Consider the following 72,089-nt stretch of genomic DNA (forward strand, 5'->3'; position numbering starts at 1 on the left):
CCTAACTATTTTAAAAGTCATGACAATATAAAAAAATTTACACCGACAACGTATAACAATTAAACTTTTATTATACGTCATATTATTAACATAAATGTTTATACCAATACTTTAAGTTTCATTAGGAAAAACTTAATACATTGGATTTCTTCTTCTTCTTCTTCTTTTTTCTTAGTGTATTGTTAGAGGATAAAGTGATTCTATATGTTTAAGTGCTTATTGAAAATTCTTTGTAAACTACTGTGACTTGAACAGTTTGAGTAATGCATGGTGGTCCTGGTCCAAATGGTACCTGGTGGAAAGGGAGCAAAGGATTTGGCGCACCCCTCTTTCATGACATCTAGATCATCCGAGATTACCACAGATTCATCAGCTGCAATACCCCAATACAGCTTAATTCCACCATCAGAACCCTGCATTCAAATTTAAGGTCTCTATGAGTACAAGTACACATTGGTTATGTAATTAAATTATGTCAAATTAAGAGAGCCAGATGTTGGAAAATGTGAAAAGGATCTTCTAATTAATTAATTAATTACCAATAAGAGTTATAAGATCCATATGGTAATTATGAAGAAGAGTTTAAGGTTTGAAGGGAGAAGGGAGGGAAAAGGTGGTGTGCTCGATTCCCACAATTAACATTCTTAGCAAAAACTAACAACAAAAACTAACAACTAACGTTGAATGATAAAGTAATTAATTAATTACCAGTGCTGCAAAGACACTGCCAACCTTGCTGTCATAGACAACAAAGCCAAAGCTGCCATCAAGATCCTTCACAACTTGATCTGCAGGGTATGGACCACGGTCACGGAGTGTCTTGTAAGCTTCAATCACAAACATGGCTTCGTTGGTGCCCTTTGCCAAACCATACTGCTTGTTGAGTGAGCACAAATTGTTCAAGCTCCCCAAAAAGATACAGTATATGTCATCAATCCCACAAAACAACCTGAATTAAATTGCAACAAGGCAAAGTTTTTCATTTACATACAAATTGTAACAAATAAAAAAAGTGACAATCTATATGTGATATGATTGATAAAAATTATGTCCTTTAATCTGATTAGGAGTTTGATTCTCAGGGATTGAATAACATCTATTGAAAAATATCATTCTCTTAAATATATCTTTAGTATTTCAAGATTAGTCTTTTACTCACGGCCAGCAATACCTTGAAAAAATAAAAAACGAAAAGTAACAATCTTAATGTGGAAGGAAAATTACCTTTGATGAACAAAGGAAGGTGGATCAGGACGAGTATAAGCTAGAACAGCAGAGTGACCAAAACTCAGAGAAAAAGTGTTATGGGGATGATGAGAAAGAAATTCTCTTAGAGTTTCCTCAGGAATCTTAGGCTTGTTGGAGCCACTGTTAGATGCAGGGCTTTTAAGCTCTTCAGGTGGGTGAGCAAACCCCTTGTGAAAAATGGACAACATTTTAGACCTCACAAAGTGTAAAGAAAATGTGACTATATATGGTAATTTAATTTTAGAAGATTTTAATAGGAATTGTTATGGAGGTACAATAGTGTAGTGTATATTTATATGATTATATGAGTTACCTAACATGGAAAGAGGACAAAGGGATGAAGGTGGTCGAGGCTGCTGAATCATCAAACTGTGGGTGTGGGTCAAAATTGTGATGGATAAGATTCACGAGTTCCGAGTTATTCTTATCTGTACTTTGTTATTTTTCATTTCATAGAGATAAAATGTCAGTATCCCACGTGGGTCATTGCATTCTACTCTTAGTTATCATGAGTTAGCTTACTGAAGCAAGCCACCTCAACCCAAGCAAAAGAATTTAGGTTAGGTTGAGTTTATAGATTTAATTAATTTGAAATTGTACTAATTTTATTACTTTAAGTTAGGTATTAGACATAACAAGTTCATAATCAAGGGCTTGACTCATTGGTTGAGTTATTATAAATTTTCTATTATCTATCTTTATTCTTACATATGTATTTTTTTTTAATAATTTCACATTCTAAAGAAAAACAATTTCATGCTTGGATCAATCTGAATATAAATAATGTTTAATGTAACTTTTGATAAAGAAATACTTAATGTAATTTTATGAATGTGTTTCATAAAATAACTTTGACTAAGATAGGATACTAATTGTTTCCAATTTTTATAACTTTTTATTTTCCCATACTTTTGTATTTTTTTTCAATTTTATCATTTTAATAACAAATATTATAATTCGATTTGATGTGTGATCAAGTTATTTCGATTTGCGTTAACATCTAAAATTAGAAAAATCCAAACCAGCAAAAAATAAATTAAATTCTCCCAAACCCGACTCAATCCATGGTTGACCCACAAATTCCCACCTTATTTGCCATTTACTATGGGAGCAACTTACCTTGTACTGAGACCAAAGTCACTAAATTGGGGAAGCAACGACCAAATAATTAATTGTCCTTTCGGCATTATACAATTTTATTCATTTAAAATTCTCTGCCATGATTGATTCCAGCTTTCTCTTCCAATGGTCCAATGGAATTACTTAAAGTATGAATTTATTTTTTTTGTTTAAAGGTTTCTTCACACCTTTTTAGTACGAAATTAATCTTTTATAAGCTAGCACTAACATGCAATTATGAGCTATTCCTCGAGGTAAAATAAGGTGAAGTGAGATATTTGTTCATCATCTGAATAAAATTTTGCAAATGGAATGACATGTTAGAATTTTTCGGTAAATTATCCTGTGCGACAATTATATTTTGTTTTCAAAAAATAAACTAATATTACGATCCATTCGATGATATTTAAATTGAATAATATGATTAATTATTTATCAACTTGAGACATTTAATTTTAATTGGTGTATAAAAATAATGTGAATTCAATCATTAGACTTATAATAAGAGATGTCTAAAATTAATAAATAATAAAGTTAAGTCTTTTTTGCTATCATGTCATTTAATTGTTGAATAAAATTTGTCATTGAAAAATCTAGTAGTGAGGTGCGTAATTAAGTAAAAGAAGATTTTACTTCTTGATTTCTATAATTCCAATACATTTGATCTTCTCTTTTAACAAGCAAATTTTATCAATCTTATCTATCATCTAAAATCATATAAATTGTGTCGTTCTCAATTTGATTTTTCTAACATGACAAATTATTCATATAGAAATAAATCCATAATTTGCACTGTAAATTAATTGACGTAAACAACTACTGAATATATAATTCGAATATATGTTTTGTCGTTGGTGACTTTTTTGAGTTATCCAATTGAGATAAGATAACTGTTACAGTAAGTCCACAAAGCCACTTTATTTGTCATACTGTGGGTGCATACTGCGGGTGCATACTGCGTAACTATGAAACACTTTATATTAGAGTTCTGATTAACGCTCACTTCCATACGTGAATTGGAATGAATAGAAGATAGATAAGAAAAAAAAGTGATAAATATCATAAGTGATATAAAAAGAAAATAAGATAAAAGAAAAAGTAAGTAAATATTTATATTTTTCTTTTATATTATTTGTTACTTTATTTTGTAAGCCTTCAAGATTCTTTTAAAAATTGGCACAGGGTAGCCACTTAGGGTCATGTCCAAAAATGTCTGGTGACATTTACCTTTGGAACTTAGTTGAATATAATTCATTAATTTAATTCTACTTTTCTAATTTTAAATTATAAATTATTTATATAACATTTTATAATCAAATAATTCCATCTTTTTACTCTTAATAGATATCAGATAATTAGTTTAATATGTCTTATAACATAATAAATCTCGAATAAGATTAAACAATTTTAGTTTTGAAAGAATTTTTTATGGTACGGATGGTAGTAATCAGTTATAAATATTATCAATAATATTTTGCAACTAATGTATGTATTTTGAAAGGATCATCAGGCTTGGTATAATTTTATATTTTTGATAGATTTATTTTATATATGTGTGATTTTGGTTTTGTTGGGAAACCCTTGATCCGGTGGAGATTTTCATTAATGGATCTCAAGCATACCACACTTTATCTTAAAATCTTAAAGTTTAGATTTACGAGTCTTTCTTTCACTTATGTGGTAGCTCAAGGTCCATTGGTATAAATTTTCTCATTGTTATCCTCCGTCAATTGCACAATAATTGGTATAAGAATCGATGGTTCAACTTGGTGACCTGTTTAGACAAGTAAAATTGCGACAGCGAATCCATAGACATGGAGATCCCTTGTATCAAAAGTCTTCCTAGTGGGTGAGTTCATACATGGAGGTTAGATAGTGGGCTTTACAAGTGTTGCAGTGGTGCAAGGTACTAGAGCATGTTAGCGGTAATGGCTAGGCGAGTTGAGGCAGCCACAGTTAAGTTCTAAGGGCCACTACTCGTGGATGAAAATGACTTTCGCTTGAGGGGAAGACTGCCATGTGAAAGAGACTCACATTTGAGGGAAAGATTGTTGAAGTACAAGTGTGAGGTGAAGTTCCACATTGGGTAAAATTGGAAAAATTGGGATTATATAAGTGAGGAGAAGACCCATAAAACCTGAGCGTTAAAGCTTTGGGTTAAAGTGTGGTGTCAAGTTCACTTATGTGATTGCTCATGGTCTATTAATGTAAATCTCCTTAGGGTTAACCCCCTTAGTTGCACAACAGGTTTCACTATGCTTTAATCTATCTGAAACTTTTCACATTTGTTTGGCAACTTAGAAATGAATTAGTTCGTTTAGATTGTATCGTGTGATTTTGTTTTCACTATGCTTGAATCGATTCAAATTTGTTGAAAAACTTAGAAATGATTTTTCAAATTTGTATGCCTAAATCTATAGTTTTAAACATATATATTGTTTTTCATCATTGTATCACAAGTGGTTCTTGTAGTGTAGTGGTAAACATCTTTGTAGATGACCATACAGACCCCAGTTGGATTCCTAGTAGGGGCATTTTTTCCATTTTTATTATTGGAGCAGGCAACAACAACATATGGCATGATGGACAACATGCCTTGGGCATGCATTATAAAAGTTGGTAAAGGAGCAATCCTAGGCCACACATGGTCAGAAAACATGAAAAGGAACAAAGTTGGGCCAAAAGTGGACCACCCAGACCAAATTTCACCGGTTGAACCTGGTTCAAGCCAATTTGATGACATCATCATCGATCCAACAACATCTGATCCAATTGTTAACTTGACTTACCTATCACTTCAGTTGATTCGAGCCAAGTTTTAAAACTATGCCTAAATCTATTTAAATCTTGAGAATTGCCCATGTTACCCATGTCAAGAATTGTGCCTTTTATTACATCTATCATCATTGATTCAGACATAAATTAATTTGTCCAAGATGCTATTTGTTCTCTACTCTTGTGAATGTTATAAAGCACAACATCATTGAATTTTGTAATTCTTGTTACAAAGTGAAGGTGCTCTTCATTCTTTCTCTTATTTTACTCTTTGTAAGTTTCTTCCTAACTCATAATTTGGAGACCCTTTTGTAAACGAGGTCTTCTTTGTTGCAATTATCTATTTATAATATATAAGTCTTGGGCTAAGAAACCATAGGTTTCCATGTTAATAAACTAAAATTTTAAAACTAAAAAATAAATTTGTAAAAGAGGTCTTTGTTTTTCACCAGAGTATCATTTCTTTATCAACTTGGGACATTGAACTTTCATGTGTTCAGGTTTTTGGCATTCAAAGCAAATGATTTCATTGTTTTCCTTTTTGTGTTTCTTCTTGAATTTGTTGTCCTTCTTTCTAGAGGAGTGCTAAAATTTTCCTTTCTTTTTCAACATCTACTTGAACTTTTTGAACATTAGAGCCAATTCATCATCTGTGGACCCTCTAGAGCTATTGTTTGAAGCTTCAGACTTAGTCATCTAAACTTTAAGAGCTTTGGATAAGTTCTTATTTTCTTCTCTTCTCAAGTTTGTCTCTCCAGACTTGAGGGCAGTAAAATTTTTGTGGCAGATGGTCTCTGTTTTGGAGGTGAATCTCACGGACACATAGCACTCTCATCAACTTATCCTAAGATAGAGTTTTCATGTTTCTAGCTTCTTGGATGACTATTATTATTAGTTCCCACACCTTTAAAAAATTTCCTAGAACCTTCATATTGATTTGGGCTTTGGTGAAGGTGTATCCTAAAGCTTCTAGACCATTTAGAAGAACTTGAAATTAGATATCAACAAATTCTCTTTCTTTCATGGAGAAGTTCTCATAATGTCTTAGTAGAATGAGAATTTTCCTTAGTCCAACATTTTCTGTTCCTTCATAGCTAACACACAAAGCCCCATACCTCTTTAACTATCTTCAGTCTACATACCTTATTGTACTCATTTTTGGATAGAGAACATGTTAGAGTATATCTTGCCTTGGTGTTGAGTTCCATAATGGCAAGATCTTCCTCAGTCCATTCAACTTCAAATATGGTAATGGGTATATCTCAATTCATAATTGTTAGCCAAAGCCTATATTGAGTGACTTGATGTACGTCTCCATACAGTCCTTCTAGTATGGATAGTCATTTCTTGAGAAGCTTGGGGGCCTTGTAAGGGATGCTCCCTCTGGAATAAATTGATTGTTGTTATGGTTTACTGTTAAAATCTTTTCCTCTAGACATTGTTATGTGCTCAACCCTTAGAGGCTATACTCTAATACCAAATTGTAAAGGCAAACATCACAAGAAGGAGGGTTGAATTGTGATCTTAAAAATTTTCATAAGCCTTTTTCAAGCTATTGTCTGATATAGTTTTATCAACAGAAAGATAACTTTTCACAAATAGATATGATCAAACGATAACAACAAATTTTGTTAAGACTATTTTCAAAAATCAAAATCAAATTCAAACCCTTGTTAGTTAAAAATAGAAGGTGATAACAATATAAGAAGCAAAGAGTTCTATATTGGTCCATCTCTACTAGTGAGATTATGTCTAGTTCTTGTAAACCCACCAAATTCCATTAACTTTCACAAAATTTACAAGCATTTTTCCTTACCAATTTTGGCTCTTACAAACTTAGCTTGTACTTATGCTTTACAACACAAGTATTCTTTCTTTACCAAGCTACTTCTGTCTCTTAAACAAATCAAATAGATTTTTTGAAGTTTGGTTGCTCAATAACTATTTTTTAATGTCTTGGAGTCGTTTATAAAAAATGAAGCACTTTATTCTTCTAGGATATACAAATGATTTTTTAGAGCTTTACAACTTTTGAACTCTTAGAAAACATAGAGAAGAGGTTCATAACTTCTTATCTTCAAGGATGCCTCTATCTATAGGCAATCTTCAACAAGTGGCAGTTGTCTCTAAACAAATTATTTTTCTTTGTTGAGAGCTTGCATTTGAAGAAGTGTCTATTGGATTATTTAGTGCGAGCATTCAATGCACATCCTCTCCATGCTAAAAAAAACCATTCTCTTTAGCTTTCTTGAACCACACTTTAGCAAAGGTCAAAGTATTTTTGCTCGAAATAGTTTTGATCACAACATGTGCAATAGAGGACATCTTTTGAGACAAAGAGAGATGTTGTTCTCTTACTTTCTTGGAATTTGACAAATCTTAGAAAGAATATTTCAAAACATTTACTGCAAAATAGATCTCAGACACAACATTAATGAAGTCTTAAATGCTTATCAAATGTTTGCTTCCATATGATTTTTTAGACGCAGATACAATGCGCTATGTAAGACACAACTTTTACACTTTGTAGTTATTTGCATCTAATAAAAAATATTAAGGGTGTTGATTTTTCTTATGACTTAAAATTATATGGACCCATAGGAAATCATTGAACATTAAAAGAAGATGTACAATGCCCAAAGCAAGATGACTAGATACCAGATATATAAGGCTTTGTTTAGGTCCAAAATGATCTCAAATACTCAAGTTGGACTTCTTGCTTTGAGATAATTGATCTGATAGAACAACTTGAAAAGTCAAAATGCAAGCTTGGGAAAGAGCTTTCTCAAGGCTTGATTAATTCTACAGTCACTCCCCAATACATTTTCATAGTTCATTGTGAATTTCAACATGAACAAAATGAATTGTGATTTACCTGAGATGCTTAATTTGTTAATTGATTATGAGAATCAAATTGTTTCTGAAAAGAAAAAAAGGAACTATCATTGTGGTTGGCAAGAACTCCAAGATGAAAGGCAAAGGAAAATATGTACCAAAAAGGAAGTCTATAGGACCTAAGGGTAATATGACAAAATACAAGCACAATAAAGTCAATTCTAACCAAACTAATCTTGAATGTTTATTTTTGTAAAAAGAAAGGACACTGAAAGAGAGGCTACAAGAAATATCTTGATTCTTTTAAAATAAGAAACAAAATGAGACATTAATGAAAAATGTTTTCATCATCTCTTTAATTGTCACGTACTAATTCTTTAATGTAAGTATTAGATACAAACGATAGTTTTAACATTTGCAATGTGTTGCAGGGGATGCAGATAAGTAGATTGTTAAAGAAAAGATAGATCAATCTTCAAGTAGAGAATGGAGCAAATGTTGCCACCTTAGCTATATGATCTATTTCTTAAACAATGTCCACTGGCAAAGTCCTAGTGTTACAGGATTGTTATTATGTTCCAAAATTTGTTTCAAACATTATTTCAATTTTTATGTTGGACAAGAGAGGTTTTTGAATAATAACATTTGCTTAATTTATCATAACGATGATTTGTATGTTAAACTTTGTTACTTGTTGATATTGGTAAGACAAAAATGTTGTGTTGGAGATAATCATTCACACATAAATCATCATCATGATAAATTAAGTAAATGTTGTTAGACAAGTGGCCTCAGATATCTTAAGAAGGGGGGTTGAATTAAGATATTCCAAACTGTTTCCCCTAATTAAAAATCTATTTCACTTTTTACTCAAGTTATGAATTCCCTTAATGACAATCTTCTTAAATATTAATTCAAATGAAGCAAATTGAATATGAATATAAAGCAATAATAAATAAAGGAGATTAAGGGAAGAGAAAATGCAAACTCAGTTTTATACTGGTTCGGCCACACCCTTGTGCCTACGTCCAGTCCCCAAGCAACCCGCTTGAGAGTTCCACTATCTTGTAAATTCCTTTTACAAGTTCTAAACACACAAGGACAATCCTTCCTTTGTGTTTAGAGATCCTTTACAACAAGAGACTCACAGTCTCTTAATCCCTTAGAGAATGAGAAGAAGAAGAGGAACAAATCTCTCTAGAAAGAGATGGATTTTACAGATTGAGCACTCAATTAATTCCTTAATGAATTGCAATTGAATTGGCCAAGGAATTCTTAAGAGGATAAAATGAATTTGCTCTTTGAGAGGATAAACACTTTGTTGTTCTGAAAATCTCTGAGCAATTTCGTGTTTAAGTCACATATATATTGACCATTGGTGGTCATGAGTAAAGCCTTTGAAAAGTTGTGACTCTTGAAATTATTTTTCTGAAAATCCTGTCTGGTAATCGATTACAGTAATTGTGTAATCGATTACAGCTTTTAAAATTTGAATTAAAACGTTTACTAACTGCTGGTAATCGATTACCAAAATTGTGTAATCGATTACAGCTTTTAAAATTTCGAATTCAAATTTTTATAGCTGTTATAAAACGTATTTGGCCACTGGTAATCGATTACATCCTCTGGTAATCGATTACCAGAGAGTAAAACCTTTGAGAAACACTTTTTATTTTAAATCACTTGGCCAAACCTTTGCTAATTCAATTAGGAATTCCCTTCCTAATATTCTAGTGATCATCTTGATGTTGTGACTTGTAATCTTGAAGTATTGTCTTGAATTTTAATCTTGAAAAGCCCATTTGCATCAATTGCAACACATCATCATGATCATCATCAAAACATCAAAGCCAATTGCATCTACAATCTCCCCCTTTTTGATGATGACAATACAATACCTGAAATCAAGATTCAAGCAAGCAACAAACAATTGTATATAGATAAAATGTGCATTCGTTTACTCCCCCTATATTTCGGAATTCATGATCACTTGATTTCTAAGTTTGTTAAGCTTTTTGTTAAGCTTTTTCTACAACCTTTTCTCCCCCTTTGGCAACATCAAAAAGCCAAAGACCTCGGAAATCAACACAGATATGACAAAGGAGTAGAAAATATATAAATATCAGAGTATAAAACACAAGAAGCCAAACTCACAAAGAAGAAATAATCAGACCAGAATCCAAATAACTGAAAATGTCAACAATCACAAAACATCCAAGACAGAAATTTAAAAACCACAAGATAAATAAGCAAAGTACTTAGCATAATAATGTAAATTCTAAGAAACTAAAAGCCAAAATACACGGCTTATAAAAGATAAATAATTAGAAACTAAAATCTAAGAAGACGGAGGTGGTGGTGGAAGATCGAAACTCTGACGAATGTATCCGACATCCTCTTCAAGCTGTGTAAGACGAATGTCCATACCGGCAAAGCGTGAATCTAACGAGTCGAAGCGGTCACCAACATAAGAACGAAGACCCCGTAATTCAGAGAGGACTTCATTCATGAGTGCGGAATCTTCACGTTGAGGGGGAGGTGAAGGAGTACGTTCATCTTGAGGAGGGAGTGCATCCTTCTTCAGCCATTGTCCATTCCGATCTTTACGATACCCAAAGGAGGTCACTGCACCAGCACCAATTGCAAAGGAATGCTTGATTTGAACAAAAGGTTCATCATCAAGCGGAATTTGAAAATGACGCAAAAACAGAGTAATCAAATGTGGATAAGGAAGAGGTGCATTGGCCCGTAATGCCTTATGCATTCGGTACCGAACCAAATGGGCCCAGTCGATCTGACGACCGGTTAGAAAAGCCCACATAAGAATCAAATCCTCCTCAGAGGCTTGTGCTAAATTTGAAGACCGAGGAAGCAAAATTCTAACAATGATATAATGCATGATGCGATTATCAAAAGTTAATGACCCGGCCAACAATCTATCGGTCATTTCAGCTTGATCATTGCAGACCATGCGACGAGCATCATGACTCGAATAATCGAATTTCCAGTCATCAACAATGGTGCCCTCAAAAGGTGCACCTTGACTGGGTAAATGAGTCAAAGAAAAGAAAAGTGACTGATCAATGACCATAGAAGTACCATGCACCTCAGACATAATAATACCATCCTGAATTTTTAAATTGCAGTAGAAGACCTTTACAAGTTCAGGATAATATTGCAATTTAAATGACATGAAATCAACAAGACCAGAATTTTGAAACACTTGATAGCAATCAAACGTTTCATCATTAAAGAACTCTACGTCTAGGTATTTAGGGTCTAAGATTATTCTAGAAGAAAACTGAGAAAGGTACCGTAGACGTTGATCATCGGATGAAAACAGTGTTGATGATCTTGGAGATGACAAAGAAGGAGGAATAGGTGCTGTGGGTGCTCCGGATGGGCCGTGACGGCGATGGGCAGCAGCGGTAGCGGTGGAGGATGATCCCTTTCTCTTCTTTGATGGCTCTGCCATTTGATGAAGTTTTTCTGGATTTTGATCGGTGGAAGTGAAAGAGGAGTGAAAAAGAGGAAGATTGGGCTTTACGGGACGTGATTTGGCGAAGAATTGAGTGAGAATCGAAGGTTTGAAGTTCTAGGTATGGAGGAAAACGTGGAGGAAGCTTTGGCTGCGCAGCAGCTCTGATTTCGTGAGTATTTATAGAAGATGACGCATTGTAATCGATTACAGGTATTGGTAATCGATTACAGGCCCAATAAGCCTTCTGGTAATCGATTACAGGATGTTGTAATCGATTACAGGTTGCCTGTTCATGTGTAATCGATTACACTGGATGGTAATCGATTACCAGAGCCTATCCTAGGCTAGTTTCTAAGAGAATATCTATATTTATGATCAAATACATCCTATATGACTAATTTTCACTACTAATACACTAAATTCAATCATTCAATTACTATATACACAAGAAATCATAAATTCTATCATAAAAACAAGAATTCAAACAAGATCAAACAAAATAATCTACAATCAAAAGGTAAAAGTAAATCAACCAATCAATCAACCAATCAATTCCTATTTTTCTAAATCTCTTACATCTAAGAGACCTAATTCTCTTCTAATAGAGAAGAACACTTCCTTGGGGAGAGGTTTAGTGAAAATATCAGCAAGTTGATTCTTAGTATCAACAAATTCTAATACACAATCTCCCTTTAAGACATGATCTCTAAGAAAGTGGTGTCTAATCTCTATATGTTTAGTTCTTGAATGTTGAACTGGGTTTTTGGATAGATTTATGGCACTAGTATTATCACACTTAATAGGTATGCGATCAAGAATGATGCCATAGTCAGATAATTGTTGCTTCATCCATAAAATCTGTGCACAACAACTACCGGCAGAGATATACTCCGCTTCAGCAGTAGATAAAGTAATACTGTTTTGTTTCTTACTATGCCATGAGACAAGAGCCGATCCAATAAATTGACAAGTTCCACTTGTACTTTTTCTATCAGTTTTAGATCCGGCAAAATCAGAATCAGAATATCCTATTAAGTTACATGTTGAATTCTTAGGATACCATAATCCTAAATTGATTGTTCCTAATAGATATCTCATGATTCTCTTTACTGCACTTAGATGTGATTGTTTGGGGTTGGATTGAAACCTAGCACACATGCATACACTAAACATAATATCAGGTCTACTAGCAGATAAATAAAGAAGAGATCCGATCATACCTCGATATTGTTTTATGTCTATAGACTGACCAGATTCATCTTTATCTAAGTAACAATTAGTGCTCATCGGTGTAGACATGTGTTTTGCACTATCCATCCCAAATATTTTGATCAATTCCTTGCAGTATTTGGATTGATTGATGAATATACCTTCTTGAGTTTGCTTGATTTGTAATCCCAGAAAGTACTTTAGTTCTCCCATCATTGACATTTCAAATTCACTTTGCATATCAAGGGAAAACTCCTTGCACAATGAATCATTAGTGGATCCAAAAATTATATCATCAACATATATTTGAACCAACAAAATATCATTATGCTTTCTCTTTATGAATAATGTGGTATCCACTTTACCTCTGGAGAATTCTTTTTCTAGAAGAAAATTACTTAATCGTTCATACCATGCCCTAGCGGCTTGTTTCAAACCATAAAGAGCCTTTTGTAATTTATAAACATGGTTTGGTTTATCAGAAATTTCAAAACCAGGGGGTTGTTCAACATATACCTCTTCTTGAATTAAGCCATTTAGAAAGGCACTCTTAACATCCATTTGATAAAGTTTAAAGTTCATTATGGATGCATATGCCAAAAGCATTCTAATGGCTTCTAATCTTGCAACAGGAGCATATGTTTCTTCATAGTCTATTCCCTCTTCTTGATTATACCCTTTTGCTACTAACCTGGCTTTATTTCTAATAATTATACCATGTTCATATGTTCTAAAGAATCTTTGTTGTTGTCACCATATGTTACATGCCCGCTTTTCTTTGGAGATATGTGTGTAAAATTTGATGCATCTCCAGTCATATGTTTTGAGCATTCGCTATCTATGTACCACTTCTTTCTCAAAGATACCTGCATAATCAAGTTTTTGACTTAGGTACCCAAATTTTATTGGGTCCTTGCATGTTAGTATAAACTGAGGATCCTTTTGGGACCCATATCATTTTAATGTTACTGTAATTTTTCTTGAAGTAGCAAGTTGATATGCCATGTCCTCTTCTTCCACAGTAAAAACAAGTGATAGAATTAGAATTACATTTTTGTGTGGAAGTGGAAAAGTTTTTATGAACCTTTTGTAGTTTTTCAGATTTATACCCTAGTCCATTTTTATTAGACACATATCTTTGTTTACTTAATATAACATCTAAATTATTTCTACTATATGAAAATTTTGCAAGAGAATTTTTTAACTCTTTAATTTCTTTTACATATTTATCACAACAACTACAAGAATCTGTTATTTTCTTGTCATTAATAGTGGAGATATTAACTTTTTCATTTGTTTTAGAGATTGAGACTTCATTTCTAAGAAGATCTAATTCTTTGTTTAATTTTGAAATTTCATTTTCTAAATTTGAAATTGTTTTCTTTGATGATGAAACTAATTTTGCAAGTTTAATTGATTCTTTATGCAAATCAGCAAATGCATCTTGCAATTCATCAAAAGAAATAGATAAGTTGTTTGAAGATGTTACCTCTTCATCACTTTCATAACTTTTTGCCATAAGGCAAAGATATATCTCTTCATTTTCAGAATCATCAGAGGATTCCAAATCATTTTCATCCCATGTGATGTATGCATTCTTTAGTTTCTTCTCACTATGATTTTTCTTTTCAGATTTTTCCATCTTTTTCTTGAAGATGGGACAATCAACCCTCAGATGTCCAGGTTGATTGCATTCAAAGCATTTTAGAGTAGAGGATGAATTTTCTGTCCTTTTCTTTGATTTAAAATTTGGTCGCCTCTGATTTCCTCTTACTTTAAGAAATTTGTTGAATCTTTTTACAAAGAGACTTAGATCATCATCATCATCTGCATCATTATCCTGATCACTTTCTTCTTGAATTGAGGATGATGCTTTAAGAGCAATTCCTTTCTTTTTCTTGTCATTTTCTTCATTTTGGTGCAATCTCAATAGTTCCATCTCGTGTTCCTGCAACTTACCAAATAAAGTGGCAAGAGACATGTTAGACAAATCTCTTGATTCAGAAATAGCCGTTACTTTGGGTTGCCATTCTCTACTTAAACATCTTAGCACCTTGTTTATAAGATCTTCATTTTGAAATTCTTTGCCTAAGGCTGCTAGATGATTTACTATATGTGTAAATCTCTTTTGCATACTCTGAATATTTTCATTTGCATTCATTCTAAATAATTCATACTCATGAGTTAGTGCATTTATCCTAGATCTTTTAACATCTGTAGTTCCTTCATGTGTTAATCGAAGAGTGTCCCACATTTCCTTAGCACTCTTACAATTTGAAACTCTGAAATATTCATCCATTCCTAGGGCAGATGTTATTATGTTTTTGGCTTTTAGGTTGTATTGTACTCGTTTTCTATCCTCTTCAGACCATCTATCTCTAGGCTTTTCTATGGTTATGCTTTCACTTGATGAACTACCATCTATTGAAACTCTTTCTACTGTGGTGGGTATATAAGGCCCTATTTCTATGGCTTCCCAGATATTTAGATCTATTGCCTCGATAAAAATTTGCATTCGGGTTTTCCAGTAGTGGTAACCCTCTCCATTAAAGATTGGAGGTCTATTGATAGAATTCCCTTCTGGAAATAAGGAATTTGCTGAGGCCATCTTTTTCTTGAAGCTTCTAAACTTTGTACAAGAATGAAGCTCTGATACCACTTGTTAGACAAGTGGCCTCAGATATCTTAAGAAGGGGGGGTTGAATTAAGATATTCCAAACTGTTTCCCCTAATTAAAAATCTATTTCACTTTTTACTCAAGTTATGAATTCCCTTAATGACAATCTTCTTAAATATTAATTCAAATGAAGCAACTTGAATATGAATATAAAGCAATAATAAATAAAGGAGATTAAGGGAAGAGAAAATGCAAACTCAGTTTTATACTGGTTCGGCCACACCCTTGTGCCTACGTCCAGTCCCCAAGCAACCCGCTTGAGAGTTCCACTATCTTGTAAATTCCTTTTACAAGTTCTAAACACACAAGGACAATCCTTCCTTTGTGTTTAGAGATCCTTTACAACAAGAGACTCACAGTCTCTTAATCCCTTAGAGAATGAGAAGAAGAAGAGGAACAAATCTCTCTAGAAAGAGATGGATTTTACAGATTGAGCACTCAATTAATTCCTTAATGAATTGCAATTGAATTGGCCAAGGAATTCTTAAGAGGATAAAATGAATTTGCTCTTTGAGAGGATAAACACTTTGTTGTTCTGAAAATCTCTGAGCAATTTCGTGTTTAAGTCACATATATATTGACCATTGGTGGTCATGAGTAAAGCCTTTGAAAAGTTGTGACTCTTGAAATTATTTTTCTGAAAATCCTGTCTGGTAATCGATTACAGTAATTGTGTAATCGATTACAGCTTTTAAAATTTGAATTAAAACGTTTACTAACTGTTGGTAATCGATTACCAAAATTGTGTAATCGATTACAGCTTTTAAAATTTCGAATTCAAATTTTTATAGCTGTTATAAAACGTATTTGGCCACTGGTAATCGATTACATCCTCTGGTAATCGATTACCAGAGAGTAAAACCTTTGAGAAACACTTTTTATTTTAAATCACTTGGCCAAACCTTTGCTAATTCAATTAGGAATTCCCTTCCTAATATTCTAGTGATCATCTTGATGTTGTGACTTGTAATCTTGAAGTATTGTCTTGAATTTTAATCTTGAAAAGCCCATTTGCATCAATTGCAACACATCATCATGATCATCATCAAAACATCAAAGCCAATTGCATCTACAATAATAAGAAAATAATAAGATAAAATTATCTATTTTTTATGAGACAACTTTTTATATATGAAAAATATGAAATCTATATAAGCAATCATTGTAAAACCAAGGGGGAGTAAACTATATGCAAATAGATATTTTTTCTTTGTTGTTGCTCCTAACCTACAGGTGGTTGTCATCATCAAAAAGGGGGAGAATGTAAATCATGAAGATTTTGATGATGTCAAGAAGAATTAAGAATTTGCTTGAGAAAGGGGGAAAATGTAAATCATGCAAGCTTTGATGGTGTTGAGAAGAAATCACATGTTTGTCATCATCAAAAAGGGGGAGAATGTGAATGTATGTATACATGATTTTGATGATGTCAAAAGAAGAATCAAACAAGGCTCATTTTGCTTCAAGATTAATACAAGATTGTTTCAACAAACAAAGCCTTGATTCAAGATTTCTTCAAGATCAAGCCTTGCCTCACAATGAAAGGTTTCAAGTCATTCAAGGCACATGTAATCGATTACCAATGGTTTGAAAGTGTGTAATCGATTACACATCATATGTAATCGATTACCAGAGACTCTGAACGTTGGGAATTCAAATTTTAAATGAAGGGTCACAACTGTTCAAGAAAAACAACTGTGTAATCGATTACACTAATTCTGTAATCGATTACCAGAGAGGATTTTCAAGGAATATCGCCAACAATCACATCTTATCATTTGGATTTTGAATGGCCATCAAAGGCCTATATATATGTGTGACTTGGGATGAAATTGAAGAGAGAGTATTTTTGGTCCAAAATGTCTTATCCTCTCAAAAGACAATGAGAGAGATTCCAAAAGAACTTCATTGTCAAATGCTCTCTCAAAAGAAATCCTTGACCAAACACTTGCAAAATCTATAAGGATTCTTACATGATCTTCATTATAATATTCTTCTCTTGAAGAGAGAATTCTTCTTCTATTCTTCTTATTCAATGAGATTGGTTAAGAGACTGTGAGTCTCTTGTTGTAAAGCATCTGAACACAAGGGATGGGTTGTCCCTGTGTGGTTCAGACTTTGTAAAGGATTTTACAAAGATAGTGGAAATCTCAAGTGGGTTGCTTGAGTACTGGACGTAGGCACGGGTTGTGGCCGAACCAGTATAAAACTGTGTTTGCATTCTCTCTTCCCTTATCTTATTTATTTTGTTGCAATCAATTGTGTCTAGCATGTTTAAAGAACATTGTTAAATTGATTGTTGTTGCTTCTTCTATATTCTAAGCCTATCCCTCTTAAGATTATTGAGGCCACAAGGTCCAACAAATGTTATTATTAAAAAGAATGTCAATACCTCCTTGCCCAACATAAAAATTAAAATAATGTTTCAAACAAATTTCAGACCATATAACAATCCTCTAACACCAGTACTTTACCCATGTGCATTATTAAAACAAATAGATCCTAAAGTTAAGGCGATGACATTTTCTCCATTTCTAAATTGAAGATTAATCTCTTTTTTTTTCAACCATCTATTTATCTGCATCCCCTACAACGTATTGCAGATGTTAAAACTACTGCTTGTATCTAATACCCACATTGAAGAATTTAGTGATAATTAAAGAGATCATGAAAACATTTTTCATTAATGTCTCACCTTGTTTCTTTTTTTTTTTAAGGAATAAAATTATTTCTTGTAGATTCTTTTCTAAAGTCCTTTCTTCTTACAAAAGAAACATTCATCATCATCTTTCCTAAGCTTGAATTATGACTTCTCAAGTTGATCTATCAGATCAATCATCTTCAAAACATGCAATTCAACCTAAGCATTTGCAGTCATTATGGACCTAAACAAAGCCTTAGATAATTGGTACCTAGTCGTCTTGCTCTTACAACCATACGTCTTAAGATTTTTTATGATTTCTTATGGATCTATATCCTCATGTTGCCTCTGGAGTTCTGAACTTATTAATGCTAGAATAATGCATTTGGCACTAAAGGATTCATTGAAATACTTCTGATAAGTATTAGTTTCTTCAACATCATTCAAGTCAGGTGCTTCCATAAGAGACTTATCAATGATGTCGATAAGCTTTACATGCATGAGAATAATTCTTAGGTTACAATACCAATCATCATAATTGGCTCAAACTAATTAATTTTCTCAATTTAAGTATGTCACTGAGTGATAGCGAAGACATACTATCAATCAAGCATGCAATAAAACACAATTATGCTAGAACATATTTCTCACATTGAAAAGGAAGACATAAGCATCATAAAATATAACAAAAATCTTAAACCTTTGAACAAGCTACTTGGTTATCAAGTCATTTCTCACAAATATTTCAAGAATAAAGAAATTGTATCATGTAACGATACGCCTTTGTTACATGTCTAACAAAATATTTTATTTCGTTAAGTTTAAAAGGAATTCTCTAATTAGTTTACTTTTTTTCAACATTACTGGTGAATTCTTCTCGATCATAAACCTAACATATATAATATCAAGCTTAAAATATCAATCACCCACGTACAAATCTTAATTGGCGAACACTTAGTATACTAGCACTTTCATACACAACATATAATACTATCATACTCAATTTAACATAAAACTATCTACATGTGTATTTCTTTACAAGGTAAATACATAATATATACTCCTAAGCTCATCCATTCTATGCATAAGAAATAAATGAAATAAGAGAAGGAAAAGATTGTGTCTTCATCCCTTGTATGCTTTACCCTCAAAGATCCACCTAAATGTCATGTACTCCCTTATACACTCAGTTCAAGATCACCACAGTCCCAACCACATGTGTCACATGCAAGGGTAAGCTTATATACAAAAAAAAAGGATATTTAAAGAGCTAAAGTTATGAGGTAATTAATTTAAAAGGAAATTGGAATTAATCAAATAAATCACGAATCAAACAATATCATTCAATATATATTTACATCATGTTATGTCACATTGACTCGATTCCATGGAGATTTCTACAACTTTTGGACAATCCCCATAGGCCTCATCCCCTAACATAGTCTCACTCTAACCATTTAGAGAGTCCCTTGAGCTAACCCGATGGCGTAAGTGTCATTTATAAGATATAGCCAAGTGTGGGTATTGGCTTACCCTTGTAAGGGATTTTCTCACCTAGAACTCTCAACTTATGAGTCTACCCATATACAATGCCCTCTACTCGTCATATATGTATATGAATGTGTATGTATAACCAAATATATAATACACTTCAACCATACAAACATTCATAAACTTCACTACCACCAGTATGTTCACCATGTTATAAATTCATCATTCATATTTATTCACACTTAAGAACCCATCTAGCAGTAGTAAGGCATTCAACACCATGAATCCTTACAATTCTCATGAACGATGAATTTAATGACATTAATAGAAAAATAATTTTATTTCTTCTTTATAACTCATAAAACAATGATATATATACACTTAGAACTGATTTAGAAACTCTTAAGAAAGCATTTAGGGTGAAATAAAACATTAGGCCTAAATTTAGCTTAAGCCAAATGTATCTAGATCCAAGTCTTGCATTCTAACCAAAATTAGCATAAGCCAATAAATTTTGGCTTAACACAATAACCAAAAAGAACGAATGCGCCTTACGGCACCCCTACCAAACACGTGCCAAAACTAAAATCATGAGTGAAATAGAGGAGGTGCAAGAGCAGATGAAGGCGGACATGGAGGCCATGAAGGACCAAATGACCTCCATGATGGAGGCCATGATGAGTATGAGAAGGATAATGGAGGACAACATGGTCGTAGTTGCCACCATCAATGCCGCTGTTGAGGCAGATCTAACTCACCCATTCGGCATAAACCAAACAAGTCGTCCAGTCCTAGACGTGGTAGGTAAGGGAAGAGAAGTGTTGGGCAGTACAGGCGGTCCCCATATTGTGCAAAGTAAGAATTCTTTCCCATCGTACGGCTTGCCACCTAACTATACACCACCCAATGCGGTGCATGTGCCCAACGAGAACGCCAACCACTCCATTCCCGTTCTCCTTGAAAGCCAACAACCCTAGTCGGGGCATGCACCCTTTGCTCAACCTATGGGAGAGGCCCGTGAAGAGCCCCGAGACCACGCTCTGGGCGAGTTTGAACCTTACCCTGCATATGCCACTGAGGGACCAACATTTGGTGGCATGCCTCAGCCCAATACCTCAGGGGCCCCTCAACATCACCCGCTCCAACCCTTGCATTTCTCGATGAGGAGACTAGCTGAGGGCCATTGAGGGGATTGGTGACTACCCTTTTGCCGACATGGCAGAATTATGCCTAGTGCCTGACGTCTTTATCCCTCCCAAATTCAAGGTGCCAGACTTCGACAAGTACAAAGAGACCACTTGTCCTAAGAACCACTTGAAGATATATTCTAGGAAGATGGGGGTATACTCAAGAGATGAGAAACTCTTGATGCATTTTTTCAAGAGAGTTTGGCCGGAGCGGTAATCACTTGGTATACTAACCTGGAAGCTTCCCACATCCATTCTTGGAAGGACTTAATGGTTGTTTTCATTAGGCATTATCAATACAAAATCGACATGGCTCCCTATCGCAACCTACCCTTCGGCGGGAGGGCGACGCGAGGGCTCACGAATGCGTCTTCTAAGGGAGGAAGGCGCGCGGAGTTGCCACCAACGTTTATTCGAGGAAAACATCGGAAAAACCGGAACGTGTGGTCTACGAACTTTAATCGTGAAAGGTTCGGAAGTTGTTTTTACGCACGGGGAAGGTATTAGCACCCCATGCGTCCATCACAAGGGACGATAGTCTTTAATCAAATATGCAATATCAGGTCTTCAATTTGTTTTATTTTCCCTTTTTTATGTTTTAATGTTTTTTATGGGCCTTTTGTATTTTTTATCTTTTTGTGGTCGACAAGGGTGTTTCCCTCGCTCCTACGTATCCTCAATTGCGATGAGGAAATCAGACCTACGTAGTTCTTGCAAAAGCGGTAAAGTTAGGTGTTGATTTTATGCTTTTGAACAGTCCATGTTAACCAATAAAAGCAAAGATAACTGTTTAAGGCGTTAGACCTTAAAACGGTTTTAAGTGACTTTTTGCGGACAAAGCTTGGTTTGTGAGTTGATTTTGGCCTTAGTTTCACTTTGGTTATTATAGTCAATTCATTCAAGGAAACTTTCAAAGAAAAACGTCCAACTGATTTTTTTGATTATTTTATTCAAAGATATTTTGATTATTTTATTATTAATTTTTCAAGATATTTTGATTATTTTATTATTATTTTTCTTTTTTTTATTTAACCGAGGTTACAACGTGAACGATTAGTTGGATTTTATTTTAATAGTGATTATACGAGATTACAACACAAATGATCGGTTGAAATTCATTTTATCGATTATTAGGCAAGATAACGGCTTAAATAAACGGTAAAAAACTCATTAAAAACGGAAGAAAAGAAAATTGAAAGTGAACGAGATGAAGATGAAAGCAAATAAAACAAGAAATGAATTGAAAGTCTCGAATTCGAATACTTACCAGTTGAAGAACGAAGAACGGATGAAGAACGTTGAAGAACGGGGGAAAATCTTCATAGATTTGCTCACGGAAACGTCTCGGAAGCGTTACGGAAGCACTTTGACTCGATTTTTCTTCATGGAAATGTGTTTTTTCACCCAAAATAGCCAAAATGCATAGCCTAGGAATCATGAACATTTTTGAAACAGCTCCCCTCCCCTATTTATAGGAAAAAAGGGAGGTGCTTGCCGCCCAAAGGCTTCTTAGGAAGATTTCTGAGCGCACCCCAATTACTAAGTTCACCCCTCCTTTTCGTACTTTACGGAAAAGTTATAGAAGCCTTTCGGGAGCATTTCAGACTTGATTTTCCTATTTTTTTTCTCTTCCCTTTCACCAATATTAAGTGAAATATGCTAACCCAAGGTTTTAAGAAATTTTACGGAAGCATTACGGAAGCCCTGGATGCCATTTTTTAACAAAATGAAGGTGGTTGCTGCCTAGAGGCTTCTTGAGGAAGATTCCTAAATGCACCCGGTAATTGTTAAGTTTACCCCACCTTCTAGAATATTCTGTATGAAGTTTCCTATGCACACCCCTCCCGTGTTTGATGAGTTCACCCCCACTTTTGTGTTTTTGGCTGTTTTCTTTCCGAAATGTCCCAAAACTTTACAGATTCAACCGCGATGAGTGTTCAGCATTTTGAAGTGGTCAAACGAAGGTCGCATGCCAACGAACAATGGTCCCCGGAAAAAATTAGGGTATGACACTCCCGATAGAACACAATTGCAAAACATGTGCAAGAAGGGGCATGAGTCTTTCAAGGAGTGCGCCCAAAGATGGAGGGATTTGGCAGCCCAAGTAGCACCTCCCATGATGGAGAGGGAGATGATAACCAAGATAGTAGACACATTATCAGTGTTCTACTATGAGAAAATGGTGGGTTATATGCCCTCGAGCTTTGCAAATTTGGTGTTTGCGGGCAAGAGAATTGAAGTGGGCTTAAGAAGGGGCAAATTCGATTACGCCACTTCAACGAGTACAAGCAATAGGAGGTCCGGAACGGGTGGAGCTAAGAAGAAGGAGGGAGAAGCCCATGCCGTAACTTCATCTCCCACATGGCCAAAATCCCAACAAACCCCTCACAACCCCACCTACCAATATTCCCCGCATTAACCAAATTATTCGGCCAACATCAGAACCCCTCCCAATCCGGCGCCCATCCAACAAAGATTGCCCACTCAACCACAAAGGCCTCCCCCACAAAATTTGTTTCCCACACAGTCTCGACCAATCGAAAACACCAATCCCAATGCAAACACAAACCCAAGGAGGAATTTTCGGGAAAGAAAGCCCTCGGAGGTCACCCCGATACTGATGCCTTATGCTGACCTACCACCATCTTTGATTAGCAACCAGATGGTTGTGGTAAGCCCCAAACAGGTCTATCAATCTCCCTTTCCCTGATGGTACAATCCCAACGCAACTTGCACCTATCACGGAGGTGTTCCAGGGCATTCTATAGAGCAACATGTGGCCTTCAAGCACAAGGTACAAAGCTTGATTGATGCGGGATGGCTGACATTTCAAGAGGACAGTCCGAATGTGAGGAATAAGCCACTCGCCAGTCATGGAGGCTCGGCGGTTAATGTAGTGGAAGAATGGGAGCCTTAATGGCTAAAGCGAATGGGGGACGTGTCAACCTCTAGAAGGTTCATTCTGGAAGCATTGCGCTAGGCTGGTATGATTCGCCTTGATGGTGACAAAGGGGATTCCTATTTAATGCATCCAGGGGCATCACACGATGTGGAGACGTGCCCAATGACGAAAGAGTTGCTACAGGGAATGATGAATAGGGGCCACATTGAAGTCTATAGTGCGAAGAAAAGGGAGGGGGATGTATGCATGCAGTTAGATGATAAAAACCCGAGTAAGCCCAAGCCTTTGGTGATCCACTTCACCAGGTTTCTAGCCCGTTACAGTTAAGAAGCATGCGCCTTTCCCTTACAAAAGTGATAAGGCGGTGCCATACAAGTACGTCGCACAAAGGCCCGACGGAAGGAAGGACACGCTCGTCATACATGTTAAGGATGATCTACCCTCCGCTAAAGTTACAAACATATCTGGTACGAGTGGCATGACTCATAGTGGATGGATCTTCACGACGCTTGAGCTACCGGTGCGGTCTAAAGACATAGGGAAGGAAAAGGCGGATACATGCGAGAAAGATAAAGCGAGTCTAACCCCGAATGACGAGGTCCCGGTTGGAAAGATTGTAGGGGAAGGATCATCCAACAGAGTGAGTTCAAGTTGATCGAACAATTAAACAAAACCCCAACTAGGATTTCTCTGTTAGGGCTGCTTATGAACTCTGAGCCTCATCGGGCATTGTTGGTCAAGATTTTGAATGAGGCCCATGTAGCACAAGACATATCCGTGGAGGGTTTCAGGGTATAGTCAATAACATCACGACCAATAATTATCTCACTTTCGCCAACGAAGAGATACCCGTCGAACGCAGGGGACACAACAAAGCCTTGCACGTGTCTGTCAAATGTTTGGACCACATAGTGGCCAAAGTGCTCATCAACAATGACTCTTCCCTCAACGTCATGCCCAAAGCTACTTTGGACAAGCTACCTTTTAATGTGTCACACCTAAGGCCGAGCTCCATGGTGGTGCGAGCTTTCGATGGTAGTCACCGGGATGTAAAGGGAGAGATCGATCTCCCGATTCAAATCGGGCCCCACGTGTGACAAATTACCTTCCAAGTGATGGACATAAATCCTACCTACAGTTGCTTATTAGGTCGGCCTTGGATTCATTCAGTTGGGGTGGTCCCATAAATGCTGCACCAGAAGTTAAAATTTGTGGTGGAGGGGCAGCTGATTATAGTTTTGGGAGAAGAAGACATACTTGTAAGTTGTCCATCTTCTACGCCTTATGTTGAGGCTGCAGATGAGTCATTGGAAACATCCTTCCAGGCACTGGAAGTTGTGAGCAATGCTTATGTGGAGTCTCCCTTGATGCAGCCATGCTCATCTGGTGCCGCTTTTATGGTGGCTCGGGTTATGTTGGGGCACAGATATGAGCCCGGAATGGGTTTGGGCCAAAACGGGAATGGCATAGTAAGTTTGGTGGATTTTACAGAGAATCTCAGAAGGTTTGGGTAGGGTTACGAGCCTACGCGTGCCGACAAGAGGAGGATTGCCTTAGAAAGGAATGAGAGAAACTCGGCTCAGCCACAAGGGCTACAAGTGGAAAGAGTCCATTTTTGTCACATTGATGAAAGTTTCGTTAGTACAGGGTGGATGTGCGAGGGACGGGTTGCCGTGATAAACGAAAAAACCCCTCAAGACTGACCGGGTGCGGTCGTGTCCTCCAGAGTTTGAATTGGGGAATTGGCAAGTCATCGAACAACCCAGGATTTCCATGAAAAATTCAATGTAATTCAATAGTTCCAACCCTATTGTTGGGCCTAGGCTTTAGGGTTTGCTTCCCATTGGGCATATCTTTTCTTTGATGTTCCCACAATTATAAATACACAACCCTTTCTCATTTGATGTGTTCCCTCTCGCACTTTCATCTATTTTCATTCTTCTGCATATTTATTTTTTTGTGATTAAATGATTTGACGTAGATCCAACAATGAGTCCTGTGAAAGTAGTGATACCGAGGACCCAGATATTGATTTTAAGCAACTAATAAATCAAGCCGAGAAAGGAGAAGATGAGGATTGAGGACTTCCCCCGGATTTGAGAAGGATGGTCGAGCAAGAAGAAAATGAAGTGAAGCCACACCGAGAGGAAACAAAAGTTGTGAACTAAGGTGTTGGCAAAGAAAGAAAGGAAGTCAAGGTCGGCACTTGCATGACCGCAAACGTCCGAGATGAATTGGTGGCTCTGTTGCGAGACTACCAAGACATCTTTGCTTGGTCCTACCAAGATATGCCTGGTTTGAGCTCGGACATCGTACAACATAGACTACCTCTAAATCCCAAGTGTTCTCCGGTAAATCAAAAACTGAGGAGAATGAAGCCCGAGATGTCCCTAAAAATAAAGGAAGAAGTGAAGAAGCAATTCAACGCTGGTTTCTTGGCGGTGGCTCGGTATCCAGAGTGGGTCGCCAATGTCGTGCCAATCCCTAAAAAGGATGGAAAGGTGCGAATGTGCGTGGACTATCGGGATCTAAACCGAGCCAGTCTGAAGGATAACTTTCCTTTACCGCACACCGACGTCCTTGTAGATAATATGGCCATTTTTGCCCTGTTTTCTTTCATGGAAGGGTTTTCGGGCTATAATCAGATAAAGATGGCACCGAAGGATATGAAAAAGACAACCTTCGTAACCCTATGGGGAACTTTCTGCTACAAGGTGATGTCCTTTGGGCTCAAGAACGCTGGGGCAACTTACCAGCGGGCCATGGTGGTGTTATTCCAAGACATGATGCATAAAGAGATCAAAGTCTACAAGGATGACATGATTGCTAAATCGAGGACCGAGGAGGAACACCTTGTCAATTTGCAGAAGTTGTTCGAGCAATTGCGTAAATACCAATTAAGGCTGAACCCCGTGAAGTGTACTTTCGGGGTCAAATCTGGAAAGTTACTTGGTTTTGTCGTGAGTCAGAAAGGAATAGAGGTAGACCCAGACAAGGTAAAGGCAATCCTCAAAATTCCTGAACCACGCACCGAGAAGTAGGTCCGAGGTTTCATGAGAAGGTTGAACTACATAGCAAGGTTCATATCACAGCTGACCGCCACTTGTGAGCCTCTTTTCAAGTTATTGCGTAAGAATCAGTCCGTCCAGTGGGACGATGATTGTCAAGTAGTGTTCGAAAGGATTAAATGGTGCCTCATGAATCCTCCTGTGCTCGTGCCACCGGGGCCCGAAAGACCCCTTATCCTGTATATGACTGTGAATCTTTGAAAAGCCCGGTCTCACTGGACGGATAGCTCAGTGGCAGGTTCTATTGTCAGAGTTTGATATTGTTTATGTCACTCAAAAGGCGATAAAGGGGAGTGCCTTGGAAGATTACCTAGCTCAATAACCCATCAATGACTATCAGCCTATGCATCCAAAATTCCCTGATGAGGACATCATGACCTTGTTTGAGGAGGAAGTAGAGGATAAGGACAGGGACAAGTGGATCGTGTGGTTTGACGGTGCATCTAATGCACTAGGCCATGGAGTTGGGGCGGTATTGGTTTCCCCGGATAGGTTGGGTTTCAACTGCACAAACAACATAGTTGAGTATGAGGCGTGTGCCCTTGGGATCCAAGCGGCAATCGACTTCAAGGTCAAGTTGCTCAAGGTGTACGAGGACTCGACATTGGTGATTCATCAGTTAAAGGGTGAGTGGGAGACCAGAGACCACAAATTGGTGCCTTACCAGGCTTACATCAGGAAGTTGATATAATTCTTTGATGACATATTCTTTCATCATATTCCCATAGAGGAAAATCAGATGGCCGACACCCTTGCCACTCTAGCGTCCATGTTCCAACTAAGCCCGCACGAAGATTTGCCGTACATCGAATTTAGATGTCGTGGTAAGCCTGCACATTGTTGTTTAATAGAAGAAGAGAAGGATGGTAAGCCTTGATACTTCGATATCAAACAATACGTTGAAGGCAAGGAATACCCGCTTGAGGCCTCTGACAACGAGGGGGACCTTGTGCTGAAAAAGATGTCCCACGCTGTTAAAGATAGTTGAGGGAAGTGGGTCCCGAACTACGAGGGACCTTTCATTGTGAAAAGGGCTTTTTCCGGAGGGGCCCTGGTGCTTACCAACATGGATGGCGAGGAGCTACCTCTACCCGTGAACTCTGATGTTGTCAAGCGATACTACGCTTAGAATCTGGGGCAATTAAAGGATATCGCTACATGTTCTTTTATTTTTATGTGTTCTTATTGGTTTCCCCCAGGGATTCCTGTTCGCTGTAATTTTCTTGTCATAGTCTTTTAAGAGAAGAGAATATGAGTTTGAGACTTCAGTCCTCACTTTGTGTCCTTTAAACCATGTACGATTGTGATAACCTAAGCCTTTCGCTCAGTCCATGGGATGCCCCAAGCGCTTAATTAAAACTGAACCTAACCAACTTTCACTAAAAAGATTGTTGCATTTTAAAACACTCATGCATACGCATACGTATGCATATTTTGTGATAATAGGGGCAGAAGCGTCTTAGGCAGTGGTCAGATGCCGGGACAAAGCTGAAGGCAGAAACCCATCAAGGTAAAACGGTAACGTGGCCACGGTTTGCCACGCAATGTCGTCTCCTACTTCAGGTACTTAGGGACGGACGCAGGTAGAGGCTAGGGTCATGACCGATGGATCGTCGTCCCTTGCATAGCTCTGGGCAAACGGAAAGCTCCGCTGCAATGCAGCCTAGTATCCTTTAAATTCCCAGTAATTATTACTGTTGTGTCTTTAAAACAAATATTGGATGCCTAATACACCCTGAGGGGGTTCGAGTAAGCGAACGCCGACCCATAGAAAGCCTTACTTATTTCTTCCACACAAAAAAAATGCAGGTTAGCTCGCCTGGGCGAGCAACCCCTGCACGAAAGTGTTTAAAAAGGGGGAGGGGGAAGGTTTCTACACCCCAAAAACTCCCCCCCTCATTCAAAAGCAAGAGCTCACGGATTTCACGAGTTTGCAGCCCTTAGGTCACCATTTTTTGCGTTTTTGATTCCGTTTTGCACTATTATTCATCTCCAACAAGTAAGTACCTCATTCTTGGGCTCTCTAGCTTTCCATTGATGTATTTTGGTGCTCCAAGTTGCATATGTTTGCTCAAAAACGTGAGCGGTTTATCCTTGGATTGTTGCTTGTTTTTGGTGAATTAAGGGGTTGTAGGGGATGGCCCTAGGCCTATGGTGCATTTTGAGATAATGGGGCATGCCACATTGCCCCCATTCCCTTGATTTTCATGCTTAAACATGCGCCCACCAAGTGTTCGGTGAAATGCCTCAATGGCATTTGCGCATGATTTTGTGGAACTTAGATTGTGAAACAAATTGTGCACATATGGCTGTCATTGTGAGTGTGTGGGCAGTTTTGTAGAAGCTAGACTAAAGTGCCGGAAGCATGACTTACACCTAGGAATCTAAGATTTTCGTTTTGGATGTAAAAGATGCATGAATATTAGGACATCTTTGAGAGGTTTTTGTGACTAAAATTTAAATTGGCTGCCTCATGAGGAATACCTTGCACCTAGGTAGCATGGAAAATACCTTTCAATGGCATGTATACATGTGAATATATATAGCATGGAAATGCCTTGTAAAGTGTGTGAATGTATGGCATAAAAATGCCTTGCAAAGTGTGTGAATACATAGCAAAAAATGCCTTTCAAAATATGTATATTTGTGGGTAGGTAGCATAAGGAGCCTTTCAAAAAATGTACACATGTTGAATGTGGCACGCGAATGCTTCCCAAAATGAATATATGATGTGGAATTGCCTTTCAAGTGTAGATAGATGACAAGAAAATTCCTTTTCAAATAAATGCAAGTGTGTGTATAACATGAGATTGGCTCTCCAATGTGCATATATAAATAAATGTGAATGAAACAACAAAAAATTTGTATGTTAATGAAATACTCCAAATGCGCGTAGGTAATTTTTGGTAGCAAAATACTTTGAATATGGACATGTGTAATTTTGACACAATACCTTGAGCATGCATATATGAATTCTTTTCAAAAAATATATGTGTGGTAACTAGAATGTTTTGAATATCCTTGTCTATAGATAAATAGCAGGATACTTTGCGTGTGTGCACGTTCGTAAGTGTTCTTCTTTAAGGAAATATGTGCACAAGTTTGTTCTAAATCGAAAAGATTAGCATGCCGTTTTTGCTTTAAAATAGCATTTCCTTGTAAATTAACTTTCCAAATGCTTGTCCTCGCAGGAAATGGCTCTGAAAAAGCTTTCCGCGAAGAGATCTAGGAGGGACGCCGCGGTTGAAGGGACCAGTGCCGCCCTCGAGTTTGATAGCCACCATTTCATGAGCACCGAGCACCAGCAGTGCTTCGAGGCCATCAAAGGATAGTCATTCCACAGAGAGAGACGCGTCCAGCTCAGGGACGATGAGTACACGGATTTTTAGAAAGAAATAGCTCGCTGACATTGGACATCACTGGTCACTCCGATGGCTAAGTTTGACCCAGATATAGTCCTGGAGTTTTATGCTAATGCTTGGCCCACAGAAGAGGGAGTGTGGGACATGCGGTCATGGGTAAGGGGTCAGTGGATTCCCTTTGACGCAGATGCCCTCAGCCAGTTCCTGGGTGACCGGCTGGTGTTAGAGGAAGGCCAGGAGTGCGAGTTTAGTCAGAGTAGGAACAGGGCCGGTGGGTTCAACGAAGAGGCCATCGCTCAGCTATTATGCACACCGGGTCAGGATTTCGCCCGGACTGCTGTAGGGAGGCGGGTGTGGATCATGCGCACCAGCATGACCACCTTGACACAGATGTGGATGACGTTGCTGCTCAGCAATGTCCTACCCAGTGATCATATGATGAGGACATGACCAAGAGCAAGGGCAAGGATCCACTTGAAGGACTTGGAGGACCTATGACAAGGGCTAGAGCAAGGAAAGCCAAGGAAGCTCTTCAACAAGTGTTGTCCATACTATTTGAATACAAGCCCAAGTTTCAAGGAGAAAAGTCCAAGGTTGTGAGTTGTATCATGGCCCAAATGGAGGAGGACTAAATGACACCACTTTGTCTCAATTTTTAGAGTGTTTAGTTTGTCTAAATAATGGCCCAATCCTTGTAAAGTTGGCTGACCAAAAATATGTTTTGGGTTAATCAATTAAAAGGGCTTTAGTTAGGTTTAGTTCAAGTTGTAATAAGGGCCCAATTGGCAACCTAGGCATCAGCCTTTTGGGAGACCAAATGGTGGCTGACTTGTTGGTTGTTGGGGGTGACTTTTGGTTGCCACAATTTCAGTTACACTCAGCCATTAAGTTTTTTTTAATTCCCTAGGTTAATGGCATTAAGTTATTTTAATTCTAGGTTAGTGGGTCATTACTAAAATCTGTTGTAAAGCTTCTATATAAGCTGAACCATTTTATCAATAAACACAAGTTGAGTTTTATTCAGAAAATTAGAGTTTATCTCTTTTATCTTAGTGAGAGTGATTCTCCTAAATTCTTGAGTGATTCAAGAACACCCTGGCTGTATCAAAGGACTTTCACAACCTTTGTGTGTTGCCCTCGCTGGAAAGAGTGATTCTTTCCTTCCTATCATCTCCACCCTTGTTCTTTCAAACCACAATTCCAGAAAATCCACCTCTGCCCAAAATTATCTCGTGACCATAACTCCCATTTTACACACTCAAATTAAGTGATTCTTGAGCCTAAATTGAATTTCAAAACGAGACCTTTCACCTCGTTTTGGAATCACCTCATTTGGAGCCCTGTAGCTTCCGTTATTGCCATTTCTATATTTCTGTCCAGCCACCACTTAACCTACGTTTTACCATCCCATTCATCCATTTTATGCCAGAAACCACCTTATTAAGACCCACGAAATTAACCACCTTATTTTCCATCCTTTCCTTAATCAATTTCCGCATTTTCCATCAAGGTTTAATCCTAGACGATCCTAAGTCAGCCCTTGTGCCATGAGGGTTCATATCATTTGGTAATCAGAGCTTCGGTTCTAGGATCAACACTTCCTTTGCTGGAAATATTGGGTAACATCCTTCTTTATTCTCTTTGCCATTTATATTACCTTCTTATTCATATATATTTTTTTAGGCTGAACCATTGCAAAAGTTAAGCCTTTTGATCTCTTTGTTATAAAAAAAAAAAAAAGAAGCAGAATTTTGTATAATCAAAAAAAAAAAAAAAATTGGGCTGAATGGTTCATGCTTGAAGAACTTTAAAAAAAATCTCTTTAAGGTAATATATTGGTTGCATGAAGGATTGTTACTTGAATTCCTAAATTCTGAATTTTATTTCCTTCATTTGTGCCTAAAAACATTGTTAGCCTTTTTCTTGGTTAACCTTTTCCTTGTCTCTCTAGCCTTACCTTACACATATTGATGAATTGTTCTTTGTTGTGGCCATAATCTCTTGAATTGCCTAAGAACTCAAGGGGAATTAGAGTGGTAAAAGGCAAGAGTGTTTCATTAGAGAAAAGCCATAATTGTGTGATACACTTGAGTGGGTGAGGTATTCAAACAGCAACTATAATTGTCTTGTTACGTTTGATTTGTTTGTTTGAGATGTCAGGTACTAATCCTAATGATGGAGTGGGGCTTTCGCAATTCCAAATGCGAGCTTTGATGCAACATTTGGAGAGGTTAATGAAACAACGAGATGATGCGCTCCATGAGAGGTTGGATCAAATGGAGAATAGAGATCATAATGAAGAAGAAAGGAGGAGAAGAGGGAATGATGGTGTTCCTAGACAAAACCGAATTGATGGTATTAAACTCAACATTCCTCCATTTAAAGGAAAGAATGATCCGGAGGCCTACTTGGAGTGGGAGATGAAAATAGAGCATGTTTTCTCATGCAACAACTATGAGGAGGACCAAAAGGTGAAGCTTGCCGCCACGGAGTTTTCCGACTATGCTCTTGTGTGGTGGAACAAGCTACAAAAGGAGAGAGCAAGAAATGAAGAGCCAATGGTTGATACATGGACGGAGATGAAAAAGATCATGAGGAAGCGGTATGTGCCGGCTAGTTACTCAAGGGACTTGAAATTCAAGCTCCAAAAACTAACCCAAGGCAACAAGGGGGTTGAGGAGTATTTCAAGGAAATGGATGTGCTCATGATTCAAGCAAATATTGAAGAAGATGAGGAGGTAACTATGGCTCGATTTCTTAATGGTTTGACTAATGATATCCGTGATATTGTTGAGCTGCAGGAGTTTGTTGAAATGGATGATTTGCTTCACAAAGCAATCCAAGTGGAGCAACAATTAAAAAGGAAGGGAGTGGCTAAGAGGAGTTTTACCAACTTTGGTTCTTCTAGTTGGAAAGACAAAGGTAAGAAAGATGGGGCTGCTACTTCTAGTAGTTCCACACCTATCCCATCAAAAAATCGCTCAAAGTCCCAAGAGGAACCCTCTAAAAGGAGTAGAGATGTGAAGTGTTTCAAGTGCCAAGGCCTAGGACACTATGCTTATGAGTGCCCTAACAAAAGGTCCATGGTTCTTAGAGATGGAGAATATATAAGTGAATCCGATGTTGAAGAGGAAGAGGAGAGTAAGTACGTAGAGGAAGAGGAGACTCCGGAGGGAGATTTGTTGATGATTAGGCGGTTACTTGGTGGTCAATTGAAGCATGAGGAGGAGAGCCAAAGAGAAAACATCTTTCACACTAGATGTTTAATCAATGGCAAGGTGTGCATGGTGATCATTGATGGAGGTAGTTGCACCAATGTGGCTAGTGCTAGATTAGTGTCAAAGCTAAATTTAGCTACTAAACCACATCCTAGGCCATACAAACTTCAATGGCTTAGTAAGGATGGGGAGGTGCAAGTGAGGCAGCAAGTGGAAGTGGACGTTTCCATTGGGAAATACAATGATAAGGTACTTTGTGATGTTGTTCCTATGGAGGCCAGTCACTTACTTTTGGGGAGACCATGGCAATTTGATAAAAGAGCCAATCATGACGGTTACACCAACAAGATCTCTTTCATGCACCAAGACAAAAGGATTGTGCTCAAGCCATTGAGTCCACAAGAAGTGTGTGAGGATCAAAAGAAAATGAGAGAAAAACTTCTTCAAGAGAAAAAAGAAAAAGAAAAAGTGAGCAAAACACTTGAGAGTGAGAAAAAGAGGGAAACACTTGAGAGGAAAAAGAGTGAACAAAAGAAGAGTGAAACACTTGAAGTGAGGGAGAGCTATTTAGCCACAAAAAGTGAGGTCAAGAGGTTGTTTCGTGCTAAACAGTCACTATATATCTTGTGTTGCAAAAATCAGATTTTGACCACTAACACTTTTGATGATTTTGAAGTGCCTTCTAGTGTTAAAACTCTTTTGCAGGATTTTCAAGACATGTTTCCACCAAATGTGCCAAATGGACTACCACCTTTGAGGGGAATTGAGCATCAAATTGATCTCATTCCGGGAGCTTCTTTGCCCAATAGGCCAGCCTATAGAAGTAATCCACAAGAAACCAAAGAGATTCAAAGACAAGTGGATGAACTCATTAGCAAAGGTTGGGTAAGAGATAGTATGAGTCCTTGTGCTGTCCCAGTGATTTTGGTCCCTAAAAAGGATGGGACATGACGCATGTGTTCCGATTGTAGAGCCCTTAATAACATCACCATTAAATATAGGCATCCTATACCTAGGCTTGATGATTTGCTTGATGAATTGCATGGTGCATGTTACTTCTCTAAAATCGATTTAAAAAGTGGATACAATCAAATTAGGATTAGAGAAGGGGATGAATGGAAAACTGCTTTTAAAACAAAATATGGTTTGTATGAATGGTTGGTTATGCCTTTTGGCCTAACTAACGCTCCTAGCACTTTCATGAGATTAATGAACCATATCTTGAGAGAGTTCATAGGAAAGTTTGTTGTGGTGTACTTTGATGATATTCTTATCTATAGCACTTCACTTGATTTGCATATTGATCATTTAAAATCTGTCTTGACTGTGCTTAGAAAAGAACAATTGTATGCCAATCTTGAAAAATGCATCTTTTGTACTAACCATGTTGTGTTTCTTGGTTTTGTTGTGAGTTCAAAAGGAGTGCAAGTTGATGAGGAGAAGGTTAGGGCTATTCAAGAATGGCCTACACCTAAGTCTGTGACCGAGGTGAGGAGTTTTCATGGCTTAGCAAGTTTTTATAGACGATTTGTGAAGGATTTTAGCACATTGGCAGCACCTCTCAATGAAGTGCTCAAGAAAAATGTTGGTTTCAAATGGGGAGAGAAACAAGAAGAAGCTTTCAATGTTCTTAAGCAAAAGCTAACTAATGCCCCCATACTTGCGTTGCCAAACTTTCAAAAATCTTTTGAAATTGAGTGTGATGCTTCAAATGTTGGGATTGGGGCTGTGTTGATTCAAGAAGGCCATCCAATTGCTTATTTTAGTGAAAAGTTAAGTGGTCCTACCCTTAACTATTCAACTTATGATAAGGAGTTGTATGCCTTAGTACGGGCTTTGAAAACATGGCAACACTACCTGTATCCCAAGGAATTTGTCATTCATAGTGACCATGAGTCCCTCAAATATATCAAGGGGCAAGGCAAGCTTAACAAAAGGCATGCGAAGTGGGTGGAATTCCTAGAGCAATTCCCTTATGTTATCAAACATAAAAAGGGAAAAGGTAATATTGTAGCCGATGCTCTTTCTCGGCGTCATGCATTACTTTCTATGCTTGAAACAAAATTGATTGGTCTTGAATGTTTGAAAAGCATGTATGAAAATGATGAAACTTTTGGAGAAATTTTTAAAAATTGTGAAAAATTTTCAGAAAATGGTTTCTTTAGACATGAAGGCTTTCTTTTCAAAGAAAACAAATTGTGTGTGCCTAAATGTTCTACTAGAAATTTGCTTGTTTGTGAAGCACATGAAGGAGGTTTAATGGGGCATTTTGGGGTCCAAAAGACTCTAGAAACATTACAAGAACATTTTTATTGGCCTCATATGAAAAAGGATGTGCAGAAATTTTGTGAACATTGCATTGTATGTAAAAAGGCAAAGTCTAAGGTAAAGCCTCATGGATTGTATACTCCATTGCCAATTCCGAAGTATCCTTGGATTGATTTATCCATGGATTTTGTTTTGGGGCTGCCAAAAACAAGCAATGGTAGAGATTCCATTTTTGTGGTTGTTGATAGGTTTTCTAAAATGGCTCATTTTATTCCATGTAAAAAAGTTGATGATGCTTCCCATGTGGCTGATTTGTTTTTCAAGGAGATTGTGAGACTCCATGGTTTGCCAAGGAGCATTGTTAGTGATAGGGACTCTAAGTTCCTAAGCCATTTTTGGAGGACTTTGTGGAGCAAGTTGGGCACTAAATTGTTATTTTCAACCACTTGTCACCCACAAACCGATGGGCAAACGGAAGTTGTTAATAGGACTTTGGGAACTTTGCTTAGGACAGTTTTGAGGAAGAACTTAAAAACTTGGGAAGCTTGTTTACCCCATGTTGAATTTGCTTACAATAGAGCTGTTCATAGCACCACTAATTGTTCTCCTTTTGAAGTTGTTTATGGTTTTAACCCACTAACTCCTCTTGATCTTTTGCCTATGCCTAATGTTTCTGTTTTTAAGCATAAAGAAGGTCAAGCAAAGGCGGACTATGTGAAGAAGCTTCATGAGAGAGTCAAAGATCAAATTGAGAGGAAAAATAAAAGCTATGCTAAACAAGCCAACAAAGGGAGAAAGAAGGTTGTCTTCGAACCCGGAGATTGGGTTTGGGTGCACATGAGAAAAGAAAGGTTTCCGGAACAAAGGAAATCAAAGCTTCAACCAAGGGGAGATGGACCATTTCAAGTGCTTGAAAGAATCAATGACAATGCTTACAAAGTTGAGCTGCCCGGTGAGTATAATGTTAGTTCCACCTTCAATGTCTCTGATTTATCTCTTTTTGATACAGATAGAGAATCCGATTTGAGGACAAATCCTTCTCAAGAGGGAGAGAATGATGAGGACATGACCAAGAGCAAGGGCAAGGATCCACTTGAAGGACTTGGAGGACCTATGACAAGGGCTAGAGCAAGGAAAGCCAAGGAAGCTCTTCAACAAGTGCTGTCCATACTATTTGAATACAAGCCCAAGTTTCAAGGAGAAAAGTCCAAGGTTGTGAGTTGTATCATGGCCCAAATGGAGGACTAAATGACACCACTTTATTTCAATTTTAGAGTGTTTAGTTTGTCTAAATAATGGCCCAATCCTTGTAAAGTTGGCTGACCAAAAATATGTTTTGGGTTAATCAACTAAAAGGGCTTTAGTTCAAGTTGTAATAAGGGCCCAATTGGCAACCTAGGCATCAGCCTTTTGGGAGACCAAATGGTGGCTGACTTGTTGGCTGTTGGGGGTGACTTTTGGTTGCCAACAATTTCAGTTACACTCAGCCATTAAGTTTGTTTTAATTCCCTAGGTTAATGGCATTAAGTTATTTTAATTCTAGGTTAGTGGGTCATTACTAAAATCTGCTGTAAAGCTTCTATATAAGCTGAACCATTTTATCAATAAACACAAGTTGAGTTTTATTCAGAAAATTAGAGTTTATCTCTTTTATCTTAGTGAGAGTGATTCTCCTAAATTCTTGAGTGATTCAAGAACACCCTGGCTGTATCAAAGGACTTTCACAACCTTTGTGTGTTGCCCTCGCTGGAAAGAGTGATTCTTTCCTTCCTATCATCTCCACCCTTGTTCTTTCAAACCACAATTCCAGAAAATCCACCTCTGCCCAAAATTATCTCGTGACCATAACTCCCATTTTACACACTCAAATTAAGTGATTCTTGAGCCTAAATTGAATTTCAAAACGAGACCTTTCACCTCGTTTTGGAATCACCTCATTTGGAGCCCTGTAGCTTCCGTTATTGCCATTTCTATATTTCTGTCCAGCCACCACTTAACCTACGTTTTACCATCCCATTCATCCATTTTATGCCAGAAACCACCTTATTAAGACCCACGAAATTAACCACCTTATTTTCCATCCTTTCCTTAATCAATTTCCGCATTTTCCATCAAGGTTTAATCCTAGACGATCCTAAGTCAGCCCTTGTGCCATGAGGGTTCATATCATCATAACTCCGACCTTCCTCTACCGAAGTGTCAGCTGGTGTATGCCATCCTGACACAGATGAGCGTCCATGTGGCTCAGTTGATTGCTGACGCCATCTATTTATTTGCAGGTATGTCACCCACCAGGAACCCTCTAGACCCGGATAAGTCTAACAGGGCCCTGGGGTTCCCAGCATTGATCACGGGCCTCTGCCAGTCATTCGGGGTTCCCGTCACACCTAGTAAGATGATCCGACCGCTGATCACCCGGGCCTTTATTGAGAAGTATTGCACGCCTAGGCAGGCGTAGGGTGATGCACCACAGGCCGTAGACGCACCGCCACCACCTCATCAGGCTGATCACACTGGGTCATTAGGCATGGAACGGTATCTACAACACTTGGTTCGCCAACAGGCGGCCAACCACCAGGGGCAGGTGCAGATACACGAGTGTCTCTACCAGCTCAACCTCAGCCAGCAGGGCTAGGGTTTCGTTCCTTTTGCGTGCCCTACTCCAGATCAATTCAGGACTGAGGTCACATGGCCCGGAAATTGGCCCGAGGCCCAGGCAGGGGAAGCGCCTGCAGGAGCTCCCGGCGATGCAGAGGAGGCCCGCATGGATGAAGAGATGACGAACTTGCTCGGTTTCTTGGGAGGAAGCGGAGCCATGTGACCGAGGTCACCGCATTTTTTTGAAATTACTGTTTTTTGATTAGTTTGCTATTGACGTTTTCTGTTATTGTCTATATTGCTGTTGACATTACTACTTTCTATTTTTGTTCATATGGTTACTAACGTTACTATCATTATTGTTCGTTTCTGTTAGAAATTTTTGGCGTTATGGCTCTCAGTTATTTCGTCACCGTTTTTTGCGACTTACCATTTTCGTTTGTTTGTCGTTCACCTTGTGGTTAGACGTAAGTAGGTAGTGTGTGCCCTCGTCCGCACGACCTTTTCAGAGAGAAAAAAAGAAAAAAAGAAAGAAGAGAGAGGAAATGAAAAAATGATAAATAACTTAAAAAAGAAAAAAGGAGAGGAAAAGGAAAAGAGAGCAAGGGAAAAAAAGGAAAAAGAAGGAAGACAAAAAGAAAATAAATAAAAATAAAAAGTTGTCTAGCTAAAAAAACAACATGCTTGTGAAAAGAGATAATTTCTAACTTTTCTTTGAAAAAATTCACTGATCATAACCAGTTTTTGGAAAAATGTGTATACACTTGAAGGATGAATGTTGTGAAAGTTTTCGAACACCCAAAATAGACTCGGATAAATGCACAAATTGATAAAAGAACATATTTTGGAAACACTGGGTTGACTAAAGTAGAGAGAATGAATTATGAGCCCTAGCATCACATGACCAAAATTTTTCGACACTTGAGTGTCCACATAGGTGCATGCACGACTAGTTTTGCATAAAATTTCCAAATCATCATTGTTGCATTTGTGTCATGGAAATAATGTGGGACATCCCCTTTTATCCTTGAACCGAACCAAACCCTGACATATATCATGTCCATCCGTTCTACAAGCCTTGAGCCAAAATCCCAATTTACCATAAACCTTGACCCAAGGTGAGAATGTCAATCTTTGCCCTTAGAAGAAAACGAAAAAAAAAGAAAGGAAATTCCCAATCAAAAGAGCGGGAGAAAACGAAAAGAGGAAATTCCCAATTGAAGAGTGGGAGAAAGCAAAAAAAGAAAGAAAATTCTCGATCAAAGATCAGAAGAAAACAGAAGAAATATACAGAAAGGTCTTTGGATCAGACGACATCTGAACAAATGCAGAGTTGTCACCAAGTAAGCACAAAAAGAAAGGAAACCACGACCTGAAGTGATCCTCTCCCTTTGATTACCGACCAAAATCCTGTGTGTCGGTGACTTGTTCGCCTTACACTAAACAAAAACATAAAAGGAAAAGGCCAAAAACACTCAAAGCCATAGTTCCCACCAAAAAACACCATTCCCAAGGAAAAGTCCTATTGATCCATGATCACGCATGTAATATTTGGTTTGATAGGAAATAATTTGCAAAATCAAGTCATGGCATACCTATGGTTCGGAATTTGGATGAAACACTTGCCTGTGTGAGATTGATACACTTTGAGTGATTTTCTTCTATTTTTGTTGAACCTAGTGTTTCCTCTAAATGGTCATTTATAAACGAAATGCTAACATCCAAAATCTCATTTATGGTTATGAGAAGATTTCATCAGCATACTCCCCTTCCCCGGTAGACACATTGTTTTTCATCCGAAAAGCATATGTTGCTCTGATTAGTTGGAAGTTTTGTCTCTTTACTAAAGCATATTCGCATTTTTAGTGAAGAAAACACCGAGAATATTTTTAGTCTCACAAGTTATCCAGAACTACGTAGGTCTGAGTTCCTCATTGAGGATACGTAGGAGCAAGAGCCTCGCTTTTGTTGGCCACCCCACAATTTCTGTCATACTGACCCTGTGGTCATGTGACATGTGGAGACACCTGATGGTTATCCATTTCAAACTTTCTTTTGCTATCTATAAGACTCAAAGCATGATAACACACAGAGACTAACGTCGTCTTTTGCACCTTTTGTCATCCAGAGGCGGCGGGCCCGATGACATGCAGGAACAATTTGGTCCCAAACTTTCTTTTGATATCTATAAGACTCAAAGCATGATAGCACGCAAAGACTAACGTCGTCTTCTGCGCCTTTTGTCATCCAAAGGCGGCGGGCCCGATGACATGCGGGAACCATTTGGTCCCAAACTTTCTTTTGCTATCTATAAGACTCAAAGCATGATAGCACGTAGAGACTAACGTCGTCTTTTGCGTCTTTTGTCATCCAGAGGCGGCGGGCCCGATGACATGCGGGAACCATTTGGTCCCAAAATTTCTTTGGCTATCTATAAGACTCAAAGCATGATAGCACACAGAGACTAACATCGTCTTCTGTGCCTTTTGTCATCCAGAGGCGACGGGCCCGATGACATGCGGGAACCATTTGGTCCCGCACTTTTAAAACTTTCTTTTGTTATCTATAAGACTCAAAGCATGATAGCACACAGAGACTAACGTCATCTTCTGCGCCTTTTGTCATCCAGAGGCGGCGGGCCCGATGACATGCGGGAACCATTTGGTCCCGCACTTTTAAAACTTTCCTTTGCTATCTATAAGACTCAAAGCATGATAGCACGCAGAGACTAACATCGTCTTCTGCGCCTTTTGTCATCAGAGTTGGCGGGCCCGATGACATGCGTTCATCTGCACGCAAGTTGAGTGATAAACGCGCAGAGACAAATTCTGCGCCCTTTGTCATTCAGGAGCAGCAAGTTGAGTAATAAACGCGTAGAGACAAATTCTACGCCCTTTGTCATTCAGGAGCAGCAAGATTAGTCATAAACGCGCAGAGACAAATTCTGCGCCCTTTGTCATTCAGGAGCAGCGAGTTGAGTGATAAACGTGCAGAGACAAATTATGGTCATTCTGCGCCCTTTATCATTCAGGAGCAGCGAGTCGAGTGATAAACGTAGGATCAAGGGAAACACCATCGTCGACCACAAAAAGATAAAAATATAAAAAGGCATAAAAAGACATAAAAATGTAAAAAGGGAGAAGAACATAAATTGAAGTCATAGTTGCACATTTGATTAAAGGTTGTCGTCTCCTGTGACGGGCGTGTGGGGTGCTAATACCTTCCCCGTGCGTAAATACAACTTCCGAACCTTTCACTTAAAGTTCGTAGACCACACCTTTTCCGATTTTTCCGACGTTTTCCTCAAATAAACGTTGGTGGCGACTTCGCGTGTATTCCTTTCTTGGAACACGCACCCGCGAGTCACACGTCGCCCTCCCGTCGAAGGGTAGGTTGCGACACCAGCCTTGATCACAGGTCTCTGCCAGTTCTCTCGGGTGTCGGTTACGCCCACAAAGCTCATCTGGCCTCCCATTAACAGGTCTTTCATTGAAAAGTATTGCATGCCAAGGTAGGCACAGCAGCCGGGGCAGGACCAACAACTGCAACCAACCATAAATGTACCACCGCCACCTTTACACCAGCCATCATCTCTAGAATCCATCTTTGCTCACATGCAGGGGATGGAACTCTACATGTAGCATTTGGCTGACCAACAGGCGGCCAACCATAGGGGCCAAGTGCAGTTGAAAGAGAGCTTTTATCAGTATACCCTGCATCAGCAGTGCCAGGACCCCAGTCCTTACCCATGGCCTACTCCTGAGCAGTTCGGGGCCACAATTGCATGGCTTGGAGACAGGCCCAGTTTTCAGGTAGGGACAGGGCCCGCAGAGGCCCCAGAAGATGAAGATGGAGCTCAGGAAGACAATGACATGGCCGATGTGATGGACTTCTTCCTTTGAGGAGACTAAGTCGCTCGACCAGGATCTCTTAAAATTATGAACTCGTCTTTATTTTATTTACCACTTTCAATATTTTGTTTGTTATTTCATTGTGATGGAACTTGTCTTTATTTTATCTCTTCCAGTATGTTGTCATGTTATTTCATTGTGGTGGTTTGTTTAAAACAAGAAAAACCTAAACAAAAAAAGATTTGTGTATGGTTTCTTTTCTTTCACGCGCCCTTTGTCCCTTTGATAAGTGTAATCTCGGGTTATAACTTTGCCTAGGATTCAAACTTTTTCTAAAAAAAAAAAAAACTAAAACTAACATGCTTTTAAAAAAGAAATAATCATCAGTTTTCTTTGGAAAGTTCGCAGATCAAAACACGAAAGGTTTTTTTTGAAAAAAACAGAAATGTGCACTTAGAGGGTGAAAACAACGAAAGGCTTTCCCGAATGCCAAAATGGACTCGGGTGTTTTGTGTGACTTGATAAAAGAGAAATTGTTGAAACATTGGTTTGGCCTGAATGTGGAAACAAACCCTAAGCCTTAGTGTTTGTGTGGCCACAAAGCCTTATATATGAGTTTCCACATGGATGAGTGCTATGATTGATTTTGCATGAATTTATAATCATCACAATATGCGTTTCGTGGAAATGATCTGGGCATTCCCTTCTTGCTGAGCCATTGGCCAAACAAATGCACCAATATACATTATGTTCTGCCATTTGCAAGCCTTTTGAGCCAAACATTGACTTTTTTCCATAACCTTGACCTAGGATAGAAGTCTCCCACCTTACCCTACTTATTTCTGATTTGCTCATGGTTGGTTATGACTTATGATTAATCTTTGTCCACTTCATTATATTATATATTATTAATTCCCACGAACTTTGGCTTTTTGATGTTGCCAAAGGGGGAGAGAAATGGGGTGGTATAGAAGCTTAGAAATCAAGTGATCATCAATTCCAAAACATAGGGGGAGTGAACGCAATATATTATGCATATACATTGTTTGTATCTTGATTTCAAGACTTAAATTTTCATCATTAAAAAGGGGGAGATTGTAGAAGCAAATGACTTTGATGTTTTGATGATGATCATGATGATTTGATGCAAATGCGCTTCTGAAGTTTAATTCAAGACAATGATTCAAGAATACAAGATACAACATCAAGATGATCACTAGTATTTTAGGAAGGGAATTCCTAATTGAAATAGAAAAAGGTTTGGCCAAGAAATTTAGGTTAAAAAGTATTTTTCAAGAGATTTACTCTCTAGTAATCGATTACCAGAGGATGTAATCGATTACCAGTGGCCAAAAATGGTTTACAACAGCTATTAAAATTTGAATTCAAATTTTAGATTGTGTAATCGATTACACAGTATTGGTAATCGATTACCAGCAGGTAATAAATGTTTTAATTCAAATTTTAAAACCTGTAATCGATTACACAAATCCTGTAATCGATTACCAGAGGAGATTTTCAGAAAATTATTTCTAAGAGTCACATCTTTTCAAATGGTTTTTACATGGCCACCAAAGGTCTATTTATATGTGACTTGCAACACGAATTTGCTCATAATTTTTCATAACAAAATGTCTTATTCTCTCAAAGAGTAAAAACATTTCATCCTCTTAAGAATTCCTTGGCCAATACACTTGCAATTCAATAAGGAATTAATTGAGTGCTCAGATTGTACAATCTATCTCTTTCAAGAGAGATTTATTCTTCTCTTCTTTCTAAATTCTCAAAGGGGATTGAGAGACTGAGGGTCTCTTGTTGTAAAGAAATCTGAACACAAAGGAAGGATTGTCCTTGTGTGTTCAGAACTTGTAAAAGGATTTTACAAGATAATGGAACTCTCAAGCGGGTTGCTTGGGGACTGGACGTAGGCACAAGGGTGTGGCCGAACCAGTATAAATATGAGTTTGCACTTTCTCTTCCCTTAAACTCGTTTATTTATTATTGCTTTACATTTATATTCAGATTGTTCTATTTCAATCATTATTTAAGAATTCATTTTTAAGGGAACTTGTAACTTGCATTGAAATTGAAATAGAATTTTAATTGGGGAAATAGTTTGCAATATCTTAATCCAACCCCCCTTCTTAAGATATATGAGGCCACTTGTCTAACACGCAATTCCCTCTCAAGTTGGAATTTCACTTAGCGCGCTTCTTGTGCTAAGAAAGAAATCAATTTTCAAAATCCTAACGGTAAAACTATGGATAATTGTCTTAGGAACCTTTAGCCAAAATTTGAAGACGATCCAACGGTTAAGAAATTCAGGATCACGATTTTACTGAAATAGGTTTAGGTAAAATTTGAAATCTCATAATTTCAACTTAGCTTAACAAAACTCCACATAACTCAACATCCACATCAATCAAATCACACATGACTAATTCAAGCCATACCTCAACTCATTCAAGTCAGTAATATAGTCAAATAACACGATAAATACAATTAAACATCGATTTATAATTAGTAATATTTAATAGTGTTACATCTTTGGTCTATAATAGGATCAAATCTCTATTTCTGGATAGGTTTCATTCCTAATTTTGTAAGTTAGCTTTGTCTTTTCCTACCTTTCTTTTAATTATCCTTCTTTTTATTTGTATATATCAGTTTCATTTTTCTTTTCCTTGATTGTTAACAGTAATGTCAGCACAACCTGATGAATCAGTAGCATACAAAGTTTATATATATTGCAGTAAATGAATGTGCTATGGTAAGGAAAATTACAGTAGATGGTTATCTAAAATGTTGCCTTGTCTTGAATTTCTTGGATGGGTATATTTTATTCAATTGTGTCATTTTATTTCTATTAGTTGTTCTTGTGCAGCTTGTTCTTTTAGTTGGAACAAAGCTACAAATGTTATTGCAACCTTGGCATTGGAGAATGCTGAAATAACTTCTTTGAAGAAAAGTTGACACCTCGTGATCAACTTTTCTGGTTTAATATGTTAGACTAAAATTTTTAACCTGTGATGTTACAAATTACAAAACGAAACATAAGTCATTAACAAAATGCGAAAAAAACAAAATAAAATTATACCTCAAGCCATTGCCATGAAAAAGTTTCCTTGTTTTGGTTCTTCCAATCTCTCACTCTCTCCCTCTAGATGGTGTATCAGATGAATTGGAAGAGGTGAGCTCAGGGACCAAATACTTGTGCTATATATAGACATTCTACTATCAAAAATGCATTTAGTAGCCATTACCACTCATTAGTGGTCATTACCACCCATTAGTAGCCATTCAATTTGGCTTCTCAATTCCCAAACTGATGGAGCTTTTCATTTTCCAAAACGTTTAGACCAAAATTATTACATTCTCCCACTTGGTCCAAACATTTTGACTCAATGATTAAGTTAATGCTCAATCTTCTTAAGAAGTGAATATACGAATCATAGTGATAGTTCCTCTTATAACGAGTAATATCATCCATGTATTACAATATGCTCGATTTCCCAAGCAGTATACTTAAAGTGGTAATAAAACTTAATGAATAAACCCAATGTTCTTAGTCCAAAACATAGTTTTTCTCAAATAAATCAATGTGCACCTAAATATGAGAAAATATCTAAATATAAAAGTTTCAATTTTAACAAGTATGTATACAATCATAAAGTGGAACCAAGTCCCATTCTTTCTACATGATCCTTAAATTTAAATGGTGGCATGCCTTTAGTTAAAGGATCGGCGATCATCAACTCAGTGCTTATATGCTCAATGACCACTTTCTTGTCTTTTACTATTTCTCTAATGGCTAAGTACTTAATGTCGATGTGCTTACTTCGACTTCCACTTTTTTTATTCTTAACCATACAGACAGCAGCTCAGTTATCACAAAAAATTCTCAAAGGCCTTGAAATAGTATCAACTATCTTCAGCCCAAAAATGAAACTCTTAAGCCATACACCATGTGATGTAGCCTTAAAACAAGAGACAAACTCAGCTTCCATGGTAGAAGTAGCAGTCAAAGTCTGCTTAACACTTCTCCGTGAAATAGCTCCACCAGCCATCATGAAAATGTACCCAGATGTTGATTTGTGAGAGTCAACATAGTGAGCAAAGTCTGAGTCTCAATAACCAATTACATCTAGATTTTCTGTCTGTCTATACATAGGCATGTAATCTTTGGTCCCCTGAAGGTACCTCATCACTTTCTTAGCAACTCTCCAATGGTCAATACCTGGATTACTCTGATATCTTCCTAACATTCCAAGTGCAAAAACAATGTCAGGCCTTGTGCACACTTGAGCATACATGAGGCTTCTAACAACTGAAGCATAAGCAATGTTTTTCATCAATTCCCTCTCAAAGTCATTCTTTGGGCATTGGTTCAAATTAAACCTATCACCCTTCACAATGGAAACAACACTTAGTGAACAATCTTTCATCCAAAATCTCTCTAGAATTTTATTAATATAGGTTTCCTGTGATAGACCCAAAATACCTCGAGGTCTATCTCTATGAATCTTAATGACGATGACATAAGATGCATCACCCATATCCTTCATGTCAAAATTCTTAGAGAAAAATTGTTTCACCTCATGTAGCAAACCCCAATCATTGGCTGCAAGTAAAATATCATCTACATATAAAACAAGAAAACATATTTTACTCCCACTGATCTTGTGGTATACGCATTGATCCATGGGGTTTTTTTTTATCAAAACCAAATGAAGAAATTATCCCATGAAACTTAAGGTACCACTAACGGGAGGCTTTTTTTAAAACCATATATAGATTTATTAAGCTTGTAAACCAAATGCTCACCACTATTAGAGGAGAAGCCTTCAGGTTGCTTCATATAAACCTCCTCCTCTAAATCACCATTAAGAAAAATTGTTTTCACATCCATTTATTGCAACTTAAGGTCAAAATGAGCAACTAATGCCAAGATAATACGAAGAGAATCTTTCTTACATACAGGAGAAAAAGTCTCTGTGTAGTCAATTCCTTCTTTTTGAGTAAATCCCTTAGCAACGAGTCTTACCTTGTATCTCTCAATATTGCCTAATGAATCTCTTTTGGTCTTAAAGACCCATTTACAGCCAATGGCCTTTGCCCCATTAGGCAACTTTACAAGGTTCCAAACTCTGTTACTCTGCATGGAATTCATCTCATCCTTCATGACATTTCTTGATTCCACAATCCTAGTCATATGATATGGACAATAAAACCTATAACCTTTAGACCTTTCGGCATATCCAATGAAATACCCACTAATAGTCCTCGGGTCAAGTTTCTTCTCTTGTGGGTTATATATTCTCACCTCAGACGGACAACCCCAAACGAGCATATGTTTCAAAGTCAGTTTCCAACCTTTAAACAACTCAAAAAGTGTCTTTGGGACAACCTTGGTTGGAACACGATTTAATATATACACTGTCGTCTTTAGTGCTTCAGCCCACAAGGATTTAGGAAGATTGGAGTTGCTAAGCATACTCCGTACCATGTCCAATAATGTTCGGTTCCTTTTTTCTGCCACACCATTCTGATTTGGAGAACCAGGCATAGTGTACTAGGCAACAATCCCATGTTCTTGAAAAAATTTTGCAAAAAAACTAGGTGTTTGTCCATTCTAAGTATATCTGCCATAGTATTCTCCACCTCTATCTGATCTCACTATTTTTATTTGCTTGCCACATTGGTTCTCAACTTCAGCCTTAAAGATTTTGAAGGCATCCAATGCTTCATTTTTGTTATGAAGCAAATAAACATTCATATATGATGAATAATCATCTATAAAGGTGATAAAATATTTCTGACAACGTGAATCCATATCTGGACAACAAATATCATTATGAATTATTTCTAATATGCTTGAACTCTTGTTAGCACCTTTCATAGACATGTTGGTCTGCTTACCCTTAATGCAGTCCACACAAGTATTAAAGTCAACAAAATCTAGAGTATTAAGTACCCCATCTTTCACTAACCTTTTAATCCTCTCAATGGAGATATGTTTTAATCTCCGGTGCCATAACATAGAGGAATTCTCATTAATATTACACCTTTTAATACCAATTTGAACATGCATTGAACTATAAGTGGCATAATTTTGTAAACCAAGAAGATAAAGACCATCAAACAAGATACCATTTCCAACACATTCAGAATTACAAAATAACTCAAATGATGTGTCTTTAAAATTAAAGGAATATCCAAAAAGTATGAGTCTAGAGACAGAAATCAAGTTTCGAGAAAAACTTGGTACATAAAAGGTCTTTTCTAATTTTAAAATAAAGTCACTACTTAAAGTTAAAATGCAAGTTCCAATAGCCTCCACAGGTGAGCCTAGCTTATTTCCTGATAAAATGCTTTGCTCACTTCCCACTGATTTCCTTAGGTTTTGCATACTCTGTAAAGAATTTGTAATATGGATAGTAGATCCAAAATCAATCCACCAGGTGTCAATAGTAACACTAACCATATTAGATTCATAACATACTAATGAGATTGATTTACCTTTCTTCTCAAGCCATTTCTTGAATTCGGGACAATTATGTTCCTTATATGGTCTTTAAACAACTTAATATATAATTTTAATCAAAATATATATGTTGTGGCTAATCCATAATTAATCAAAATTATAAAGATCACTTAGACATAAAACTTAATCATATGAGAATAAATCATATTATGCATTTCAAGATCAAGATAAAATATAATTACGAATAAGATTCTCATATATAATTTCATAATTGAAACATAATATTATGCATTTGATTTTATATATATATGCATGAATAAAATTTTCCAAAATATATTCATGCATAAAAATAAATCAAAATTCCATAAATTGTAAAGGTAAACAAAATAAGGATATAAGATATGAAAAACAATTACATATCAAAAAATCTTTAATGATTCAGTGGCTTGCTTACAAACTATAAAACGAAACACAAGTCATTAACAAAATACGGAAAAAACAAAAATCAAATTATAACTCAAGCCATTGCCATGAAAGAGTTGCCTAGTTTTGGTTCTTCCAAGCTCTCTTCCTCTCTCTCTCTCTAGATGGTGTATCAGATGAATTGGAAGAAGTGAGCTCAGGGACCAAATACATGTGCTATATACAGGCACTCTACCATCAAGAATGCATTTAATAACCATTTCTTCTTTGCAGAATGCCTTTGAACTGGCTTCATTCTTTTGGTCCTGGGTACTTCCTTCTCCATCTTAAACAGAATTATAGTTTTCAGTAAAGATAAAATTTTCAAGTTCTACTTGAATCATAAATCATATAAATTGCATAAAATAAATGTATTTTCAAAACAACTGAACCAAAAATGTACAGTAAGATATCATATTTAAGAGTAATCAAATCAAATAAGGTACAACTATACTTGTAAGTTATCATTATGTGTGTATTGCAACTTTTGAACTTTTTGGTCAATGATAGTTACACTTTCTTTGACACTCTATGATTGACTGAAATTTATCGAAAATCACAAATTTTGGTAGGGATTACATCTTATTTAATAATTCTCTCTCCTGATTTAGAAGTAGGACCCACCAAAATTGTTGATTTCCAATAAATTTCAATCAATCATAGAGAAAGTGCTAGAAAGAGTGTCGCTATATTTCCTCGTCACTCCGTAGAACAAGATAAAGAACCCCAGGAAGAATGATAAATATTTGGTTTTTTCTGTTCCTTCTGCATTCAACCAAAATGAATTTTTCATCTGCAGTGGCAGTTTGGCTACAACTCTTGCTTTATCAGGAATAATCTCCTCATGTATTTAAGGCTAATCTTGGGGTATGCAGAAATCATTGTAGCCTTAAGTCCTTAACTATCTAGGATGTTAAAACAATTCCTTTCAACTCTTATTGTTTTCAACATGATAGGTTCGCTGAACAGTTTCTCTGCAGCTACAGTACTTTTCCACTCTACACACTTGTTACACAGGTGATATCATGTACAAATGATTATCTTTTTCCCTCAGGACATAGTTTCTGAATAAAGACTACATGATTACTTGAAGTGTTAATTTTCTCTGAATGATCAAGTTTCTTTGAATAAAGTCTAACTACATGACATTATTTTCATTTTAAGTCCCAAGTGATGTGAATAATAGCATATACCTTGCTCTGAGGCTTCACTTAGATGCGATACTACTAACATATTTGTTACTGCATAAGAGTTACATTCAGTAAATTTTTATTATACTAAAGGAATTTTGTCTGTTTCATGTCTGATACAGTAACAGCTTTCCTATTTTTGTTTCAGATGGGAACAAACTTTAAGGCTGCATTAATTCCAGAGCCCTGTAAGGGACACAATTGATTACTGGGGAAGGGCAACAAAGAGAACTAGAAGGCATGGCGAGTTCACTGATCATTTTGAATTACAACCACTAAGAGCAGTATCACCAGCAAATAGATTTTCAAGTAGGCATGTTACCCTCCTTCGACTGTCTGCTTCAGTTTCTTCAGCACCAGCACTCCGTTTTAGAGCAGAAAAAATGCCAAGATCTTCTTCTATCCCAAAAGAAAGATAATGTGCAAAAGAAAATGATGTCAAAGAAGAAAACAAAACAAGCTGTGAATGGCACATTGATGAGGTTGAATTTTGTATGATTTTTTGAAGTTGAGGTGAATATTTTTGGTTCCTTTCCTTGACAAACCGAATTCCAATTTAGATTGTCACTGGATCATATGGCAAAGCTTTTGCCATTACCGATTTATCAATGGTACAAATAGTAGTGTGGGAGACATTAATGTCCTATTAAATTCAATTATGGACCAAGTATATAATGCACTTTAGTTGTAATGAAACCCCCCTTTAAAATGTTATGTAGTTAAACTTGAATAGACACCAAATAAAAAGAAAAGTAGTGTTAAGGTTTAAGTTTGGAACCATGTCTGTAGAACTCTAATATTTATTGGGTGCAGTACCTAACTATTGTATGTCACCTCCACCGTCAAACTGCTAGAAGTTAACATGTTCTACTGGTTTATACATCCATTCTCACAAAATTGAGGATCTAACATCCTGCCAATACTGTAGTAACAAATTATAAATATCCTTTCTTTTTGGTTTATCTGTGCCAAGGTTTTAAAAAACAATCTGTGACTAAAATTTCGGTCACATAGTCCAGGTTTTTAGAGTCACACCACGACCGTAATTATGGTCGCATCTGTCTGCAATTTCCCACAACATCAAGGATCATGACAAAACTTTGACTACAATTTAAAACCTTAATTTGTGCATTAGTCTTTCTACCCCAGTATTGTGTCATTATACAAACTTCTGATAAATACCAGATTCCTTTTGGTAACCCAACAATATTTGCTTCCAATTAACCATTTTATTCACTTTTCACCTGGAAAACAAAAACCAGTTCCTTGTATTTTTCGTGATTGATATTTTTTTTTAGTGTTTTTACACTTGATGAATATCTAGCTTCTGGCAAAGTAAATATTAAAAAAATAATTGTTTATTTTTAAAAATTCTCTCAAAAAGCTGCCAAAACAAGTCATTATTTTTTCAAAACAAGTTAAACCAAGCGCGTAACAAGTCAGCTCAAAATATGTGTAACCTATATGGCATCACTAGCTCTTAACTGCAAGTCTGCAATTGATGCAAGACCCGTGTGTATGATGGCACATGCTTTTCGACATGCTAGCAACAGCATGGGAAACTATTTCCAGTAGGAAAAAATAAAATCATGAAAGAACGTACAACTTAAAAGTAACTCAACAAATTTATTTTCTAAAATGTTAAAAATGAGGTTGCAAAGCTCATTTCAATCCTTTCCGTAACAGATTTGAAATGAAAATCTAGTACATTATTTTCCCACTGGAAAATGCTCAAACCTTTAGAAATTGTACTGTTAGCGAATGGACAAAAGATGGACACAGAAACCTTTTACATCATAAGTTTCAGAAAATCTGAAACTCTGCATCTGCTATTTGATACTACATATTTTTCATAAAATTATAGCATAACACAGTTCATCCATCTTTGCCGTTGCTTTCCCCTGACTCCATTGCTTTCAATTCTTCAGCCAGCATCCTCTGCCTATTCTGTGCTTGCCTTTCTACAGCAACCATATACAGGCCTAGACAATTGTAGTTATCAAAAGTAGAAAGTAAGATTGTAATTGAATGAATTTTTCTGTGAGGAAAGGAACATACTTGGAGACATACTACAAGACTGAGTTTGATAACAAGATCTGGGGAAAGAAGACATCGCTGAGAAAAGGTCAAGAATACTTACTGACGGCACTTCCAATAGCACATGCCCAAAGAATTCTCATGGACCACTTGTCCGCAATTACTCCTCTGCTTCCCATGGTATATAGGCCAGAAACTTTGCTCTGAAATGAAGGATAAGATAATACAACAAGCTTAGCAAAAGAGAAATTAGCATAATTTGTTGAACCGTCGATTAAGTAATCCCATCCCATTTGACACAAGCAAACAACTTAGAGTGTTTAAATCATATTTTATTTCTATTTTCTCAATTTAGACAATCAAATAACAAAATAGAATTTTCTTTGTCACCAAAAAAGCTAACAGTTACATCTCAAAGCATTCACACTGCAAATTCATCACTGTACACAGTAGCCTTCTTGTCTGATTTCTAATTTTTCAGCAATCTAAGAAACAAACTCCGACCCTGTCTAGGAAACATGGATACTAACATAGTCTCTAGTCTCTACCCATGTCAAACAAATACTTGTGTTACAAACTTCATTAACACTTGGGATACTTTAAGTTACATTTTGCTATTTTTATACTTATTCTTTTTTTGAATTTTATACTAATACAAACAGAAATTCAATAACTAGGTAGATGATTAAAAATTTAATCAACTAATTTAAAAACATTGACTCTCTTCTCTGTTTTGAGCTTTGTGCTTCCATGCTAATTTTATACTATTTTTATGCATGGTACCATAATTGTGTCGTGTCTTATTTTTTTTTCATTATTTTTTTCATCAGCCAAAAAGAATATATATTAAAGAAAAGAGGTACCCTATCAAATACAAGAGGACTTGATTGACCAAGTTACAAATAGGAAAGACACCTAAGCTGTTTCATTCCCACCATAACTCAGCCTCACAGGATACTTCTACAAACAGTAATAACAAGTAACAGCCTGTGTTAATCCCATATTTCCCTACCAGAAGCCGTGTATAAACTAAAGCCACCAACACATGTTAAGACACTATCTGTGTAAGTGATAGGAACATAACTAACCCAAAAAACCAAGAGAAATGTATAATATTACTTCCCTACTTGTATTAGGCAAAAAAAACCTTGAGATCCAATAACTGAAATCACGCTTGTACCTTCCCATATATTTGTTATGTTGCAGTTCCATGTAGCTTATTGTGCCATTTCTTTTAGACATAACATCGGGTCTGTTGACCAAGTATACCACGAAAAGCAGCAATTCTTCACTTTTGATTTCAACCACAGCCAGGATCTTGTTTTAATAAGGTCCCACAGCTTCTCCTCATCCAGCAGCTCCTCCTTAAATACAATATAGCATTTCGATGAAGCCAAATACTCCATATGACAGCAAACCAGGTAACTTTCCACATGTCATTTGATTTCTTGTTGATCCCCCAGATTGAGTGTTGTAAGAAGTGGCTATTGGCCTCATTATGCAGGACAGAATTTAGTCCCAGCCAGTTATAGCATCTATTCCGTATTGCCTAAGAGACCCTTCAATTAAAAAACAAGTGTTATGATGTTTCCTCTTCCATCCCCCAGATTGTGTTGTCTTATAATTTATAAAATTTGCAGTATCCCTTTGTTCATATCATATTCATATCTCATATTATATCTGGGGTTCCATACAAAACTGCTTGATGTTTATCTCCTCCATAATCTACATTCCAAGCTTGGCATGCTTGAAATACATGCTCCAGTCTGCAGGTGGTTCTTAGCACCCTAGCTACCAAAAACCTGGATATATCCTTCCCCCACCCCCTGCAATTATATATTCTTTTAAGAATAGAAATCTACCTTATTGTCACATTATATTAATGAATAAGATGATATTGTAAAGTGGTCAAATCTTATAGGATGTCTGTATAAAATTTCTACATTAACAGTTTATATAAATTGAAATTGGTCTCTTAATTAACGTAAACTTAGTTACAAACTGCAAGTGTTAGTTGCCATACAGTTGAACCCTAAAAGAATCCTGTCTTACAGTGTACATAAACAGTAACACTGAAGCACTACGAACTATCTTAGAAGTTCATTTTCTCCAAAACTCATTTTATTACCAAGGCTTACTTTGGATACAAAGTAACAAAGTCAATAAAATCTTCAGAACAATGCGGAAGAAGGTAAGCTTCTGCCTTCACTTGCAAATGAAATTCAAAGCAAAACAAAAATGTAATCGTCATAATTAGAAGGATGAGAAATCTACCATCTATAGCCAAAGCACAACAAATTCCAAATTTTCAGCCCCAGTAAAAAAGAAAATACGAGAAAAATGTCACGAAATTTGGATGAAAAATAAGAAATAACAAAATTAAAATACATTAAAACCAATTAACAGGACAAAATCTACGAGACCCCCATCTTATTTTGAATCGTTTGAAACCATCCCCACCATTCCATGAAAAGAGAAAAGGGGAAAAAGAATGTACCTTGGAACCTTTGCCTTCAATTTGCAACAGATACAGAAACAGCGTTGAGTATTTGTTCCACTTCCCACTGCGTTTTTTTTTCCTCTTTCGTCCTCTTTGGAGAACAACGCATCGTTTATGTTAAATTGAGGTAACACCAATAGGCTTTTGCTATTACACTCTCCACATTTATTAAATGCACTTCCCCTTCATTTTTTTTTTATATTAGGCAAATACTAATGTTGTAAGGACACGGATTAAAGAATTAAAGGAGAAATTTTTTTTACTAAGATATAAAACTATGTTATGATTCTTTTGACACTCCTATAATTTTCAAATTAAAAACTTCTTTTTTAATTCCATAATATATAACCCTGATTAAGTTGGGCTGATGTGTTTAAAAAAAAATTGTGTTGAAGTTGATTCACTTTTTAGCAAGTGTAATTTTTATTAAGTTGGACTACCTAGATCAAAGGAATTCTCTTACACAATCCAATAACATAAATTAAAATAACCATGGAAAAGGATAACAAAATATTTTTAACTGATGTTATCTTGAATTTTTTTTAGTGGTGTTCATGCAAGAATTGCTTATACTATAAAGACTTAATTATACTTTTATCCTTTTAGTTTAGATTTTGTGCAATTTTAGTCTTTTTAATTATTTATTCAAGTCCTTTCCTTAAAATCAAGTTTGCTTTGTGGGTGCATAAACTATTTTGTTTTAAACAGACAAACGATCTATATAAGTACAAGTGAGTACGAGTTACACTAGATAATCTTGTTTCTTAAAACCTTGCTCCTTACACAAAAATGAAATACACAATTTTTTATCAGAATAATTTTTTTAACTAGCACATTTGGTAAAAAAAAAAGAATTGGAATTTTCCAGTATAAGTTAGGGAACAAACCAATAAGCCTCAACTTATAAAGTTTACTATTTCACTAGAAGAGACACTTTTGAGAAAATATTATAATCATATGGGGAAAGGATAGTGAATGTGTTTTGTTTGTGCTAATGATAACCCATTTGTCTAAAGGTGAACTCGCCTATCCCACCTTAGTAACGATTTTTTTTTTTCTAAACCTCAAGTATCTTTTCACTAAAGACAATATATATACAAGTGATGTAAGAACGGAACTATGGTGGCAAAAATATGCAGCTTAATAAAAATATCTAAATGTTGTCATATTTAGCAAAATTACACAGACAAGTTTCCTTAGGGTCCTTGTGTGAGTCTCTGCATCTCATTTTGGTCACTGAGGGTCTCAACGAGAAGGGGTGGAGCATACTGTGCTGTCCCTTGGTGCTCTTCAGAATCCTGGCAGAATGAGAGAACTATGGTATCAATTGACATCTCCACAACTGCAAAGAAAAGGGTTGAAACAATGTATCCAAGAGCCCAGCAAACCTGCATTACACAAAATATGATTCTGAGAATTATTGTTCAAAATTCACATTCGATGATGAATTAGTAGACTTTCATTTTGGCAAGTATTCCAGCTCTTGGTCCTTCTATTGCATTTTATCCATTATTGCAATGTTAAATGCAGGAGTTAGTCCCTTATAGTGTGTTTGTTTTTCCATTCTCAATCCAGTAAACGGACGTTCAAGTAAAAGTAACAATTTGTTGCTTCCCACAAATTAGTGATTTAGAGCACAAGACTAGTGAGTCCAACGTGTATCTGAACATTAATGGCAAGTTCTGTAAATAGCTATAGCTGTGCAACACATGGACTGTGATGTAAGGACCAAAATAGTTTTGAAATACAAATTTATTTGAAAATTCTATATAACAACAAACCATTTTATTGGAGATGAAAGCTATGAAATTCAATAATAGCACATTAAAATAATTTAAAACTCTCCCTCTCTATTAAGAGCAAATACTGAATTGCCTTTTACTTTTGTGCTTTTGTTAAATGCAAACTCATTCTTGCCATCTAGTCACATAATTAGATTATAGAAAGCATACCACAACAGGTAAGAGGGGAGATGAGGTCTTGTTATGAGCAGAGTTGTACTTGTGTGTGTCCAACATGAGGAACGCAAACAAAGCACACGAGAGGCTGACACACAGTTTTCCAAGGAACAAAATGACATCTCCAATCACATTAAGACGCCCAATCTTTAGAATATTATTCATAATCAGTTCTGTTGCAATAGAAGAAGCGCTAAAGAAACTTTTGCCTGTTATAGCAATCTGCAGGTGCCAAAAAGATATTCAAGATAAAAACAAAGTATACAAAAAAAAAAGTATAATGTGTAAAGAAACTTTTGCCCGTTATAGCAAAATCTGAAGGCAGACATCAAGAAGATACTTGAGAAATTACAATCAGAATAAGTCTAATGCATTGTCCTAGGGATGGGATGTCAATTAGAAAAAATTTAATGCTACAAGTATGTGGCAGTGGCTGACAAGACAAACTAAGGTAAATAACTTTTGACTGAGCATATTTATCATAATGTTTTACTCTTTTTCATAGGTCTAAACCAACATTTTCTCTGTGCAATTTACTAGAATACAGCTCGGGACATGTTTTGCCCTCTATGATGATGTATACCTTACAAAAAGCACAACGCAAGCAGGGAAATGAATTTCAGCCTCTAAGGAACACATCAATCATAAATGCAACAGGTACAAGAGAATCGGCTTTCACTTCCATTGGCCTTACTTGCACCACAATAACAAAACACATGCTATCACATGATGCAAGCATAAAAAATCTTCTTTACGGTAGTTACTGTAGATTAACAAAATTTACCAGGATGTAAGCATTTCGGTTTACTGATTTGATGGTCCATTCAATACACCTGAGAAAACATTGAGAAGATTGGTATGCAGCCTTGCCTAAGCAGCTGTCATGCCTATGACTTGAGACTTTTAGCTTATGACGAATAACTTCAAGCAGAAAGCGGATTGATTCTACAAATGATACAATCAGAGAGCCAAGAGCCACAGACCCAAGACTGTAACGCATAAGCCTCTTCATGGAGGAAAAGACAGAAAGAAATGGAATTTCTGGCTGCATTGAGAAATATGAATCATATTTAGTAACATGGATAAAAGAATTTTGTATGTGTCAGACCAAACTGCTTAATTAACAGATGATCAAATTGAAATAAGTAAACCAAGCAAGCACTAGCAGTTTGCAAGTTAGGTCTGAATTTGGCTTTTTATGAAGCTGTAAATCTGCCTTTAGTCCTTGACATTGGCTTTGTTTAGATAAACTTCCCAATAAGTGCTTGTAGAAAGAAAAAAAAAATGATAAAATGAATTAAAGTTTTTTTTTTCAACAAGTTAAAATTAGCTTATGCATAAGTTAATTCTAACTTATGGGAGAAACTTAGGGCCAGTTTGTTTAAAGTTATTTGTTGAAATAAGCGCTTATTTTAATAAAATAAGCGGTTTTCTGTTTTTTAGTATGTTTGTCTAAACTGCTTATGCTTAAAAATAGCAGTTTTCTATGTATTTTAAGAAGCAAATCCTATCTGCTTCATAAAAAAACACTTGTATAAAAAACGCTTATTTTAAAGTTGCTTTTTTTAAGTTTAAACAAACTCACCCTTAATTCATTTTACATTCTTATTTTCTTCTCTTATAAGTGCTTGCTTATTGAGAAGTTTAACCAAACAGGACCATTTGACCCAAGTATAAACACAATTCTGCACCATATTATTCTAATAATTGATAGAACAAGTTGAATTTGAATAATTTATAATTCTACTTACACTGATCAGCAACGACCTCTGAACTCAAATAATATACTATGGCTGCTTAGGCTGGGACCACAAGTAGTTCAATCTAATAAAAATGGGGTTCTACTTACTCCAATGCATGAAAAAATCAATGAAATTTCTAAATTGCATTATGCATTTTGAACAAGGCATGTGACTTACGGATGTTTCACCACGGGCCCAGTAATAAGACGCGACAGACCCAGCAATCACTGTTGAGGAGCAAGCTATGAAAAATTGTGTAGCCCAATAACACCCAAATAGGTGGAAAAGGATGGCAACTCCAATATGTGGTGTGTAATGAATGCTATAACCACAACAACGATCGCATTTTACCCGTTTTGCAATAAGATCATATGTGCAACAGTTAGAGTTGCAATTATTCTGAACAACCTCGCCAGAGCTGAACAAATGGAGAGCAGCTGAAATCCAGAACATGTAAAACACTGCAAGGATAGCATATGGTATGAGAGGAAAAATAATGAGGGCTTGAACTTCTCCTATCACTTTTGCAGCAACCTGTTAAAAAAAATTGCATGAAATCAATAAAATCAATTGACCTGGGATAACAGAAATAATGAAAAAATCTAATTTCATAGTTATTAGTGGTTGTAGCATAAGTGCAACAATTTTGTTAAAAAGTTATGTTTGACATTGTGACAACAGGATGTGCAAACACTACACATTATATGGGGGTAAAAGTCACAAAAGTGTGTGTGTGTGTGCATGCTGGATGAAGATCATTCAATGAGAATGAGATATATTATATATCAACACAAAATGTGGTATGCTTTGTGACAAGTACAGTTGTCAAGAGAGGAGGGAAAAAGTTTCAGCATTCATTCATTGTTAAATAAGAGGAATGACAAGTGAAATCTATATGACCATAGTTGGATAAAGCTGTCAGTGGTACTTCCATTGCCAGATGTGAAATAAGCAAAATGAGCACTGGTTTTGAATTATTCTTTTCCCTGAACAGATCTATACATGTACCCCAACTGCCTAGTCCTCCGTAGCCAGTAACACTTTACTCATAGTGTAAGACTACTTGATAAGGTCCAAAAGTTACATATGATAGCTATCAGAAATCAACTCAATGAATAAAAATAAACAATGTAATAATAGTTAAATAATTGCATATCATAAAGTGATGCTTACCTTCAGGACAGATGTTGCCATAAGGATGCGGCGAACAATAGCAATTGATGTAAGAATGGCGACAACCATGATAGAGGTCATAAGTATAGTGACAACTCGTATATGAGTCAGCTCCTAAAAGTGAGATCTTTTCATTAGATCTACATGCAAGAATAAATTCAGACAGAAAACTCAATTGGGATGCTACTTACCCTCCCATATACACTAATGTAAGGGTCATGCTCACCAATGATGGGAGAAATGGCATCATTTCCAATCCATCCAGCTGAAAATTAGGAAGAAAAATTAATTAAGCATTATTGACAGATGTTTATCCAACAACCAGATAAACAAAATAAAATAAAATTTTATTTGGCTAGGCTATTCAACACAGTAATATCAGAATAGAGATCGACGAGAATCTCTAACAAATATAAAGTTATGGAAAGAACAGTATGAGATCTAAATCAATAATTCTTCTTTCAAAACTAAAAATTCAATCTCCAAGAATAAAAGTCAATCTAGAATTTTCAATACTTCATACTCCAATAATTCATAAGAAATAAATCCCAAAATGTTGTTTCTTTTTTAAGTAGTATACTAAAAGTTAAATATTTTACCAAAACATGTGTAGAATGAGTCTAGCCTGTGTCAAGCCTGGGAATCTATTTCCTGGTTTTATTGTAAGTTTTGAAACAAAAAATATCTGTATTAAGTGCCCAACAATGTTTTTGCCTTTGTCTTAATACAAAATCCAGTAATGAGGTATTTTTCTATTTGACAGGATCTACAACTAATAAATAGAATTGATGAAGGAGGAACAAAAAGGACACTAATCAAAAAGGAGTATTCACATTTTATTTTGACATCTGTATAATGTTATTTTCATGAAAACACCTGTATTTGTTTTAAAAAATAAAATAAAATTGAAACAGCCAAGCAGAGTTCCTAACCTTTAAGGTAGTAGAACATTGTGACAGATATTATTAGAACATTAAAGAGCACAACTGTTATCCAAGGCATTGCAGCAACAAAATGTCGAATCATCATCAGCCAAATCACAGACAGAAAAAGAGGCAAAATCCCTCCACAAACAATCAACACAGGCCATGCCTTTCCTATGTCTGCCATGTATCTCTGCAAATACTAATCATGTTACATTGAAATTCCATGGCGCATAATACACATGATGCTGAATGGTGCAACATACAAAATACAGGTAAGCTAAGTTTGGTGTGGGTGCACTTAGTAAGAGTATAAATTTGAGAAAGGTAGGAGAGGTGGAAATAGATACGGGATCAAGATTCAAGACATAATGCATCTCTACAACCATCAATATCCTTCACTAAACTATTAGCATTTTCAATCTGACCAAGAACCTTTCTATTAAGTATTAGCCATCTGGCTAATATGGACAAAGGGAGATGATATTGCAGTCAATGAACTACACAAATCAATTGTCATCTAAACTAGTATGGAGAAAATAGGTATAAGGTATTTTCCAAGATCTTCTTATTTCCATCAATAACTTGTCTCTTTGTTAACCCTAACTTGCCAATAATACAATATATGCACACAGATAGAACATTGATTTTGAGTGGTTACGCTTTCCCTGGACAAATTACAATCATAATACTAATAAATAAAAAATGTAGGAAGTTGAAAATTTTTAACCTTTAAGACAGATGACCGAGAATTAATAGACTTGTGAATGGACTTGTCAATAACAATGTCTTCGTTGATGTTAACTCCACCCATCTGCTGCCAATGCTTCAAAGATGTATTTGATGCCCGAGCAATGAATTGGCAACTCCAGTAAACTAGACAAAAATATGCATTAGGGACCAGGTACAATAAAACTCGTAATACATAGGGGATTGACAATTCTCTACCAAAGCGTCCCGGAGGACACCATACAACCAAGGTCAAAAATCAAAGCAGTGCATCCACACAGCCATATGCAGGCATACAAAAAAATATGAATTTATGAAAGCATCAAAAGGGAATAGTCAGCTCACCATTTACACTGGGAAATATGACAGGATAACATGGACCCTGTAGTTGAAGAGAGGAGTTTCTCATTTCCGGTGTAAGAAACTCAAAATAATCATAGTTCCTATTAATCCAATCTTTCATCGAAAGACGAATATCTCCTTCAGGATAATCACACACCCAATTAAGGGAATCTTCCGAAGGCATAGGGCACTCCGACAAGCATATACTGCGGGCATCAGCCAGTTTGAATTGGCTATCCTTCAATCCACTCTGATAAACCTGGTTAGGATTTTGCCAATATCTGAGCTCCAATTCACTAAGGCCAGGGTGTGCATGCTTGTCACCACACACATTCCCTTTGTAGTCAAGTCCATAAGTAAGCCTGGTAAGTCATAGTGTGAAAACAGCAAAAAGGAGAATAAATATTATGAACTTCATGCTGCTACAGCTACACAATCAAATGTCACTGCCACTTCCTGCTGTTAAGTTCTTCAGCAGCCAAACAAACAACAACATTGATTCCCAGTTGAAAAAGAACAAATTGTGACAGTTAAATAGACTCGGTAAGCAAACATTTGCCAACATCTTAGTCAAGTAAACTACTCAAAACAAAAAAGGAAAAGTACACAACCATAAACCACTAGCTAAAAAAATGCATCCATCACCAATTTCACCTAACAATAAGCTCTATAAAGGAACCCCGTTGAAAGACAACACCCCACGTGTCAAACCCTACATTCAAAACCACAACTTGCCAATTGCAGAAACTCCACTCACAGCTCCAATACAGATAAAAGTTGGAAACTTTAAGATTGCTCACCTCAGTGGGTTTCCTTGGTTGAAAGCAAAGCTGGAGTTGACAATCATTGCTATCCAAAAAGCTATGAAGCTCACTAGAACAGTGATGTCCCTGCATTTCCTGTTGTGCCTTATAATTCCACCCATTTGGGTAACTCCATCACTTGATGGGTATCTTCCTATTACTGCACCCAAAGGACCCCTCATTTTTCAAGTATGTGTCTTTACCTAGTTGCAAGCTTTGGTTCAAATTAGCATTCAGAGGAGAGTGAAGAAGGGGAAGGGGCAGAGCAGAAACAAAGCTAGGGGAGGGTGAAAGGCAGTCTGAAAAAGCAAGTGAGTTTAGATTTGGGTTTATATAATAATGAAAACTTTATGACATGTTAAGACAGACATTTTCTAAAGTGCATGTTTTGTGGCTTCTCCAAGACAAGGCTCCGAGTATGCTAGCAGTAGTTGACAATATAATTGTTCTTCATTAATATTATAAGACATATAATTAAAAATAATAATTAATGTTATATTAAAAAATTAAAATAATAATTATTTTAAAATAATTTTTTTTTCTTACAAGAGAATTATAATAAGATAAAAAGAATATTTATTTTTAATTCAAAGTGCATTATTTTTATTGTTATTTTAATTAAGATTAATAGCTTTTCACTTAGCACATTTTTATAGTTCCAGAAAAGTTAAATTCTACCAAATCATGTGTTTATTTTATTTATATAGATGAGCAATATTATAAAAGCTATAACTACTTAATTGAATTCACGAAATAATTACATCAAATCATTTTAGTCAACGACAAGTATAGTTTTATTTTATTTTATTTTATTTATTTATTTATTATTATTTATTATTATTATTATTATTATTATTATTATTGATCCTAAGCTAAATAATAGCATGACATTGAATCATTGTGATAGCTGGAATTGAAGGGGAAAAAAGTAAACAGTCTAGTCCTTTTCTTCTGGTACAAAACTGTCTAGTTATTACCTCGTTGAAAAACACAACCATCGATTTGTAATGCTTAATGTTTAATAATTGTTTCATAGTAGTATTACACAACTAATTTAATTTACTTTAGATATAAAATACGAAATTATAAAGAAATACTTCTGTTACCTATGTGTTTGAATAAGATTAGTTTTTATTAGTGCTGACCGCTTTAACTCCCAAACTCGCAATAAAATTTTATTATTTTTTGGCCCAGTATTGAGTTCGGACTGAAGAATGAGCCGTTAGCCGAAGCTTGGACAAGCCATGATGGGAAGTCCTTAAAAAGTATATGAAATTTGATTTAATTTTTTAAATTGGGTTATTCACCGCTTTGAGACTTAAAGAAAGGACACTGATGAAGTTAAAATAAATAAATAAAAAATATCCGAGTCATACGGACCAATAATTAACGGTTGATGTATTTTAGTACAAAGCAATAGATATATATATTGTATAAACAAGATTTGAATTTTTTTATTATTGGTTATTAAATAAATTATTTAAAAAATATTTATTTTATAAGCACTCATAATCCCGAACGAATATTAATCATGATTTTGAACTGGACAATTTCATACTAATTTAAAAAAAACATGGACGGTTTTGAGCATTATTATCACACGGACAGAGATTGGTCCTTATGATACCGAGCTGCAAATGCAAAGGCTCACAAACTAGTAGACCCTACTACTGCCTCTTTTACCTCTTTCCTTCTTTGAATGGTCTCTTTGCTTTGCTTTGATTTGCTATACACATCTCGTATCTTTTTTAGTCTTTAGTCTTTACTATTTTTACCATTTTCTTTTTCCCCATACCTTTTGGCTCGATTGATTCGTCGGTATGAACGTTCCACAATTGACATTTCACGCATTAGACATATAAGTAGGGCAGTAGCATATGAACTAATTGATGAGAATCATGAAACTGGTCAAATACAGGCTAAAGGCCCAAGTGAAGAAGGACGAAGGCCCAAGTGGAGAAAGACAAAGCCCCCGAGTGGAGAAGGATGAAGGCCCAAGTGGAGAAGGATGAAGGCCCAGAGGCATAGACACTATCAAGACTATTAATTGTTGCTGAAGGCCTAAACTAATTTGAAGGCCCAAGTTAAATAAGTTTTTAGTTATAATTTATTTTTATTGTAATTTTGGCCCAAAATGTTTAAAAGGCCCATGTCTATTTTTATCTTTTTGTTCAGCTACACTATAAGTATGGGTTTTTGTTTTGAATAAAAAAACTTTTGGCATTTTGATAAAATTTGGTGAGAGTTTCTCTCCGGGTTCCTGGTTGAACCAATATCAAACTTATCAAGGTAATCCTTGTGGCGTCTACCCAGACTTATCTTCCTTCACTGGAAGTGGCGTCTACCCAGACTTATCTTCCTTCACCGGAAGTGGCGTCATCCAAACCTTCGTAGCCTGTATCAAACAATCCGCTCCTAGTCAGGATCACATCATCTGGTATCAGAGCTTTGGCTCTTAATACAGGTTCTATCCTATCCTATTATTTTCCTTTGTAATTTGTCCAGGTTCGTGTTTTGTCCTTGTTTTGTTATTTGTTTTCTTGTTTGCGTCTTGTTGCGTTGTTGTTTGTGTCTTTGTTTGGTTCTTGTTCTTGTTCTTGTCACGTTTTTGTTCTTGTTCTTGTTTCTTGTGTCTTTCAGACTTTGTGTCAAAAAAAAATCTGTTTGAGTTTTATTTCAAGTTAAAAAAAAAAAAGTTGCAGAAATTTTTTTAAAAAAAAGAGAAGAAAACAAAAAAAAAAAAAAAGAAAGTGGGGTGTTTGATCTTTGAACACGAAATTGAGGAAGTTAGAGGCTTTTTTTTGGCAGAAAATCGTGTACCAAATCCCCTTATCTAGATTCTCCTCTGAATTCTGAGCATTTTGATATATAGTGGGCCTCAAACAGACAACCGTAACAAAAGTTATGAGCATTTGAAGTTTACTTGTCATATCTGTTATCTTATCTGTTATCCTATCTGTTATCTTATTTGTTATCATATCTGTTATCCAAATCTGATCTATTATCCAAATCAAATCAAATCAATTTTTTTATCCAAATCAAATCAAATCTAATTTGTTATCCAAATCAAATCCAATCTGCTATCCAAATCAAGTCCAAGTTGTTATCCCAAATCAAATCTGTTACTCTGATAATTATATTGTCTTTCCTTTTATTTTATATTACCTTGTGTGTCTAATTCGGTCCATCTAGGAACTTAAGAGGGAACACGAGTGGTAAAAGGCAAGAGGGAATACATTACACAAAAGCCTATATTGAGAGCATCAAACACGAGTGAACTACCATCAAAGAGAGAAACACGTGAGTAGAGTGTGGTGAGGTCCTGAATTTTATTTTTTTTAATTTACTGCAAAATTCTTTGTTCCTTAATCATGGCAAGAGCTGGTGACAATGGTGGTGTATATCATCAATTGGATGAATCTCAGTGCTTATTTCTGGACGCGTGGACTACACAAATGCAACGTTTGTTGAACCGTAACAAAGAAAAGCCCTACAGACGAATAGCCAAATCTTCCTCATTTGCTCTTAAACCTCTATCCCTTAGAGAAGTGTGTGATGACCAAATCAGAATGGGAGAAAAGAGAGAACAAGAGAAAGAAAATAGTGAGGCACCACAAAGGAATATGAAAAAGAAGAGTGATACACCCGAGGAAAAGAGTGATACACATGAGAGAAAATTTAATTATTTTGCAGAGGCGAGTGAAGTGAGGAAAGTGTTACCTGCTCATGAACCACTCAATCTACAGTATTGCAAAGATAGTAAAATTTCTACTGATAATTCTAATGAGTTTACTATTTCTATTTCTCCTAGTGTTCAACCATTATTGCAGGAATTTAAAAATGTCTTTCCTAAGGAGATTCCTCATGGACTACCACCTTCAAGAGGCATAGAACATCAAGTTGATCTCCTCCCCGGAGCTTCATTGCCTAACAGGCCAACTTACAAAAGCAATCCCCAAGAGACTCAACGTAAGGATGCACATGCCAAAGTTGAGTATGTGAAAAGATTGTATGACCAAGTGAAGGTGCAAATTGCAAAGAAGAATGAAAGCTATGTCAAGCAAGCCCACAAGAAAAGGAAGGAAGTGGTACTTGAACCCGGTGATGATCCTGAACATTTGAGGACAAATGTTTTCCAAGAAGGAGGGAATGATGAGAATCATGAAACTGGCCAAATACAGGCTAAAGGCCCAAGTGAAGAAGGACGAAGGCCCAAGTGGAGAAGGACAAAGCCCCCGAGTGGAGAAGGATGAAGGCCCAAGTGGAGAAGGATGAAGGCCCAGAGGCAGAGACACTATCAAGACTATTAATTGTTGCTGAAGGCCTAAACTAATTTGAAGGCCCAAGTTAAATAAGTTTTTAGTTATAATTTATTTTTATTGTAATTTTGGCCCAAAATGTTTAAAAGGCCCATGTCTATTTTTATCTTTTTGTTCAGCTACACTATAAGTATGGGTTTTTGTTTTGAATAAAAAAACTTTTGGCATTTTGATAAAATTTGGTGAGAGTTTCTCTCCGGGTTCCTGGTTGAACCAATATCAGACTTATCAAGGTAATCCTTGTGGCGTCTACCCAGACTTATCTTCCTTCACTGGAAGTGGCGTCTACCCAGACTTATCTTCCTTCACCGGAAGTGGCGTCTACCCTGACTTATCTTCCTTCACCGGAAGTGGCGTCATCCAAACCTTCGTAGCCTGTATCAAACGATCTACTCCTACTCAGGTTCGCATCACTAATTTAATTTTACATACTGTTTCGGGTCTCATTAGTTTGGGACCATCAATTAAGAGTTAACTCTTGACAAAAAAAATTATTTTTTTGATTACTGTCGGACCCTAATTTCGTCCAAAAAATGCTTTTATCGTCCGACACCGGATACAACGTAAGGTCGAGGGATTGCTCAAATCGATTGTAAGATCCAAGAACAAAAACCACAAGAAAATGGACAAAATAGTCATTTATAGAATTTTTTGGACCCAAGCTTGCCCTGGCTAACATCTGGCTCGCTTGGGCCATGGAATATCTTTAACCTTAAGTAATCAGCTCGCTTGGGAAAGCTCCAGCTCACCTGGGCGAGCTTCCCCTGCCCCAAATGGCTTTTTCATATCAATAGTCATAAAGGGGAAGGGGCAAAGGGTTCAGAAGTTTTATAGAGGAAGAAAAACGAAGGGAGAGGAAGGAAAAAGAAGAAAAGTGAAACCGAAGCATTGTCGAATCGCAACTGAGGATCATTCCCTACGTCACTTTTCTTGCTAGCCTTGTACCCTTGTGCAACAACCGGTTAGTTATTCTTCCTTTTCTTTTCTTTTCTTAAGAGTTGAATGTCATCCATGTACCATTATGGGTCCTCTCTGATATTATGTATGTATTCATTTTCTCCGTTTTATCATTGGTAATTTCATTTTAATTGTAAGGTTTAATTCTAGCCGACCACCAGTGTCGTGGAATTGTTTTCTTTTCCTTTATAAGACTAAAGACTAATAAACAAAAAAAAGCAAATAAAGGAAATCAATTCACAACCAAACTTCTTTTTATTAAATATCACTTGAGATTGTTTCAAGGTTCAACGTCTTAACGATTCTCTCTGCGTTTCAAAATTTAAAACGTTGTTTCAAGGTCCAAAGCCTTAACGACTCTTTGTTCGCAAATAAAATAAATCTTTCAAAAAACATAAAATCAATTAACACACAAACATTCAGATTTAAAAACTACGTAGATTTGATTTTTTCATCGCACAAGGGGATACATAGGAGCAAGGGCAACGCCCTTGTCAACTCGGAAAAATAAAAATAAATAATAAAAAAGGAAAAATATATAATTTTGAAGTCACGTTTTGCACACTCGATTAAAGGTTGTCGTCCATTGTGACGGACGCATGGGGTGCTAATATCTTTCCTATGTATAAACAACTCTCGAACCCTTCTTTTCAAAATTCGCAGACCTCTTTTTGGTTTTTCTAACGTTTTTCTCTAATAAACGTTGGTGGCGACCCCACTCGTTTTCTTTTTTAGAAGATGCATCTTTTATTTTCCTTCGTCGTCCCGTTGTGAGGTAGGTTGCAACAACTACAATAAGGATATTGTAAGGGTGATGAACTCGCTTATAGCCAAGAACCTTCATCCTAATTCATCTCATCTTGATTAGGATGATAACAATGTTAAGACAATATTTTATAGGGAGAAAAATATTCAGATCTTCTAAACTTTACCCTTTTTAAAATAAATATCTTAATTTTTAATTTCTTTTTAATTTTTAATTTCTTTTTAATTTCTTTTTTACCCATAGACACCTTAATTTTAATTTTATTTCAATTAATTGTTAAAATTTACACATAGACACACTTTTCATTTTATATGCTTTATTGTTATTAAGACAAAGGACAAATAATGCACCCTAGTTGTTTTTATTTAACCCAGAATTTTATTCTACAAAGCAAAGTATTTTTCTTAAATAGAACATTTTATATGAAAAGTTTTGAAGTCAGACACAAATCATACTAAGACATGAAGTGATTATATATATATATCAAATTACACATATGTAACTTTAATAAATTATTACATCATTCAATAACTTTTAATTGAATAATATTTTCTTAAAACTCACTATTGGATTGAAAGTTCCTTTCACATAAACTATATGTACAAAATTTCATATTAATCCAAAATTATTTACTACCTCATTCATACAAATTGGCGTAATATAAATTTTTCATCATATACCAGAATATGCACTATTTGATTATCAACTTATTGATGTTCAATTTTGATAAAATTTAACATAGACAATCTTGGCAATATGCTGATATAGTTCAACAGTTGGATCGATAAAAATTACATTTTATATGAAGTTATTAAATGGTGTTATATTACATCGGTGTAATTTGATCTCATATACATACATACATCCATATATATATATATATATATATATATATATATATATATATATATATATATTTGTTGGTTAGAGTCTTATATGCAGGGATATTGATGAAGCTTACAATGTGTTATATTCTGGGGATCATTCATGAAAGTGCAAAAAGGAAGGTCAACAAAAAGTTCTACTTACTATATTTCTCATAAGATGTGCCTATGAGCAAGAAAAATATAGCAATGCACTTTTAAACACAAAAGTAAATATCCTCACTATCACACCATTTTGAGTATGAGAAAGAAGAGAAAAGTAAGATGTTTTATCTTATTTATTATTAGTTGGTGAAAGACATTAAATACAACATTTAATGCTTAAAGGATCTTTTTTTTCTCCATGTAAGAAGGTAGACAAAGAAAGATGTAAGAAGCTCCCAACAAATATATTTCAAGATCTTATAAATACCAAAGAACACATGTACAAGATTCAAAAAGAGAATTCATTGCAAAAAAGCCTTAGAGATCACACTTAAGCTTTGAACTCCTTATATTAAGTTGTATATCTCTTAGTGTATAGACCAATGCTTATGTGTGTATATCTATCTTATAAGATGATAAATAGTCCGTAAACCCTTTCCTTAACTAAATATTGTGTTTATGGTAGAACTATATAAGCTTAAAAAGACATCGTTGCAAAATAATTTGGATTGTTTTCTTAAAGAGACAATTGTAAAGACTACTTGACATTATTGTAAAATAATTACATGTGTATATCATATAACTCCTCTAAAAATATTATAAAAAATCATTAAATATTGGTATTTTTAATATTTTGTAGATATGTTAAACTTCCATCTTACATGGTTGTTTAAACATTGGAGGATCCCAAAAACAAAAATTAAACATGGAGAATACATGTAATGTCATCATTTTTGTCAAGTAGCTACATTGGCCTATATAGTGATAAAAGCAACATTTGAACACAAAATTATCCTCATTGTTAAGTTAAAAGACATTTATGTCTTAAGACTAATCAGGACTCCTAATTGTTTTTATTAGATACAAATAAATATAAATATTAAAAGTTATCTCTTATGCGATATCAGAACATGCTTTGCGACCTATGTCTGAAGTATTAGACAATAGTTGGCTAAAAGTCATGATTTGATACAACATTTAAGAGATGACACTAGACTTCATTTAATACTCTGTGAGGCCTATTTTGCAAAGACATTCTCCTAGGATCTATCGAATCCTATGAAGAATAGATGAAGTTCAAGATATGAAAGTTACCAATCTTCATCAAAGATGCGCTTTGTTGTGGAGATCTACTCTTGACAAAAAAAAGAAGTGGTTTCCTATTGAAGTGTTCAACACGATAACTAAGATGAGTGATTTTCCAACATGAAGAAGTATGTGCATTTAATGCAATCATTAAAAGGCTTCAACGACCACATTCTTCATAGACAAGCTAAAATGAAGAAATTTATCCGTTTAGAGACAACAAACACTTGTTGAAGAAGACCTATAAATATTAAAAGCTTTGAAGATATGAAGTAGCAGTTGAAGCACTCATATTCAAAATTCTGTAAAGGGCTCTGTAAATTCTTGTAAAGTTTAGAAAAACTTTCAAAACACCTTGAACATCTTGAAAGAAAAGACTAAGTACTGATATTGTATATTTGTCTATAAGACGATTGAGAGTTAGTCATTGTGCAATCAAACAACAAATCTATTTTGATTTGTATAGAGCCAACAATGGCATTTAGTACAAAGAATATTGGGTTGTATCAAGCTTGGGTAGAGCTTGAGTTGTAGAGCCAAAAGCGACAATGACTAATACTTGTAACTTGTTATAATTAGTTGAACTTAGTAGTTTACCAAGAATCGAACATAGTTTCAGTGATAAAGATGAACAAATATAAACTCTATGTGTCCAAGTTATTTTCTTGCTCTCGTTTCTTTTCGACTGAACTAGGGTTTAAATTTGATTTTATTTTGAAAACATATTTTGATTTACAAAATCTGAGTTTGTCGTCTGGATCTATATTACGAAAATTTGTTATGTACTTTGCCTAGTTATACATCAAATGATAACTTTATTTCTCACAAAAAAGTTTTAAAATTTCTAAAATCACAATTCAACTTCTCTTATGATATTTGCTTGTACACTCATGCCATGGTTAAGAAAATCTATATTAAAAAGAGAACATTTTTTGTGTTTTTATAGCTGAGTCTAATATTAAAAAGAGATTTTTTTTTTGTGCTTTTAAGGTAGAGTCTAATATTTTTATTATGTATAAGTTAACCGTGTTATTTGATAAGAAATGACATTTTCTCAATTATACTATTAATACTTCTTAAATTCTTATGATCTAACATATTTATTGTTCTTTTTTTTAGTTAAATGCTTCTTAAACTTTATTTCTTTCTTTTTCTTCACCACATTATATTATATTTATCGTTTATTTATCTTCCTATCTTTTTCTGCCCTAACAAAATATATACAATTAAAAATGTGAAAAATATTTTTCTAAAATTTATTTAGAATTACATTTTTCTTTAACAATTAAGCATTGATAATTATATTTATTTATTTGTATAAAAAATAAATTCATATTTAAATACCTAAGAGGATAATTTAAGAATTTAATAAGATATTTATCTTACAGTAAAATAAATATTATTTACATAAAAATATTAATAAATTTTCATTTTTATTACAAATAAATTATATATATATATATATATATATATATATATATATATTCATACATAACATTGTTTTTAAAAAAAAATAACACAATATTTCTTAAATAATTGTTATAAATTTTCATTACAATACAATATTTTAAGTTTTACTATCTTTAATCCATTATTATGAATTTAACAAATATTTGAATAATAATTATTTCTTTAAACTTTGAATGTTTATTTAATAATA

The 72,089-nt window shown here is 35.9% G+C and overlaps 3 protein-coding genes and 1 pseudogene across 4 annotated transcripts in view; 1 reads left to right on the forward strand and 3 right to left on the reverse strand.

The window, feature by feature from the left end:
* The window catches only part of LOC114378507 (stem-specific protein TSJT1-like), a 2,213-nt gene extending 684 nt beyond the window's left edge, over window positions 1-1,529 (reverse strand). Inside the window, exons 1-3 of the mRNA XM_028337102.1 lie at window positions 1,225-1,529; window positions 709-949; window positions 293-413 (exon numbers count right to left, since the gene is read on the reverse strand). Coding sequence (XP_028192903.1) covers window positions 293-413; window positions 709-949; window positions 1,225-1,436 — 574 coding nt within the window. The 5' untranslated portion in view covers window positions 1,437-1,529. The remainder of the gene's footprint in view (window positions 1-292; window positions 414-708; window positions 950-1,224) is intronic.
* A 25,447-nt stretch (window positions 1,530-26,976) lies between these two features.
* On the forward strand, window positions 26,977-36,441 carry LOC114378878 (annotated as a pseudogene).
* Window positions 36,442-51,672: 15,231 nt separating this feature from the next.
* LOC114378628 lies at window positions 51,673-54,735 on the reverse strand. 2 transcript variants are annotated; one of them, XM_028337273.1, is made up of 3 exons: window positions 54,601-54,735; window positions 52,207-52,306; window positions 51,673-52,048 (listed from the first exon to the last, which is right to left on the reverse strand). In XM_028337273.1, the coding sequence occupies exons 2-3, from the start codon at window positions 52,280-52,282 to the stop codon at window positions 51,942-51,944; spliced, it is 183 nt and encodes a 60-aa protein (XP_028193074.1). In that variant the 5' UTR covers window positions 52,283-52,306; window positions 54,601-54,735; the 3' UTR covers window positions 51,673-51,941. The 2 variants fall into 2 exon arrangements, with proteins under 2 accessions (XP_028193074.1, XP_028193076.1); XM_028337275.1 differs by lacking the exon at window positions 54,601-54,735 and adding an exon at window positions 53,284-53,662.
* A 777-nt stretch (window positions 54,736-55,512) lies between these two features.
* LOC114378230 (choline transporter protein 1-like) lies at window positions 55,513-62,640 on the reverse strand. Its single transcript, XM_028336785.1, has 10 exons — window positions 62,271-62,640; window positions 61,474-61,832; window positions 61,130-61,275; window positions 60,409-60,592; window positions 59,668-59,741; window positions 59,477-59,590; window positions 58,481-58,837; window positions 57,346-57,606; window positions 56,556-56,783; window positions 55,513-55,991 (listed from the first exon to the last, which is right to left on the reverse strand). The coding sequence occupies exons 1-10, from the start codon at window positions 62,453-62,455 to the stop codon at window positions 55,800-55,802; spliced, it is 2,100 nt and encodes a 699-aa protein (XP_028192586.1). The 5' UTR covers window positions 62,456-62,640; the 3' UTR covers window positions 55,513-55,799.
* Between the last annotated feature and the right edge of the window lie 9,449 nt (window positions 62,641-72,089).

This window comes from Glycine soja, chromosome 12 (genome assembly GCF_004193775.1).
Source record: "Glycine soja cultivar W05 chromosome 12, ASM419377v2, whole genome shotgun sequence".
Lineage (NCBI taxonomy): Eukaryota > Viridiplantae > Streptophyta > Magnoliopsida > Fabales > Fabaceae > Glycine > Glycine soja.

Bases quoted from the DNA above. Each gene is read 5' to 3' on its own strand.
- LOC114378628 (XM_028337273.1), bottom strand. From the start codon at position 52,282: ATGGGAAGCAGAGGAGTAATTGCGGACAAGTGGTCCATGAGAATTCTT. The intron at 52,049-52,206 runs GTAAGTATTCTT...ACAATTGTCTAG, and splicing joins TGCTATTGGAAGTGCCGTCA to GCCTGTATATGGTTGCTGTA.
- LOC114378230 (XM_028336785.1), bottom strand. From the start codon at position 62,455: ATGAGGGGTCCTTTGGGTGCAGTAATAGGAAGATACCCATCAAGTGAT. The intron at 61,833-62,270 runs GTGAGCAATCTT...ATGACTTACCAG, and splicing joins AACCAAGGAAACCCACTGAG to GCTTACTTATGGACTTGACT. The intron at 56,784-57,345 runs GTAAATTTTGTT...TGGCACCTGCAG, and splicing joins ACCGAAATGCTTACATCCTG to ATTGCTATAACAGGCAAAAG.